Genomic DNA, 72,089 nt, shown 5'->3' with positions numbered 1-72,089 from the left:
CCCGTGATCTTCACATTGGTGTAAAACCACTTTTCCTTTCTTGTTCCTCACATTTCCTTAGAGGCATATGTTGCCTTCATCCTATACTGGGAACTCCCATTGTTAACAACGGGACCTTTGCACAAAGAATAGGGATAGAATGATGACCTTTAATATTTGGATGTGTGCACAGAATGTGACGTTAGAAGTTATTCCTCTGGGTACCAATTAGAGTGCTTCTGCTATTGCATTGCACTCCAAGGAACTTCAGCTGATACACCATATTATTGGATATGATTGTAAGTAACCCAGAATATCCCTTAGCATTTAATGGAGTCCTATGAATATACAGGTTTCTCACTTTCTTTTGAGCATTTATTCACTCTAATTGACAGTGTTCCTAGAGAAATGCACAAGGTGTTCTGGTTTAATTATTGTTCTTCATTTGTAAACCTCATATGCAGGAACATTACACTACAGAATAACATGTTTGTATATTCTGGCACCACACATAAAAAAAGCAATACAGTACAATATAATCTGGAGATTTATACATGACTAGATACATAATAATAACAAAGGGCCTTAGAGATATACTGATTCATCATGATGTTGATCAGGTGATCCTCCTGTACAGGAATGACTTGTATTAACTTCTTATCTGCTGCAACTTTGCATGTGCTTTTTTTACTTTTTGCAGGCCATGTCAACTTAGGCCACCGTATCCAGACGCCAGTCAAAGGTAAAAGAAGGCCAACTGTAAGTGATAACTTGTGATGGATCAGTGTGTGTGCAAGGACATTATCTCTTGGTAATGCAGAAGATAGTGTGTCACTGCTGGAGGAGCAATTTGAATGGTGGGCCACCTAGTGATGATGTTAATTACATATGGTCTCCATGTCTGCAAGCAGCTCATTATCCCACCACTGCACACCATATGTATATTTTGCTTATTAAAAAAAATGGTAGCCCTTTACGTAGATTTCCTTCTTATCATTGTGTCAGTCCTTGGAATTCAGATGCAGTGTAATCTTTAAAAAAAACCCATCTTTTTTTGGAGGAAAAGCAATCTTTAGGTGGCATAAATATAATAAAATATAAATAGTCTTAAAAGAAGTAGTAACAAACATACATATTCAATCTATAACCTCTGTTTGATCTATTAGTTTCATTGTAATAGAGATTTTAAATTTAAAATGCCTGTCCAAGTTTCCCTTGGTCCAATACTTTAAAAAAATTTTCTTCCAGTGTTTTTCATTATTTATATCTGAGCTATTTTTAAGAATTGAGGAATTCAAACCAATCTTTGGCAAAATGTATGTAATTATTATATTGGCTTGTGCTGGCTCAACTAATAGGAAAGAGTTAAATTCCCAGCTTATGGAACATGATTTAAATCCGTTGACTTTGATTATGTTGTCCCTGATTATGTCAGTGGTGAATTTGGCCCAATAAACTTGCATTTGCATTGTCAATATGTACCAGCAATGTAGCAATGTAGGAATTGAAGTAGCAATGTAGGAATACATTAAACAATTTATTGGCTGCTGAAGTGGTGGAACAGTAACTTCAGTACAATAATTGACTTGTTTTAGAGGAAAGAGAGTTTTTATATTGTTAAAGAGACACTCCAGGCTCCAAACCTAGATTTTAGTTTAAAATAAATTGTGAGCAAAATATCATAACTTACTTTTTAAATATTTCCCTGTGGCATTTGCCATAGTGCAGCATTGTTCTAGTGCAAGAGAACCTGAAAGTGAAACAGACTAGAAACCATCCAGTCTACCGCTATTGGAGTGATATGCAAAAATGGTGAAAAATGACATTTTAAAAATATTTCAATTTTTTGTCAATGATTCATTGAATGTTATTGTTTTTAGTTGAGCATGAAGCAGTAACCTAGTACTGAATACAACCAAGTGCATGCACTAATATGGATTGCTTGGAAAGGCCAGGGTCATACATATAAGAACAATGAATGTAGGTCACTCTTACAAGACGGGGGACTGTGTCCTGGAGTACAGTGACACTAGAAAGGACTTAAAGGATAATGGTAGAGAGTCAACTGAACATGAGCTTCCAGTGTGATGATCTAGCTAAGAGGGTGAACATGATGCTGGGATGCATAAGCAAGGGAATATCAAGTACCTTATTATACAGAATCAGTATGACTACTGCTGGAATTATATCTGGTGTCCACATTTCAAAGAGAATGTTGAAAAATTAGAAGGGTTCAGAAAAGAACTACATGCATGATTAGAAGTCTGGAAAAAATCGAATAGTGAAAGACTTAAGAAGCTCAATCAATGTAGCTTATTCAAGAGAAGATTAAGAGATGACTTGATCACAGTCTACAAGTACCTATATGAGGATGAGAATTTAATGGCAGAGAGCTCTTTGATCTAGCAAAAAAAAAAAATGGTATTACAAGATCTAATGGTTGGAAGCTAGACAAATTCAGTCTAGCAATAAATCACAGATTTTACACCTTGAAGGTAATTAACCATTGGACCAGATTGCCTAGGGACATGATGGATTCTCCATTACTGGAAGTCTTGAAGGTTATCTTTCTAAAAGATATAATATAACTCAAACATACAATACAGGCTTGTAAGGGTCTATGGTTTGTATTATCATAAAAATATAGGTCTGCAAAGGACCTTGAGATATCATCAAGTCCAGCTCCCTGAGTTGAGGCAAGACCAAGTAAACCTAGACCATCCCAACAGGTATTTGTCCAACCTATTGTTAAAAACATTCAATGATGGGGATTCCACAACCTCCCTGGGAAGCCTATTCCAGAGCTTATTTACTCTTATAATTAGAATGTTTCTTCTAATATCTAGCCTAAATCTTCCTTACTGCAAATTAAGCCCACTACTTCTTGTCCTACCTTCAGTGGACCCAGAGATCAGGTGATCACAGTACACTTCATAACAGCCCTTAACATATTGGAAGACTTATCAGGTCCCCCCTCTTCTTTTCTCCTGCATGTTGAGTCTGTTCTTGTAGCCTTTCCTCAAATCTGGTTTTCTAAACCCTTTAATCTTTTTTGTTGCTCTCTTCTGCACTCTCCAAAGTGTGGCATCCAGATTTGGACACAGTACTCCATCTTAGGCCTTACCAGTGCCCTGTATCTCATGTCTCACATATGACATTCCTGTTAGTACACTCCAGAATGAGTTTTTTGTAACTGCATCTTATTGTTAACTCATTCAATTTGTGATCCACTATATCCACCAGATCCTTTCGGGCAGTACTATCAGCGGCCCAGTTATTTCCCATTTTGTAGTTGTGCATCTGATTTTTCCTTCCTAAGTGTAGTACTTTGCACTTACCTTTATTGAATTTCATCATATTGATTTCAGACCAATTGTCAGATCAATATGTCAAGGATGTTTTCAACTGTAATCCTGTCCTCCAAACTGTTAGTAACCACTCCCAGTTTGGTGTGTTCTGTAAAATTTAATAAGTATACTCTCCACTCTATTATCCACGTATTTATTCAGGAGGACAGACTAGATGATCATAATGTTCCCTTCTGCATTTTTCTGTACAGCACGTAGAAAAATGGGGTGTTGATCTCTGATTAGGGCCTCAAGGTGCTGCTGTTTTCCAGATCACTGGATAGTAGCATGCTAGTGATATTCATTGGGAGTCCCAGGCCCACACGCATACATACTCTGGGTATCATAAAATATAAACATAATTAGAAAATGGTTGGGGAAAGGTCTTATGGCAGCAGAGACAAGGAGTGTGTGAAATGGAGTATCATATTTCTCTTCAGGTTTATGATGAGCCTTTTCTTTTTGCTGCTCTTAGTATTTAACAAGTTTATGAATAAAGCAGAATGTACCATGAATATTTGATCATTTTTCACAGAGTTCTCTCTCCTCATGGAAGGTCTTTTATTTTCATTGCAATAAATATAAGCATATTCAGCATCACAGTGTGACACCCTGGCACTCCAATATTCACCACTATCATGTAATTAGGATATTTTTTGTACAAAGTATGCCTTACGAGGTATCATTCTAAAAGTCTTGATCTACTAGACAGTAATATCTTGTTGGATTGTATGTGCTATCGTCATATGTGAAGTTAGGCTATGTATGTGTTACTGAAACATGTTGTGAGATTGAAAACACCCACAAGCAGCTTTTCAGGTACAACAGTAAAAAGGCCAAACAATGTTAATGGCTCATTGAGGAAATGCACACAAGCACAAGGGTTACCACAGGAACTGTGTACAATAGAAACCTCTCAGAAATAGCACTACCCAATGGGAACTGTTTGACCCAGGTCAGAGCGAAAGAGCTTTCCAGCAAGTGGGAAGAAGATATAAAAGGGAGAAAATGATGGTACCTCACTCTCCCTACAACAACACACCTGGAAACATCGGAAGGGTAAGGACTGAACTGTGGGAAGTGATGGTCACAGGCTCAAGGGATTTTTAACCTGTCTATGAAAACCTGGGAAGCCAAGGCAGCTTGTGCCTTAAAAATCTGCCAGTCTGTTTATCACTCAGGGTGAGAATTTGCTAATTCATAGCATACCTATTTAATGTGTTAAACTCAGTTTGTGGTTTTGTTTATTTACTAAGGTAATCTGCTTTGATCTGTTTATAACACTTAAGATCTATATTTTGTAGTTAATAAACTTGTTTTGTTTTGTCTAAAACCAGTGTGTGTGTGAATTATAACTCGGGGCAGAAAGCTGTTGCATATCTTCCTCCACATTGAGGGGGGGGGCGGAATTTCATGAGTGTACACTGTACAGTTCTCTGTGCAGTGCAAGATGGTATAATTTTGCGTTTACACTCCAGACTGGGGTGCATGCCTTCTTAACTGGGAGGTGCCTTAGCTGAGCCTTCCCATGTAGAGCTGATCTCAGCATGTGTGTATAGCTGCAGTTGGGTGTGTCCCTACCTGTATGTGTGCTGGTTAAGTGCAGTCTGAAGCCTGATGAAGGGCTTGACAGACTGCATAGCAGTACAGTGTAAAGGGAACCTAGGCTGGTGCATCAGGTGGGCTCAGTGGTACCCCAGTTCCAAGTGGTAACTGGGGGAAACCATTACAACAGTGTTTCTTAGCCTATATATTGGGGTCTAGCAAGTGTTTCACTCTCACAAACTTCTTTTTCATTCTAAAAAGTATAAAGCCTGAAACTATCAAACACACGATCACTGTCAATTTTTCCTAAAGTGTGACTCTTTCATCTGTCAACCAAAAGGGGGGTGGGTGGGAAGAATGCATATTTAGTCCAAGCAGATGAAAAGTGTCACACCATAAGTTAAAATAAGGAACACAGAGAGAGAGAGAGAGAAGAGGCTTAGGAGAGAGAAATTTACCACCAGTTTTTCAATTAAAGGAGACATTTTATTTAAGTGTAGTCCCACAAATCTTAGGTAACCAGGCTTATTGCTATGTAATAGGCAATAGTTTTTCTTTTAAAAGACAGGGAAAAGGATCCATTTCACAAAATTAATTAATTTAATCCTAAACTGTGAAGGCTGTCTAATGACCCTCAGCAGTATGTTAATATAAGCAACTGTTCAGTACGTTACCTGCATTCACTCAGAGGATGTCTCTTATAGTTCCCAAATACAGGGCCTAATCTCCGGACCTAGCCTAAGCTGTAGGAGCTCATGCTTTTAGCTTTTGAGGTTCCCTCATTCATTCCTGATGTCAACCAAGATGTCAGTTGTCTCACTAGCACTGGCTGAGTGAGGGGACTGACTTTAACAGAATACTCTTTAAAAAAAAAAGACCGAGATACTTGCTGCAGAGAGGGGACAAATTGTGACTGTCTTAAAAAAAATTCAGAACTGACTTCAGGAAAAGCTTGATGTTTGATTAGATGGGACTGATTCTAGATGTGGTCAGTTTTGCCATCCAGACAAGATACGAAATGGAAGGTAAAAGGATGTTAGGGTCGGACTGCTCTTCATAGTATGTTACAAAACACAAAATGGCAGTCAAAGGGTCACTGCCTACATCTGACTGCAGAAAGTCTCTCTTGTTTCTCAGTTCATTCCAATATGCTCACAAGTTTCTTTGGGGTAAATGTCCAATAAATAATCATTGTTTATAATCAAATTGCAGATGAAAAGTGCTATAGCAGTGCTAATTATTAACAGAGCACACTGGGATGTTACACTAGGGTGACCAGATGTCCCAATTTTATAGGGACAGTCCTGATATTTGGGGCTTTTTCTTATATAGGCTCCTATTAGCCCTCCCCCCAATCCCATCCCGATTTGTCACACTTGCTGTCTAGTCACCCTATGTTACACCCCATATTCTTCATGGAAAAATGGTTATGATATAGATATGACATAACTGAAATGTACTTTGTGCAAGATGGCTCATATAAGGTATCATTGGAAAGGTTATGATTTACTGAATATGTTTATCCAATTTGAATGCATTTATCGTTTTTGTATCTGAAGCCTGGAATATTGACCATGTCTCTCTATTTCAAATGTGCTACGTTGGATGAGGCCAAACACTGCTAGTGGCTTATTGAAGAAATGCACACTAATCACCCCAGGAACTGTGTGCAATAGAAACCTCTCAGAGATAGCTCTACACAATGGGAACTGTTTGACTCAAATGACAGCAAAAAAGCTTTCCAGCAAGTGGGGGGAAGATATACAAGAGAGACAATGAGAACATGAGGGGTCCTCACTCTCCCTACAACAACACACCTAAAAACATCTGAGGAAGAAAGACTGAACTGTGGGAAGTGTTGGTCCCAGCTAAGATCTGTGTATAAAACCTGGAAAGCCAAAGCAACTTGTGCCTTAAGAATCTGCCAGCTTTTTATCACTCCGGGTGAGAGTTTGTTAAAATTAACAAACTAGATGGGTAGGATACAACTCAGTTTGCAGCTTTTGTTTATTTACTAGGGTAATCTGCTTTGTTCTGTTTGCTATCCCTTTAACTATTCAAAATCTACCTTTTGTAGTTAATAAACTTATTTTGTTGATTATTAAACCCAGTTTGTTTAATTTCTAATGGGGAGGGTGAAGAAGCTGTGCACATCTCTCATCACATTGAGGAAGAGGGCATATTTTTATGAGCTTGCATTGTTCAGATTTTTCTATATAGTGCAAGACAGTATTATTTTGGGTTTATCTCCCAAGAGGCGTGCACGTAAGTGCTAGGGGAGTCCTCTCACACAGAGCTGACTTCAGTCTGTGGCTGTGGCTGGGTAGGGCCCTACCTGTATGTGTGTGCTGCAAGAGGCTGGAGTGGCTAATTCAGCAAAACTGAGCAGGAACCCAGGCCGGTGGAGCAGGAGAGGCTCAGTGAAATCCCAGTGCATGAGGTGGCATCCCAGAAGGGGGGTCCGATCCATCACATACACAATATCCCTGATGGACAGAAATCTGAAACCACTGCTTCAACAGGCACCATAATAATCCATTAACCTTTGCATGACTGGTGAAGGGGAGGAACATTATGAAATTAAATGCAAAGGTCCAACCATTAACAACCAGTAAAATGGAAACCTCAGAGCATTAGCAAGTTCAGACAATTTATTTTTAATCGCTGCTCTTTATTCAAATCCCATGATATTTTTCCCTTAGCGCTGACCCTCTCAGACTGGGTCCTGATTAAGAATAAACTGCTTGGTCAGAAATTCACAGAGCCATGAGCACGGGCGGGTACCCGGCATGGTTCACCCCAATCGCTGACACCTGGCCATTTGTGGTGTGAGGGAGACCCTGGCGCGTGTCAATCTGGAATGCACCACAATGAAGCCCCCTTTTCAGCTCCTCCAGAATCTCTTGTTGAGGTTCTAGCTGCACTCTTCCCCACACCTCTTCATATACACACACCCTGTCTGTGGCTCCACGAAGTCGTGAGACCTCCTTGTCAACCTCCTCCTGGCGCTGGGTAAAGTTGCTATCTACAATACTGGGAGGAGGATCCTGGAGGGGAGGTGCTCTGTGACTGTGGGGCCTGTTTCCATTCCTTCCTTGTCTCACGCATCCAGGCGGAGTTCCTCTGGGCTGTGTCCGCTGGCTCCCTACACAGCTTTGAGGAAAAGTGGGTGCTGTCTGGGGTGCTCTGTTCGGTGTCCCCCTTGGGAGCCCACTCCTGACCTGTTATTCCTTAGTTGTCCCCAGTATTCAGTTGAGTCCCATCCAGTGGATCCTCCCCTATGGTTTGGGGATGGGCCTTAGAGGTGGGCAGGCTTGTGCCCACCTGCCTCCTGGAATTCAATAAGGCAAGCAGGAGATGGCTGGGCTTGAGTTAAACTGTGTGGACAGCAGCAAAATCTGAATGTGTCTAGTTTCACCTCTCCTTTTCCCCTGCCCCCCGATCCTGACAGTTTCTAAAATAGCTCCTAACGTGTTCCTTCAGTTGAGTGCTTCACAATATCATAGAGAACTCTGGTTTCTGAGAAACCATTCTCTGTGCTCCATGTTTATGAAACCTACAATGCTCACAGTAGTCTCTATGCTGTGTCTCTGCCTTCATCTCTATGCAAGAGGAGCTGAAAGGAGACTGACAAGTTTGAGGGGTTCCCAGTATTTTGTTGGGAACATTATCTTCTGCGGTTATGTTTTCCTCTCACTGGTGTTACCGCAGTCCCCATCCAAACGTTGATAAGTTTCCTCCCATGCCACAGTCTTGTGGCTCTTCCAGATGACATCTACAGAAGTGTTTGTATTTTTCTTTTTGTAGCTTTCTCAAGCTCCTTTTGGTTGTTTTATTTTCCAACCACTAGTAATTTTGATAGACAGCAACAGGTAAGCTATAAATATCAGTAATAAGGAAAGATAATTGTAAAAATTAAATGGTAGCATTTTAAACCACCAACCCCAATTTTAATATTAAAAGAAAAGTGTTGCGTTTTCAGCAGTATGGGTAAATTTCCTTTATCTTCACCAAACAATATGTGGCCTTTACTTTCCCAGATTGGGTGTATTCCTAGATTAACAAAGCAAGAAAGGCAAAATTCATGGATGAAATCTGAAAAATATATTCCGAGTCTCATTAATAGCACATGGATTTTGCTTAGAATATGAAGTGATCCCTTCAAACGCTGCTGATACTTCATGAAAAATCATCATCTGGAAAAGTAAGTCTGCCCTTTTATCTTATTTCACATTTTCTGTACTTTTCTATGCTTCTTTTACTTCTTTTCAAGGACACTGACATAAACCAGGAGGGTTATTTCTAAAAAATCCTTGTGCTCTGCTGATTTTCACCTAAACTTCTCCCTTCCCTGAAGTCAAACTCTTCTGTTTGTAGTATCATATTCATGTCCATAGGAATATAAGTACTGTGATAATTCCTTTATAATTCTGAGCTGTACAGTGATTTTGACTGACAACCAATTGTGATGTTAGAGAGGACTGTGAACTGATTGGGAATAAACAGCAGCAGATGAACACTTAAATACACGTCTTCATACAAATATTCTTAAATAAAGAGCAAAGAGGAAGAACAATTATATCTAAACAAGATACTACATTAAAACAACATTAAAGTTGTAAAAACAGGCACAAAGGTTAGGAAGTACTAGAATTAAGAGGGAGATAAAATTCAAGTGGTAAATTGCAATAGATTTAGTTCACTCACCTTTGCCCACTACGCCAGAACCTTGGGGCTTATTCTAACTATTCAAAACCCTGAGCTGCTTCAAACAGCTACCATTAAAAAAAAAAAAAAATCAACAATCAGAGAAATGCTTTTGCCTCCCACCAAAAATTTCCAAAATACTCATATGAGGTTTGAAATTGGGACAGTGGAAATACTCTATACATTGGGGATGTCCACTCCCCATACAAGCCTGAAGAGATAAAATAGGCCAATTAATTTTATAGGCTGCATCTGGAAGTCATGAGGCCTAATAGCTGATGAAGCCCAGCTGCGGGAGGAGATGGGATAAACTTATAAAAAGAGGAAGTTCGGGGTAAGAGACAGCTGGTCTGGGCTTGGGGTTGCTAACTTTCTAATGGCACAAAACTGAATACCCTCCACCCCTTCTCTGAGGCCCCATCCCCCTACTCAATCCATTTCCCCCTCCCTCCATTGCTCGCTTCCCCCCCCCCCCCAACCCTCACTCACTTTCACCTGGTTGAGGCAGGGGACTGGAGTGTGGGAGGGGGTAGGGGGGCTGTGGGTTCTGGGGTGTGGCCAGAAATGAGGGGCTTGGGGTTCAGGAGGGTGCTCTGGGCTGGGATGAGGGTTTGGAGAGTGATCAGGGCTGGGGCAGGGGGTTGAGGCATGGGAGGAGGACAGGGGTGCAGGCTTCAGGTGGTGCTTACCTCAAGCAGCTCCCAGAAGCAGCATCATGTCCCTGCTCTGGCTCCTAAGTGGAGGCATAGCCAGGTGTCTCTGTGGCATGCTGCCCTGTCCACAGGTACTACCTACCCCCAGCTCCCATTGGCCACGATTCCCGGCCAATGGGAGCTGCAGAGCTGGCACTTGGACTGGGGGCAGTGTGTGGAGTCCTCTGACTGCCCTTACGTGTAGGAACTTGAGGGGGGGTATGCTGCTGCTTCTGGGACCTGCATGGAGCCATGGCAAGTAGGGAGTCTGCTTTAGCCCCGCTGCACCAAAGACCAGCAGGGCCAGTACAACCATTTAGGCAAACTAGGCAGCCTAAAAGCCCGCTCAGGCGAGGAGATGGAGTGGAGGTGAGCAGAGCCACCCGCAGTAATGGGGGGCGCACAAGGGAACTGCTCCCCGCCCTAGATCACCTCCACTCTGCCTCCTCTGCTGAGCACTCAGCCCCCGATCTAAGTCTTCTCCAATTGGCGCCGCAAGCCTGGGAGGGGAGGAGAATTAGAGCGGCGCCGGCATGCTCAGCGGAGGAGGCGGCGCGGAGGTGACCTGAGGGAGTCTCTCCAGGTGGGGTTAGCTGCCGCGGGAAGTCTCCCCAGGCGGGGTTAGCTGCTGCGGAGGGGGGGCAGCTGCTGCGGGGGGCTGGCGGGCTCCCCTGGTGGGGGGCTGGCGGGCTCCCCTGGTGGGGGGCTGGGTTAGCTACCACGGGGGGGGGGGGCAGGGTTAGCTGGGTGGGAGGGTGGCGCAAAGTGGAAGTTTCGCCTAGGGCGCGAAACCTTCCTTGCAACCAGCTCTGCTGACCAGACTTTTTAACGGCCTGGTCATCAGTGCTGACCGGAGCCACCAGGGTCCCTTTTTGACCAGGCGTTCCTGTCAAAAACTGGACACCTGGCAACCCTAGAGAGGACTCTGGGTTGGGGCAGAGGATTGGGGTGCGAGAGGGGCTTTGGGGTGCAGGGTCCTGGTGGTGCTTACTGCAGCTCCCAGGAAGTGGCTGTCAGGTCCCTGCAGCCCCCGGCATGTGGGCAGCCAGGGAGGCTCATACCCACAGGTGCCGCCCCCACAGGTCCCACTGGTCGTGGTTCCCAGCTAATGGGAGCTGTTGAGCTGGCACTCAGGGTGGGGGCAGGGTGTGGAGCCTCTCTGGCCCCCCATGTGCCATGGGGTTTCAAGGACCTTGCAGCTGCTTCTGGGAGCCACGCAGAGCTAGGGCTGACAAGGAGCCTGCCTTTGCCCTGGGCCCCTGCTGCATCACTGACCGGCTTTTAATGGCCCAGTCGGCGGTACCGATCGCAGCCACCAGGGTCCTTTTTTGACTGGGCGTTCCTGCTAACCCTAGTTGGGCTATGGTACTGTAGCTGTTTGGCTGGGGTAAGCTGAGAGCTTGTGCTGGCTGAACAGAGCTGGAAATACTGTCTGAAAGAGAAAGACTGGAAGTTATGTTGGCAAACGAGGGAGAAGAAGCAAGGGATGAGGAATGGTTTCAGTGCAGGAAGAAGCGGGGGAGGAAATAGAAATATCTGTATCTGAAAAACTGGGAGTGGGCAGGGAATGGAAAAAAGAGTAAGGAACAGGATCAACATTTTAATCAACAAATCATTAGCGGAAGATACAAGAACAGGAGATGTTAATCCCTTGAAAACAGCAGAATGGGTCAGATGAAGTATTGCAGGTCTATTAAGAGCTAAAAGAATGTAGCTTGGAGACTTATTAATGGAATGTACATATAAGAAATAGGCTGAGAAAATTCTTAAAACTACAATTTTAGGGAAAAGTCAGAGTAATTTGCCAGCCACTTAAATTTATGACAGAAGCAAGAGTGGTATGACTGAGGATTAAATTAAAAGGGTATAAGTGAGGATCAAGTGCTGCTTGTTAAGTGACCGATTAGCAAGAGAGAGGAGAACACATAACATCTATATCTCTCTGAATAACGTTCAAAGGTGCAGTGCTGCCTGATAGGGTTAATATAGGATATCTACTCTTCTGGGCTGAGACACATAGCATGGCCCCTTTGAGATGTTATAAATGTCAAAGATTTGGGTATGTGGTGGCTCTCTGTAAGGGGAAAACAAGGTGTGGGAAATGTGGAGAACACTTGTATGAGAACTGTGTAGAAGAAACAACTGAAATGCAGCAGTGGTGGGGATAAGCACAGTGCAGCATACAAAGTGTGCATGGCAGCGGAATGAGCTAGAGAGATACATAAAACTATCCATAAAATAGCATATGCAAAAGCTACCAAAAATATTCAAAGCATAATGTGGAGAAAGAGGAAAATGCTAATGAGGGAAAAGAGCTACTGGTAAAATAATATGCAGTTCAGGGCAGGAAAGATAACATAAGGGGAATAGATGAAGATATAGGGCTTGTAGGTAAAGAGAAATTTATAGCATTTATGATAGAAGTGATTAATTGCACTCTACAGACAGGGAAGAAGACTGAAAGAATAAAAATTATAACAAAAGTCACAGGAAATTATTTGAATATAGCCAATCTCTTGATAGGCTGCATGCATGCAAATTTAAATGAAAGTAAAAATGTAGTTTAAGCAATGTGATTCTAATGGTGGTTTTTTGGGTTTTTTTTTTTTGCTGGAATGCACATAGTTTAATAACACATGGACAGCAATTAAAGAAAACAGTTTTCTAAAATGGGAAAGCAAACCTGACATGATATGAGCACAAGAAACCTAGGTAGTGAGAAAAGTTATATTTGTTTGGACATGCAGCATATGATGTCCTCAGATGTGACCGAAAAATAACAGGAGGAGGGGGTCTGTATATTTATAAAGGAAGGTGTTTGCTACATTGACATGGATATACAGAATATAAATTTTGAGTTCAATACTGTTGTGGATCCACTGCAGAATAATAGCACCCAGCAGCGGCTCCCGGCACCAACACTCCAAGCGCGTGCCTGGGGCGGCAAGCCGCGGGGGGTGGCCTGCTGGTCCCTGCAAGGGCAGCAGTCAGGCAGCCTTTGGTGGCTTGCCTGCGGGAGGTCCGCTGGCTTTGGCGGCAATTCGGCGCGGGTACACCGAAGTCGCAGGACCGGCAGACCTCCCGCAGGCATGCCGCTGAATCCACGGGACCGGGGACCTCCCACAGACGTGCCGCTGAAGGCAGCCTGCCTGCCGTGCTTGGGGCGGCAAAAAAGCTAGAGCTGCCCCTGATAGCACCTTAATACATATCTAGGATGTTTACAATCCATGTAAAAGAACTAGACAATCTAGAACTGGAAGAGTTAGTTAAAGGTGTCAAAGGCCCGTATATTATTTGTGGAGATCTTAATAGCCATAATGAATTATGGGGAAGCAGAAAAACTGATTATAATGGCAAATGCCTGGAACAGTTCATTGACATACACAATCTGGTATAGCTCAATAGCACCTTCTAGGTTTAATTCAGTGGCTGGAACATTTTCATATTTAGAGCTGGGAATTGCAACAAGCAGTATAACAATTAAATGTAGCTGGGAAATCTATAAAGAAGATGGAATGGGAAGGCCACTGCAGGAGTTCCTAGCTGGAGTCTTAGAAATTAAAACTGGGGACTCTTAAAGAGTAAGTGTGCTGAGAATCTAAGTACCAACTGTATAAGTAAAAATCTAGAGGAATTTCAATGATAATATAAAGGGAGTAGTAGCAGCAACCAACCTATAGGTAAGACATCAAATTGCCACAAAGTCCAAAATCCAGTTCCCTGGTTGAATGAAGATTGTAAAGCAGCAATCAAAGAAAGAAATAAGGCATACAAGCAAGCAACGAGTACAATGAAGAGCAAGGACTTACTGGACAATACAAGATGTAAAGCAGCAGCACGAAGAATTATTAAAAAGGCAAAGAAAGAGTTGGAGAAAGCAGTATGAGAAAATGAACAAAGATTCCAAGTTTTCAGAGTTATAGAAATAAGTTAACAGAATGAATGGAATATGAAGTAAAAACAAAATTACACCTCTCTATCATAAATGATAAAGTTGAAAGCTCTACCTCGGGTGGGGAGGGCCAAGGCTCTGAGGTGGTACCAAGCATTCTTTCTCTCAGGTGCTTGGCTGGTGGGTTTCTGTTCACATGCTCAGGGTCTAACTGATCACCATATGTGGGGACAGGAAGGAATTTTCCCCCAGGTCAGATTGGCAGTGACCTTGGGGCTTTTGGGACTTCCTCTGCAGTGTGCAGATGTGGGTCATTTGCCATGATTATCTGCATATATCTCACTTAATCATTTCCCTGTCTTTGTGGGGGCCAGAGGCAATGGTGCTTTCCAGGCCCTTCTGTTCTCTGCCAGGGGCACATAATAGTCTAGTCTTCTGGGAGCTGTAATACTTGAGTCCAATTTTTGGTTGTTGTGTTTAGTGTGGGTGGTGGTGGCCTGTCACGTATAGGAGATCAGACTAGATGATCTAGTGGTCCCTTCTGGTCCTAAACTGACTCTAAGTATAAACACAGAATTTGACCCCTGGTCAGATGTTGAGCCCTGCATGTTTGGATACAAAGTTCATGCTTACATCTGCAATTCCAAGTGCAGATGCCATGTGCGTTGTTTATTAAGAATCCTCCGAATGGACAGAAGTATAGTACTACTGTCATTTATAGTAGCTGGGTACTATACATGACCAAAAGTCTTTTAGAACTCTTCCAAGTTGGGGGAGGGGAATGCATGGAGTCAGCTTGTGTAACTAGCAAATAACCAGGTATTACTTACATTATTTGGAATTTGTTATACTTTACGTGGATAAAAATAATTTTCCTAACTTGTATCTTGCCTGACTGACCAGGATCATATTCTGTCTTAACACAATAGTCTGTGTAACACTCTTAATTTCAGCATGATTGCATGTGGTGCAAGTCCAGGCAGACTTTGGCCCATATGTTTTGTTTTTATAACAAAACATAAGAAATGTCCATTGTTGTACAAAGAACATTGATTCTCTTCGAAGGCAGCTGGATAGTTAAGGACATGATCCTTCAAGGTAACTCTAAGAAGGGTCACTTCTGAAAATCAGGTCACTTATTTACATTCCCAAATATTCATTTTGGAGCCAACTTTAAGCACTCATTTTTACTATTCTCGACTGAACTGTGTCGAGGACATGTGACATGATACTAGGGTGCCAGAAGTGTGACATTTGTATCCGAAAAGGCCTGTCCACAAACCAATATCAAGGAACTTGGTTACACCATGTTTGTCCTCGAACCATTTTATTACCTCGTTAAAGTTTTGTAGTATAGACTGGATCTTAACCTTGTTTCATAACTAAGCTAAAAGCTTGGACATTGAGACAAGCCTTTAGATGTTTTTGCTGAATGGATGCCATTTGGAATACAGTACATTGTGCTTGAATGAAAAGCACAACTATTTTTTATTAATGCATTACAACCAAAAGTCACATAGTAATTTGTGACTTATTTTAAATCATTGCCAAAAATGAAGGAAATGCATTTTTCTAATGTTTCTAATGCTTCACTACAATGTCTGCTAATAGGTATTCACATTGAATAATGATGGATGTACTTAAGTTAATTATTGAACTGTAGGAAGCCACATTTTTAAAATATTTGACTATCCATGAAGAGTGAAATTACTGTACTTGTGAACATTATTCCATTCCCAGTCCAAAAGAAATTGGGGTTTTAAATAATTAAGCACTTTGAGTGGAAAACTAATGAGTGCAGGAAGCCATGACTTCTGTTTTTAATTTATTGCTCTTCTGGCGTACCACTAAGGGCTTTAAGAAGTTGTTGCTCTTTATATTTCACTTGGAGTTTCTTAAACTCATTAAATGGACTATAGCAGAATAGTGACATTGTTAGTGTTGGTCAGTAACCAAGCAGGCTGAGGATTATTCAGTTTTCCTTCCTGGTACAGATAATGTGTGAGATGCTTCTACTTCTTGCTGTTAGCCAAGGAACAATACAATATACTAGCAAAGTGTGCATCACATTCCTCTCTAGAGGCTCACCCATCACTGCAACCAGATCAAGGGCTTACTTCTTGAAATCTGTGTTGTAATGATGACCCACGTGAGAGGTTCATAGTTTTGTGTTACTGCAAGAGGTGGCTTCCCTGGATTAAATCCTATGGCAGCATGAGGCAGCTTTCAACAGAAAGAGAAAAAAATGGGTTCCATTTTATGTATTCTACTGATGCAGATGCATACTCAGCTGGGAGAAATCGATATACCTTCATTGACTTCAGTAGTGCTACCCTGATTTATACCAGATGGGGGGCTGGCTGTCAATCTGTATTACACTATTCATGACAGAAACAAACATGTTCACACTAAAATATTAGAATTTTAGATGCACTTTAATTACAAGAGAAAGATAAGGTTTTATTTTACAATGCACGTAAATTCATGTAAGTACTTTTTGTCTCATGGATAACTTGACCATTTAATTATATACAGCAAATACCAAACAGTGGCTACAAAATACCATATTACCACAAATTATCTACATGGATAGTTGTCTTTGATACCAGAGAGCAGGTTACATGGCAATTGCTTCTGTACAGTGTTTCTTTTGTACATTTTAAAGTGCTTTAGCAGCCAATAGAAAATGGAAATACAGACTACAATTTTATTACATTGGTTAGAAAAGCATAAATGTTATGGGCTTGGTTTTAAAAAATTAATTTACTTTCAAAATGTAACTTTATTGTTTTTCTTTTTTAAAAAGGCCTAAAGTGTGTTCTGTATTTGCTTAAGCTCTTCACAGATTTAATAATAGTGATTTACATTTTATATAGCTCCTTTCATCCTGAAGAATCCCAGAGTGCTATACAAAAAATGAATATTTGGATGAGTCTGAGATGTTGCTGATTGCACAGTTGAAACTGGAGAAACTAGTTCAAAGAGAATGTATAAATACACTGTGCTAGCGCTGAAAGGATTAACAATCTACATATAGTCACAATGGAATTTACAGAAAAAGCTGCAGTCCCTTTATTGATCTATTTTACAAGCAACAACAACCCAGAGGACCATCAAACCTTCCCAACTGTTATTCCCACTTGCTTCTTCCTGAACAAATGAGAATGCATTATTTTTATTATTAAAATACTTTTGTATATTAAAAGTGGAAGAGGAGGTTAAGGTTTGGGTTTTTGACGTGAGCACTGAAAAAAGTGAGTCATTTTCCATTAAAATGCTAGAAAGGGTCATACTTTTTTTGAGAAAGTTATCTGTGTCACACAGGTAGCTTTGATCTCCTTTGTTACTGTAGCTGACTTTTTTATATGAAAAATCATCACTAACATATGTATTGTAACCGATACAAGAAACCACCAGTATAAAGCACATTTCTAGCTGAAACTATTCCAAAATATCCCTAGGTGTTTTGTATGCAATTCTGCTTCCGTTTATTAGAAAATCACCTCCATTAAGCAGCCTATATTTGCCCATCCCTTGAGTTTTTGCTTCCAACCTAATGCTACTGTAACCATTCAGAGGAAAACTTGGGCCATCTGACCCCAGTAATGTCCAGTAGCCCCCTTTTAGATAAATGTATATATTCTGGATGACTATGTATATTTTTGTACACTGGAGCATGGTAAGCCTCCATTTCATCTGACTCTGCCTGCTATTAGGTTTCATGCTCCTGTAACTGCAATGCAGAGTTGCCATAATGGCAAATCACTTTGATGTATCTTAAAGCAAGCACTTTCCTCCAGGGGGGAAAAAGTGTCTCCTACACATTCCCCACAAACACACCTTGGCACTGGTGTTGTGATTGATTTGAGGGCTATGCAGCAGGAGACCCTCTCATGGCAGTGGTGTGGCTTCAGCTTCCAGAAGTTCCAACTGAAAGGAAAGAAATTGTAAATACCATGAGTACTTCATTGACTTTCCCTCCCATGTGTTTCTTGCAAATGTTTTTTTGGGTGAATTTACCCAGCATTTGCTCCTACTATCTCACTGTGCAAAGCTGAAGGCAAGAATTTTCTTTCAGTTTACATCATGAAGGCAGAGGAAACTACCACAAAAATAGTGGTTTTAGCTTCGGGACTATACCGGAAAAGATCTTTAAAGAGAAATATGCACATTCCTAGTTGATCTGACTCTGATTTCAAAAGAAGCGTAGTTCTTCCACTTAAAACCTCTTGCTGGTTCTCAGTAACATAAGGTGGCAACAATTGTGTTTATTTTTTTACCCACATATTTGAATGGGCTAGATCCTCAGCTGGTGTGAATCAAATAGTGCCATTGAATTCCACTGAGTTATGTTGATTCACACCAGCTGAGAAACCGGCCCAATATGTTTACAACAGAGGAATTAAAATAGAGAAACGTCTACTCCATGACATACACTATGTTTAAACTAGAATACATTACATGCCAAGCACATAATGGTGGCGGTTTTCTTTCTATACGGCGAATCCTATGTGAATTTCATTAGTACAGAACAACTTTGGTCCTTTCAATGCACTTTTTGCAGCCATTGCTGAAAAGTTAGTGTTCTCTGTGATACATGAACATCTTCTAAGATTTTTGCTTCCTATTGTGCCAAATACAATCAATTGTCACTAAAAAAGTTAAAACTCTTAACTTAGCAGAAAGTTCCTCTGTAATAGTCTAAAAGTTTAGTTTGAGATTGAAAAGACAGGAACTAAATCCCCTGCCCACAAAGCCCCCAATAGCATATACATATGGTAGATAGATACATTTTTTTGTCATCAGTGCTGCACCTGCGCAGAAGTGCACTACTAACAATTTCAACAGCAAAACCTGCCAGTTTTTCTCTCCTTGAAAGCCATTGATCATTTCTATGCTCTGACAATGGGCTGTATTTTTCAGTGTTGCAGCAAGTTGAAATCAAGGCAAAATACCTTGCAAGTGAAGTGTTTGTTGCTCAAAAAGTAGAGCTCCTGATCAGATTTAGACCACTGGCTAAAGCGGATTGAAACAGGAAAGGAGAAGCTCTCCCTGCACCAGTCACAGAAGAGGAGGTGCTTCAGGGCAGCCCTGCTCACCCAAACGAAACACAGGAGAGGAGCCTCCTACTTGTCTTTCAGCAAGGAGGTGTTTTCTTTAACTCCTGGTTTAAAATAAGATATGATCTGAGGTCAAATCCAAGCTCAAGTTCAGGTTTAGCAGTGTCAAAATTTCACAAGCTTTATTTCAGCTCTGTCTGCAACTCTGCGGTGGAAATTCCACTAGCAGCTATTAGTTAGAAATGGATTATAATCCTCAAATCTGAATATCCCTATGCTTTGGGGAAATGTGCATCCAAAAATGAATGTTGTGGCTTAGGCCCATCTATAGATCAGATAAAGCTTTCCATTTTTCATATACTAATGAACATGTATGTTCCTGATCATTTAGTTCATTTCATACTTTTAAAAAACAACTTCAGCAATTGCATGCGTTTTTATAAGATAATCAGTTAGTTCCAGACCACCTAGTGTCATTTATTCTTGATTTTCTTCATGAGTAGCAAGCCAAACAGATTTGAGAATCGCATATATTACAGAAAAAGCAATGGGCTCGTTTCTAGAGCCACTCCATGTTCAACAGCTATCGAGCTACAGAATAGGGGCCAGTTCTAAAGATCTGCTGAATTTAGCAATAAACATACACAAAACGACACTTTTCTGCCCACAAGGTTATTTAGGAGTATTCCATTAGGAAAAAACCCACAATGCTTTACAGTAATCGAAGTATGCTATTATTTATAGTGTGGCTATACCCACTCTTTAATAATTAATATAAGGCTCAGTTCTCCCTTAAGATATACACAGCAGAATTTGATCCACAGCATACTTCTGAGATGGTGCAAAATAATTTAATGGGAAAAAAGTGGCTACTCTCCCTTGCTAACACTGGGCATAATGCAAGGGTAGCATGCTCAGCTCCTGGGAGATGAAGCAACTTGTGTCACTCTTCGGTGACTCTCCCTGGATGACTGAAGGGATGGAGCTGATGGGTTCTGAAGTGAGTACTTGTTTAAACCTCCTTGGTTAAGGGAAGTTTAGGGTGACCAGATGTCCCGCTTTTATAGGGTCAGTCCCGATTTTGGGATCTTTTTCTTATATAGGCTCCTATTATCCCCCACCACCTGTCCCGATTTTTCACATTTGCTGTCTGGTCACTCTAAGCTTGGCACACTTTGATTTTATTTGACTGTGGGGCTGTATATAAAAGCATAAATGCACTTACAGTGATGTGTAAGTGAGGAAGGAATAAAAAATGAAGAAGGAATGAAGGGATCCTGAGGAAATCCCTGTCCCTATATAAAACTGCTCAATGTTAAAGTACTTTGGACTCTTCTATGAATGACCCAACATAGGTTTGGAGTATAAAGGAAAGATCAGACCCTCAGCTGGTGTAAATGGCATACTGGCTTTTTGTTGAATTTGATGGGACTATTCTGGTTAATATTAGCTAAGAATCTGGTCCAAAGATTTTAAAACCAGTTCTTACCCCAGTCAGGTGAACGCTATCTGAACGATTCTGTTTCCTAGGTTAAAATCTGCTTGAATATTTTTCTGCACCGGGGATGCTAATGATCCTCTTGTTACTGAAAAATACCTTTTTATTGTTCTTTTTTGCCAGCTGCTGATTATCTTAACAAAGATCAGCTGTTAATGAATTGTGTTGATGATTGCTGAATTTTGAAAAGTCCAATTAATTTTGATAGATTCATTTCTAGCTAATTGATTAAGTCATCATCACAGTATCAGAGCACCTACTTCAATGAACGCAAGTGAGATACTGCCATCTTTTCAGAACAATTCAATGAATTGTCACTTTCTGACACACAATTCTTTGTCAAATTCCCAAGCAGCTCTAGTATCAAGCACTTTGGGCTTAATCTTGCTGGGGTTCTGAGTGCCTTCAGTTCTCATTTAGTGGGAGTTAAGAGCATTCAGTCAGCACTTTGTTAGGGCCCTTTGTCTGTTCCACTGAAAATGATATGAATTGTGCTGAGCAGTCTAAGGAATTAGTCTAACGCCTTGTCTACACTAGAAAGGTTTGTTGGTATAGCTACAGTGATAGTTGTTCTGTCAAACCTCCTAGTGTACTGTAGATGCAGCTGATACTGGAAACAGAGTGCTTTTGCTGATTAAGGGCCAGTCTACACAAACACTTAGGTTTGCAGCAAGTTGGGCTGTGAATCTATTCAGCACTAGCAGGTTTTGTGCCCTTTTTCTTTTTTATGTGACTTGTAAAGAAGACTCAGAAGATCTTGATAAAGGTTTATTTTTCTGCTTCATTTCTTCGATCACAGGAACGTTTAATGTTTTTCTTTCCCTGTTTAGCTTGATGTTTCCCTAGGAAGACTCAGATGTGGAATAGAAGCTCTCAGACCTAATTAAAGGGACATGGGTGTTGAATCACTAACAGAAGAGCTTCTCATCCAGCAGTTTGACAATTGAATTAAATAGGTGTCAATAAAAAAAAGACAAAACAAACCCCAGTGTTTTAAACTGCTTGAAATAAAAATCTCTTCCCCTCTCAGTAAATCAGGTTTGATTTCCTTGGTATCTGTGATGCCATAAACCTACTAGTTCTTTAAGGCCAGACTTCACACACAAGTTGTACTGCTTTAATTAAACCAGTATAGCTGAAGTGGCACAGACACCTCCCCCCAACAAGTCTGGACACGGTTATACTGTCATAAGCTTGGCTTGCATTCTAATAACTTATTCTTTATGGGAAGGGGTTACTAAGCTTCTTTATACTGGCAGAACTGTGCCCACCCTGGGGGTTGCACTAGTATAACTATATTGGTTAAAAATATTACACCTCCAACCAACATAGTTGTACTGGTACAAAAACTGTGTGACGACTGGGCCCAGGCTTGCATAGACTTCCAGGAAAAACAGGGCCTTTCAGAACTTCTTCATAGACCATAAAGAAGCAAAAAGATTGCGCAAATATATTTTCTGCCTTTGACAGTCACCTTTAAAATGGGAAGATAGGGATATCTATTTGGCTTACCACCATGCAGTAGTGGTGTGAATAGAAAAGTCTATGATCCTTCATCAGTCAGTCACAAAATGTTCAGAAGTTGCAAACATTCTGTAAAGTAAGACCGTTCGGTTTCTTTCTCTGGTGTAGTGTGTGTGTGTGTGTGTGTGTGTGCGCGCGCATAGCCACACACAGCCACACACACACACTAGGCCTGATCATGCAAGGTACTTTTGAGAGCCCCCTACTTCCAAACTTCATTGGGTATTGCAAGCGCTTAGCTTCTCACTGGATTGGGTTGTATGTACGTGTACACCAGCTGTAAAGATAAACCAAGCTACCTCCTGATAGCTATAAATCAGTAAAGACTGTAACTTCAGAACACATGTCATCTCCAGGAGGGAGGCCTGAATCCAGAGATGACATCTCCACTGCTAGTCATACCTGATGGTTAGTCCTATCCACAGTATTGGCAGTGGAGGCATGATCACGAGTGTTTTGTCGGATGCGGGTGGAGTTTTGTTGCTCAATAGTGGAGGAAGTGGGAATGCAGAATTCTCTGAAACATCTTTTGAAGTTTTCATCTAGAAATGCATAAAGGACTGGATTAAGGCAGCTATTTGTGTATCCTAAAGCGATACAGAAGTGCCAGGAGACTGTTTGGAACGTAGTTTCTGGAATATTGATCAAGGCTTTAATGATGACATAAATGTGGATGGGAGTCCAGCAGACAATGAACACCGCCACCACTACAAGGACCATTCTCGTGATTCTCCTCAGGTTCCTATCCTTCTCTTTGGAGCCAGACAGCATGCGGACACTCTTCAGGCGTAAAATCATCAAGCCATAGCACACGGTAATGATCAGGACTGGCATGATGAAGGCAAAGATGAATACACAGATTTTCAGTAGATTCTCCCAGTACCAAGCTGGGTGCGAGAACGTAAGTGTGCAGTCAATGGAACCTAAAGTAAAACAAAATTACAGAGAAGAGTGAACAGTTCAGTGTTTAACTTGCTTTGCTTTAGTCTCTTCCTCCCCCCATCCCCCTGCCCCACAACATTGTACAGCACTTTGATGCAATTTTATAACATGAGTAACTGAAACAAAACAGCTTTGATTGGCTGATGCATGTTTGTTTACAGCCATGCAGATACTTTACCGCAGGCCTGTACATCTTCTGAAGAATGCAGTGTTATTGCTAGAGATTTGTGACGTTTTTGTTAGAAAGCCAAAACCAAAGGATTCTTGCTTTGTTTTTGTTTGTCAAAAAGTTCACTTAGGGTTTGCAAACAAACAAACAAACAAACAAACAAACTTTGGCCAATTTTCAATTTCAGCATGAAATCTGTTGAAATAGGGCAGTTTAAACAGTGTTTTGTTTTGAAGGTTTGGGGGTTAAAAGGACAATGAGGAAGAAGGATGGTTTTCCAGCTGTAGAAGGCAGCATGAAAAAGACACAAAAGCAAGAATGGGAGGAGAAGACCAAAGAGAGCAACAAGATGAGTGGGTGAAGCAGAGGGAGTGACAGGAGATGAGTTGCAGGCAGGGGACCTCAAAAGTCAGGAGAAGTTTGAATTTTATGCAAAATGAGACAAGACGGCTTTGGAGGAATTTGGGGCTCAGTCGTGAAAGGTGCTGACCTGATCCAGCAAAACACACAGACACATGCTTACGCACACTGAAATCAATTGGACCACTGTAACAGGGCAGGTTTGCAAACCATCTTGGACGCCTCTTTATTGTCAACACCTCTGTTTTCATTTGTTTCCTCCACCAAGCCATCATCAACATTCCTGTGCAGCACTTCCACCTACAGTGTCCTTCAATCCTCAGCCCTGTCTCCAGTGAGGAGAAGAAGACAAAGCAATCTCACCAGCCAGCAACCTGGCTCCCCTAGGGCCCTGCTAGCCCTCTCTCCTCCCTTTGCACTTCCTTCTTTTGGTTTTTAGCTATATTTTTAGCAGATGGGATAGTTAGCCTCATAGCTCATCAGCCCATGGTCTTCTGCCCCCCAGTCGGGCACTAAATACTTTCCGCACAGAAGCCCTAAGGGTATGTCTATGCAGGGATAAAAAAAACTGTGACTGGCGCAGGTCAACTGACTCAGGCTCACAGGGCTCAGTCTCACAGCTGAAAAATTGCGGTGGAGACACTGGGCTCGGGCTGGAGCCTGAGCTCTGGGACCCTGCAGCCTGAGCCCGAGCATCTAGACAGCAATTTTTCAGCCCAGAGCCCGAGCCCAAGTCAGTTGGCTCAGGCCAGGCACTGTTTTTTTTACCCCTGTGTAAAAGTATGCTAAGTGATCAGAGTGCTGGGTCAGCTGCTAGCTCCCAGCAGTCTGTCACAATCACCTACATGCTCACAGGAAGCATGTGTTTAAGTCCATCCCTAGTTACTACAGCGTTTAAATTTGTGCGTAAGAGCTGTGTTGAATCAGGGTCAGAAAGGTCAGCACCTTGAAGGTTTGAGGCCTTAAAGAAGTGCATGGATGCCTGAGGGAGGGAAAGGAAGATTAATTTAGCTGCTGATTGTTAGAGTACAGAGGCAAGAGCCCAGGAGACTGGAGAGAAGGGGGTTATACCAGTCTTATTAAACATGGATAATAATATACACATGCAAAAACATAACTCACTGGCTGAAATGATCAGGTAAGATGTCATCAATCAGATCAAATGTGATAAATATCTCCACTGAATGTTGGGAGTGAAGGTGATTTTGTGTGTTTATATGAAATCCAAAATGGTAGAATTCAGGAGTTCCCATAAATATTTTTGATAGTGTTTTCTTTGCATTTTAATGTATTTAACAGACATGAAATGTATCGGCTAGGCAGCTCTTCTTCTGTTATCCATATAAAGACAGCAGTTGCAATGCAAGATTTTCCACACTGCTTTCAAACCATAAAATGGGTCTCTCCACACCTGTGGATTTTTCAGATTTCTCTCTCATTTGTGTTATTGCTGCACATGGAGTTCTTAATCTGTGTTTCTACATGTGTGTTTAAATTATCTTAACCACGCCAACTCATGTGTTTAACTCTAAATTGTGACAATAATGGTGGCTACGTTTGTTCCAATGTGATGTTCCTTTCCTTTGTTTGCTTTGGATCTACTTCTGCATTTGCTAGAATTATTATGCAGATGAGTTTTCTGCATGGCACTGGTGTTGTTCTGGATAATATTTCCTGTTAATGTGCTCGTTAAAAAGAAATTCTGAAGTGCTAATATGCTATTATATTCTGGCATACGAGGGAAATATAATGTTTTATATTATGGTGAATGTAAATCACTAGGTGGGTGTGCTTGGTTACAAAAATAGGTTCTATAATAAAAACTGAATATTCTTATAAAGGAAGAGTAGGCAAAGACTGGGTTGCATTGTAGGTGCTTTATATGTCATGGGAGAACTTTATTTACAGCATTTCTGTGCATCTAATATGTGTGTGTGTGTGCATACATACAGCGAGAACAAAGCTCTTTAGTGATCTAAGTGAAAGTTCTCAAATATTTAAAGATAGGAAGTGACATACAACCCCTTCCATATATAATATACACAAACAAGTTGTGCACACAGCTATTACCATAATGCAAGTTAACATAACACCTTACGGTTTCCGTATGAGGAGAGATTAATAAGACTGGGACTTTTCAGCTTGGAAAAGAGACGGCTAAGGGGAGATATGATTGAGGTCTATAAAATCATGACTGGTGTAGAGAAAGTAGATAAGGAAGTGTTGTTTATACTTCTCATAACACAAGAACTAGGGGTCACCAAATGAAATTAATAGGCAGCAGGTTTAAAACAAATAAAAGGAAGCATTTCTTCACACAACACACAGTCAACCTGTGGAACTCCTTGCCAGAGGATGTTGTGAAGGCCAAGACCATAACAGGGTTCAAAAAAGAACTAGATAAATTCATGGAGGATAGGTCCATCAATGGCTATTAGTCAGGATGGGCAGGAATGGTGTCCCTAGCCCCTGTTTGCCAGAAGCTGGGAATGAGCGATAGGGGATGGATCACTTAATGATTACCTGTTCTCTTCATTCCCTCTGGGGCACCTGTCACTGGCCACTGTCGGAAGACAGGATACTGGGCTAGATGGACATTTGTCTGACCCAGTAGGGCCATTCTTATGTTCTTAAACCAGATCTTCAGATTGTATGCAGTATCACTAAGGTAACTCATGCTCTTGTCTCTATAATCCTATTCTTTCTATCATCCTTCCTCTGTTTTTCCCCCCCTTGTCATATTTTTACTTAGACTTGATCTGCTATATGGGACTCCTGAACCCCATGAGGAGTTCCAAAATAGTCAGTACGGGCAAATCTGTTTGCAGGATTAGACTATAAATGATTTTGTTTGTACTAGTGGTGCCCTGCACATTTTTTGATAGTTAAGACTTGATCCAGTGCATTAAGGCTCTATCCTGCATATTTGAAATCAGTGGGAACTTTGTTATTAGCTTCAGTTGGTTCAGGATCAGATCCTAGGTCAATGAGAGTCTTTCCACTGATTTCCTTGGGCTTTGGATGAGGCTCTTAATAGGTCAATAATAATTTTTCTTACATGAAAACTGGAAGCATATTTTAAGAAACAAAAGCCCTTGAAAGTATGTTCCTTACTTGTCAACTATAGTTTGTGGACATCTTATGGCATGACAGACTTCATCTACATACGCGGTCATCTGCAGTACTTGGTGTATAGTTTGTATAGATAGATTTTTGGTTTTTGGAGGGGCAGAGTAGATGTGGAGGACTTTATACCACAGAATCAAGTATTGTCCTTACAGAACCCCACTGGCTCCAAAGGACTTGCTTGACTATAATGGAGTGCCTCAACGTTGATAGGTTACAGTGAATGCTAAAGCTGGCCAACATTTTTCTGAATTGTGACAAAATATCAAAAATTTGAAATTCAAAAAATAAACAGGAAAAATTTAGAGAATTTTCAAGAAATTCCCCTGCCTCCCCACCACACCATTTTTTGACCAAACTATAGTGTTGGTTGAAAATACAATTTGAAATTGAAAAGATTTTGAATTTTGAAACTATTACCCCCCCTCCCCCCAAATTCACAGTTCCCATCTTATTTCCTGCATCAGCTTTAGTGAATACACTGCTGCTTACATATACCCTCTCTTTTGTCAGCCAAACCACAGATCTCATTTTGTTTTCCCCCGATATGGCAATCATCATAGGTCTAGAATACCAACTATACTTCATATAGAAAGCCTTTCTATAACATTACTGAATTTGTGACAGGTATTATTTTAAACATGTTGAAGGGGCCTGATGCTGCTTTCATTTCCACTGATTTCATACCAATGATTTCTCCTGATTTATACAGCTGCAAGGTCAGAATTGAGGCCCAACCCTCTAAAATAAAGAGAGACAGTGCTTAGGTCTTAAGAAAGAGAGTGAGCATTTAAACATTCAGTTTAACTCAACCCCGGTTATGAAAGTCAGACTCACCGTGCCTGTATTTTGTGGTTGCCATGAACATAACTGGCAGACCTATGGTTGAAGAAAGAATCCAGTTGCAGACATTGACAATTTTGGCATTTCTGGGAGTGCGAAAATCAAGAGCCTTGACTGGGTGGCAAACAGCTATGTAGCGATCCACACTCATGGTGCAGAGCGTAAAGATACTTGTGAACATATTGTAGTAGTCTATGGACATAACGATCTTACAAAGGATTGTACCAAATGGCCATGTTCCCATCAAGTAATTCACACTCTGGAATGGCAGAGTACTTGTTGCTAGGGCATCTGCCAGGGCAAGGTTGAAAATATAGATATTGGTGGCAGTCTTCATTTTGGTGTACCTAGAAAAATCAGCAAAGTGGGTGAATGAACACAGCTATCAGTATTAAATAAAATCAATACCAGTGACTTACCTGTAGGAAGCATCTGTGAAACAACAGTATTGGCTTTGAGATTTTCAGAGACACTTTTTATAATTCATTTTATTTAATCAAGCAATTGTCTAATGCACAGGCTTCAAATGAAATATTTTTACACACCTCCATGAATGTTTGTAAAACAAAATGAAGCATTGCTCTAATAAGTGACAATGCAATCTAGGAGAAAATTTGCAGAAGAACCATTATGGCTGAAGCAGAATTGAGACAAAAACTGATTCAACAAATATTTGTAGTATTCACTGGGCACCACACTAGATGAAAAGAACTGCTGTATCTACTAAGTATTGGAATTGTGGTATATAAAAATGGAGACCTAAATCATATATATTGTGGCATTGCAATGGACCAGATTCTTGGTGAAGAAGTAAACAAAGAAAAATGTCCAATATGTCTAAAAATCCAATTTTATTTTAAGAGTTTTTGGCTTGCTAGTAATTTTAGGAAAGTTATATTTAAAACTTACAATATTAAATAACACATTTGCTATAATTATGTTACAACAGTGGAAAATGTAAGACGATCTCATATCCTGAGCTGGTATGTTGGTCTGAGTGACTTACGTCATTAGGAAAAATTGAATGAGAAGAGAGCTGCTGTTAATATAAGTACTAACTCTTTAGAAGTGTACACTTAATAACCAGCTTTAAAAATCAATCAGTTAGTTTTAAATCTACCAAGTACCTTTCAATCACAGCTGAACAGGTAGGGTTTTTTGGTATCTTTTTTTTTTTTAATTTGAGTTAGGCCTGGTCTGCACCTCAAACTTAGGTTGACCTAGCTATGTTGCTTAGGGCTGTGATAAATGTTGTGCCCTATATGGCATAAGTAGGCTAACCTAATCCCATAGACACAGATAGGCCGATGGACAGAAAGAATCTTCCACCTAGCTCCAGTCTCTCTAGTGGGTGGATTTACAGGGATGGTAAAACCCCTTCCTTTGCTGTAGCAAGTGTCTATGCTATAACTCTCCAGCAGCATCGCTGCAGTGCTACAACTGTGCTCCTGTAGTGCTTGTAGTATAGATAGACCCTTAATATTGCTCTGAGTGGTGCATTAACTTCCCCTTTGTTTCATTAACCTTTGTGAACATCCTATAGTTTAGTATTCACTAAGCCATTTGATACTGCATGAGGTCATTGAGTCTAAAAGGTTTGCAGTGGTAAAATGAAACTTTCTCTCTCAAAGTAAGTTTCAGGCCATTCTGCTCTGGAATTCTGATTGCTTCCTAGGTTGCCAAGCCCATTGTTTGTCCTGTTCTCAGTGGGTCATATGATTTTTTTTTTAAATTAAACTCCTTTGTGGTCCCACAAAATAACATGTAAAGTGCCTTACCAAACAGAAAATGTCTTTACATTTTAAGGACTGATTTGTAAAAAACAAATTACTAAAGTTCTTTTAGGATGCCCTCTGGGGAAAGACGTAAAAAGGTGTAAAGGAAGATATTCTGTGTTTCTTTCTCTTGCCTTGCTCTGTTTAGAAATTTTACTGAACAGCAGCTGGTTGTAAGGAATTGGCAGCCACCATTAACTAGTGGCGGCAGACTTGCACAACCTGAATATGGTCTCAAGAACTTCGTTGAAAACTTCTGATCTAGCAGAATATCGGCAGCAGCTACTAATCTCCTAATTTTCTCATTTTAGAGCACTGTGTATCTACAGTCATAAGCAACCTACATTTAATGTTTTTGTTTTTTTAATAGTTTTCTAAGAGTTCAAAACTAAAACAGGAAGCTCATATTGCTCTTTTGGGAAATTATGATACATAATTATGTATCTAAATTATAAACCTAAGCACAGAATGCATTCTGAAACAAAAAAGTACCCAGGCTGCTCATTCTACTTCCACTCCCCACTCTGCCAGGACAGAATGGTGAGTACTTATGTTACTCAACAGACATAAATGTGATCAGAGAGAGACGTAGGTTCTGTGCGAGATTCTCAGAGTACCCACACTTCTTTCCTGTGGAGAGGTACTTAAAAGAAGCTGCTGGGATCCTAAGTGATACTGACGCTGTTGTGGGAGATTCCATGTGGGAAAGATTCAGAAAAAGCCAGAGCTATCAAAACAACCGCTAGGAAGGACGGAGAAAAAAAAATGGCTGGTAGGTGATGGTTTGCTGGAAGGAAAGGGTTAATATTTGCCTGAGAGCCAGTTAGCCAGCCTGCTTGCACCAGAGGGTGGGCCAGGCCTAACTGGAAATAAATCTCAGCTGGGGGGGAATAGAGCTTGTTGCCATAAAGAGGTGGGTGAACCCAGCTGAAGGAAGAAGACCCACAGGAATGGAGGTGGGAAGTGTGCACGTGTACTCACTTGTGTATGTACGTGCTTGTGCTCTCTCTCTCAAGCAGGCTGAAAGAAGGCTGAGATGGAGGAAGGAGAGCAGATGAGCTACTCCAGGGGTGACAAGGGTCTTGAGAAACTGTAGTCTCCATGACCCCCTGAGTGAGGGGAAGAGTGTGCCAGCCCCTGAACAGGGGGGTTGTTGAGGGAACAGGAGCCTGAGGCTTGGGGTAGGGACAAACTGTAGCAGATGAAAGCTATTTGTGACGAAGAGGTGGCTGGCTGAGCCCAACTGAGCTGAAGGTTTGGTTTTCTATTTATTTTCTGTTGGACTTTGGTAAAGGAAGCTGCATCCCTGACAGGGGTGGGGCTCTACAAAGAGGTTTGGCTGAGGGCCAAGGTACCCCAAAGGATGGGGGGTGGGAACTGAGGTAGCACTGCTGCAATGCCATATCTGGCCACGAGGGGGCATGCTGGGACAACAACATGCCATCCCACATAAAAGGGCTTTTCTACACTTTAAATGCTACTGCTGTAGTGCTTCAGTGAAGAAACTACTTGTGCCAACGGGATGGATTCTCCTATCAGTGTAGGTAATCCATCTCCCTGAGCGGTGGAAGATGGGTCAATGAGATTTTTCACACCCCTGAGCAATGTAGTTATACCGATCTAATTTCCTAGGGCAGACCAGGCTCAGATACTTTCATTTTTGTTGTCTTTGCATTATTCATTGTCAGTAGGGCCTTAAAAGTTCATAGACTGTGAATTATTTCATTTCATGGACTATATAAACCATTGATGGAGGATCTTGCATGATGCACTATGTAATCTTCAAATATCTAACTGATCTGTTCTTAAATATAAAGGAAGCAGAGCCTTCATGGTTACTGAAAATATTTGGCTCTCAAGGGCCTGATCAGGTCTTAAATATCTGTCTCTATTGTACATTTTAAAGACTATATCGGGGGTCAGCAACCTTCAGCACATAGCCCATCAGGGCAATACCCTTGCGAACCATGGCCACTGGGAGCTGCGGGGGGCCGTGCCTGTGGATGGTCAATGTAAACAAAATGTCTTGCGGCCCACCAGCAGATTACCCTGATGGGCCGCGTGCTGAAGGTTGCCGACCCTTGGATTATATAAATGGCTTTTTTCTAAAAGATGCACTACATTAAAAGTGATTATTTGTCCAAATAAGGGGATTATTCATACGTCCAGCATCATGTCGGTGTGCAAACAGATTACTGAAGTAACTGGTTTAAAAGACTTTTAACATCATACAAATATAACAATCATTCCCTAAAATATAGATCTCCAAAGACATCATAGCTATTATGTATGTTTTCTGTTTAGGTATCAACCTGCTTGTGTGAGTATTGTGCATAGACTCTTCTGTTATCCAGCCCTATGGGCAGCTATGATGAGTTACAGTACCTTGAAGTAAGTGTGTGTGTGTGTAATTGTAGGACATCTACATAAGTTAAAATATATGTAGTAACATTTGTAAAGTAATATGATAGGGGGTGTAAATTATTAAGAATTTAAAAAGTTGGAATTTTATTTAAGGCAACTTTGAAGCCTGAAAACTACCTTTTTATTAGCTTTTGCATTTTTTTTTTTAAAAGCTTTGCATCAAACCTGTGAAAATTTGAATGTCAACATTTGGCATATTGAATTTCAACAACTGAAATTCTGAAAATGCTGAGGAGTTTATATTGCAATAGGCCTGTTTGTAAGCAAGGGCAGGATTTGACTTTGCAAAACATTACTTATATTTTCACAGAATTGCAATACTTCAAAAAATTTGAGGTTGTGAATATTTTATCCCAGTGCTGGTTTTAATACTTACCAATCAAATAGACCACGTGCAAATTACAATATCAGCATCCATTAATAAGACTTTTATTTAAAAAAAAATCTCATCTTTATTTAATGTTGAGAGCATTGTGGCCAGACTGAGCACAAGAAAAGGTGGTGTACCTTTCTAAAGGGGCTGCAAGGTAAATTCTGCCCTCATTTAGGCTTCAGTCCAGCAGGGTGTTTAAAATACTTGTTTAGCTTTGAGCACGTCAGCTGCTCCAATGACTTCCATGGGACTTCCTGTACTTAAGTTAAGCATGTGCTTTGCTGGATAACTGCCATGCTGCAGGAGAAGAATATTAACGGACACAGACATCCCAGCTCACCATGCATAAAAGTCCAGACAACTGTAAATTATTTGACTAAAGCAGATGGCATGGCCCATGTGGTCTCAGTGCAACAACAATGGGAATACATTGGTATTTTGGAACAAAATAAACACAAATTTTAAAACTTGTTGTAATATTGATGAGACGTGAGTCATCGTTTGTCAATCTTCCTTGGCAATTTAATGCATGACTATTATTTTAAACCACTTTTATCTTCACAGTAGGCCTTCAACTCTATTTGTCATGCTTTAAGTTGCATTCCCTTCTCCTGCATAGCTGACACTCTTTCTCTTACTGCTTATGTAAAAACTTTGTTCTACCAGCAATGTTGTCTCCTTTTTCAATGAAAAATGGGAACCAAACTACTATTCTCCTGGGTACCCTTAGGAAATGGATCCAAATTTCTATAGGACAGAAATGCATTCATTTTTTTAAATTGAAACTATGGGTTGCAGGTGTTTAAGTTTCTTATTTGTAACAGGTTTGCTTATCCAATGCCTTGCATCTTGTTTAGTTGTTTATATCTGTCCAAAAATGGGCCAGAGCCTAAGCTGCCCTAGATATCATCTCAACACAAATGGAGGCAAGACACAGCAGTGTGAGAATTGCAGCTTTCATTAAAATACACATTAGGTTTCTCATCCTCAGGGTTGCAGAGAAATGCTTGAAAATATAAACCCTAGAAAGATTCAAAACTTAAAGCCAGAAGGCAACTAAAAAGTAGCTTAAATATCATGATCATATGACTTTTCCAGGCTTGACACATGCGTTTTGAATACTGCTCCTGCCCCACCCAACTTTGTTCCCAATATTCCCTGGGTGTGCTTGTCACATCAGAGGGGGGTGGAACTCCAAGCTAGAGGAATCCTCAACTGTCCTATTAGAGCAACTTTCTGGCCTTAGGGCCACTAGATTGGTACAGAGCAGGGGCCAAGATCTGGTCTGGTGAGAGCACAGGAAGTGGAAAATAAATGAGAAATTGGCTGTGATGTCATTTTGGGAGTTTCTTTGCAGGAAGAAGGCTCTTATGAAACAGTTAGGCTGCTGTTGTGCTCACTGAAACAAGAGCACAGACAAACCAGCTATTAGGAAATGTGCAGGAAAGACCTGTATACAAATAACAGACATAATTCCTACAAATCTCTCTCTGCTGTGCTTGGGGACATTAAATTATCTCCCCAAACTAACACCCTCTGTGCAAAAATGACTTGTTAAAACAAATGAAGACTTATTACATTCAGATGGATGCATGCATTAAACTAGTTTATGTAGTTGAGGTCTCCTCCTTCAGACGATTAAAATGCATGAAATATGCCAAGCTGAACTAATTTCAATTAGCATTTATTTTCATGGCTGCTCTGATTAATCTTGTATACATGCCTAGACAATGTATTCCCCTAAATAAAGCAATAATTAGCAAGAACATGTTTTCTTTTGGGGCTTTTACCATTGTTAATTCATGGCACTTTAACACAAGTGGTACAACTTACTGAAGTTGCTGTTCCTTTCCTTACTGAAAGGAACTGCAAGGAATCATTCTGTTCAGAGGTATGAGATGAGTGTTAGTGAGATATGCTTTTTATATTGACACGTACAGCAAACCTTGCAGCACAATGGTGTAGCAGCAGCAGTGCTCTGTGTTATACTGTTAAAGAGCTGGATTAGGAAATAGACACTTCTCCAGGCCAGCCTTGTCCAGCAGCTTAGTTTTGTACCTGATGGCATGAGGATATGTGCTACAGGTCGCCAAACTATACAATAAGCACAATACTTGTGGCCTACAGTGGGCTCAGGGCCCAGTTCTGCACTGTTCTTAGTGAGTCTTTGAGTACCAAATACTTTCAATTCTTACTGGGCTTTTAATTCTCAGAGCAAAGTCCACTTTGCATTTAGTACTGACCTCAGGGCTGGCTCTAGGTTTTTTCCCGCCCCAAGCTCCGAGAGCACAACTGCCCAAGCAAAAAAAAGAATGGCCGGAATGCTGCCCTGGAATTGTGCCACCTCAAGCACGTGCTTGCTTTGCTGGTGCCTAGAGCTGGTAATTACTGACCTGAGCATCCCCGTAAGTATTTCATCTTTGTGCCATGATAGAAGAAAAAATTTGCATGTCTGGAGTCAAAACTGTGTGTTCCTTACTTTCCTGTGTGTGTGTGTAGAACCATATGATCTCTGAGGTATACAATCAAGTGGTTACCACACCACAGCATTATAGGTATAGCTCTTTCCCCTTTCTTTGCATCTATACCACTTGCCAGAATAGAAGACCTGTGTTCACTAGTACAGTATATACTCAACTCAGGTATATCATTTTGTCTCAATCCTAGCTGCAGTTATATGCTATGGCACAGTATTATCTGCAATAAAGCCATGATATTCAACATATAGTTGGCGAGTAAGATTTATTTGCGTGGGCATTAGGCATGGCTGCAGCTCCTCCAGAGGAATCCAAAGTAGTGTGGGAACTGAGGTAGCACCGCTGCAATGCCACATCTGGCCACGAGGGGGCATGCTGGGACAACAGTGCGGTGGTGGGTCAGGACAAATTTCAAAAGAGAGACTTAAATGTTCGTTCTGCAAAAGTTTAATAGATATACAACCACTTCTGGGATGGAAGGAGGCAATTTTCTGGATCACATCGGTTAGGAGAAGGACACATTTTGAATAGGATGTTGGGCCAAACCCCTGTGCTAACAACATGGACCATGCAATCCTTTTGATCCAGACCAAGTTGACAAGACCTCTGTTTGTTGTCCATGGACTTTTGCTAGCCATAGTCTAGGAGGCACCTGTAAATGCAGGGACAATACTTTGTTTCTACTTAATACTTACAAAAGTGATAAATGCTGTATGAAGAAGAACAGGAGTACTTGTGGCACCTTAGAGACTAACATGCTCTAATAAATTTGTTAGTCTCTAAGGTGCCACAAGTACTCCTGTTCTTCTTTTTGCGGATACAGACTAACACGGCTGCTACTCTGAAACCTGTCAAATGCTGTATGGAAGCCAGGAAAACTGGACTAATTCTTAGATAACTGCACAATATGTATAAAACAGTCCAAATGGCTTCTTTGGAAATGTGGAACTTATTTGCTTTCCACTACCTGCTCTGTAATTCAGCAATGAGCCATGGAACATCACAGAAAGGAAAGAGTTGCCAAGGCATAGCGTGCAGCAGAGTGAGGGGAGGGCATACCTGAACTGAGATCACACTGAACAGTTATAGTTCTTGCTGTGGTCAGCATGGAATGCAGTAATGCCAGCAAATAATCCAAGTTCTGGCATTACTGCAGGAGACAACCCCCTTCTCTCCCCCCATAACTGCTAGATGATGTGCAGCTTCTCAAAGGAATTTCTGCAGAGGCATTTGAAAAGATATACAGTAGATCTGAATGTAGAATGTACTGGACCAGAGCATAGCTACTATATTGGTGTAAGTCAACTGGTTAGGTTAGACCAGCCTTTGTCTACCCAACTCCTCCCTCCCATTTCTTTGTTTTTTTATTCTGTGGATTCCCCTCCCCACAATATCCTTTCTTCACCTCATTTCCCCCCCTAGACTCTATTCCCCTTCCCCAAGGTGTCTCTTCCCCTAAATTTTCTTTCTTCCTCCAAGGCTCTGCCCTCCAAGCTACTCTCCTCCCATACTAGTGGGTGCAGTGAGAGGAGGAGAAGCATCTCCAGAAGATGAGAGCAACGCTAATCCCCACCCTGTGTTCAGAACACCTGCAGGGTAGGAGAAGGAAGTAGCTTCAAAAGACTAAAAATTCCTTTGGAGAACCCTCTGTGTTCATTGCCCTTTCTTGTGCATTCAGGGCCAATTAGCAGCTTCAGCAGTGACCCAGCTTCTGGAAAGAAGGGCATGAAAGCTGAGGTAATTGTTGGTCCCAGTTAATTTTAGCCACCTGCCACTGCTCTTGTAGGGAATAATGTGACACCCACTTGCACATCTCACTGAGGGTGTCTGACATTAAGTTTTTTAATTAATTGTTTTAATGTGTTGGGCCTTGGGCTCAAGCTACCCATTAATTCACTTGTTGCTTTTTTTAAATGGCACTTCTCCCCCCTGGCTCCCATCACTTTCTCCCAACGGAGGGACAGCTCACATTTTGTCCATGATTTATTACGAATTTACTGGTATTAGTCCTCCCCCAAAGAATGGCAGTTTATCTCCATTCAGAGAGGACATTTTATCTGCCAGTTGAGGCAACATTTTTTGCTTTGACTGCAAAGAATCTAGCAGTCAGAGAGTAAGGAATTTATTTTAGCTAGAATGTGTAATTGCTGCAGAGTTTATATAATGTAATTATTTTACCACTGTTTTTATCTCCTGATTTTATTTCCTCTTTTTTATTGCACATATATGTATGGAAAGAGCCATGGCAGGAGCCTGCACTAAATAAAAACAATTTGATAATGTGTTCTCTCTTTCTTACAATACATCTGTAAAAGAGAAAGAACTGCCAGGGGAAAAAATTCTTTTGTTTTCTATGTTTCAGTGCAAAAATATTCTTATTGTCTTAATCCTCCTCTTTTCCCAGACTTGCAGTGAAGAGCAATTTCATTTAAAAAAGAAATTACTATAAAGTGAATGCTCTGATACACAAACGAATACACAGTAAGAACATTTGGAGCCATATCAGCTCTAGTGTCAATGGGTGAAACTTCCCTGCAGTTTAAGTGTTTAGACTGTCGAACTTCCCTGCAGTCAAAAGGAGGTAAGACTGTCAAACCACCTTTAACTCAGTCCCATTATAACTAGGTAGTATGACACAAGGTGGGTCTCCAGTAGTAGCTGTTGCTCCCATACGAGCTGTGTAATACACTATGAGAAGAGATGAATGTTGCTAATACATACAGTATATCCTCATTATCTAGCAGTGGGCCTTTCTAGGGTATACTTGCTTTGCCAGAAAACCACTCAACTTCAACTACTCACCTTCCCTCCCTCCCTCCCCCATGCTTCCAGTGAAACATATTTTTGAGAAAAATCAGTGGGTGCATCCATGGTAACAAATACAACATTCACGGGAATACTCCACAGGACCTGTGTGCACACAAGCAGTGCTTCATGGCTGCTGGGAATTTTTTAATTCCAAATTTATTTAATAATATTTTAAACACCAATCAAACATGGTTCCAGACAAAACACTTCCCTTTTGTCTAAAAACCCTTTGGTTTGCCCTAAAACAATTCAATTTTTTGACTTGTCAATTTGCCAACAATTTAAAAAAAAAATCAATCTATTTTTAGAATGGCCATCAAACCAAAACAATTCATTTTTTGCCCAGCTCTACTTATTCCATAATTAACTCCAGGGTTTCTTGCCTTTTCCACTAAACCCTCTAGTATCAGCCACTGACATTTTGGGGATCACCCAGACCCCCAAGGGGCTCTGTCACTGGCTTCCCTGTAGCCTTGGGATGCCTGAATGCTGTGCTGCTACGGCTCAGATCCCTGATACTAGTATACTGCAAACAAGCACCAGGTCTCATCCTGGCTTCCACCACCCTGGTTACTCCTTGCAGGGTGACACCAGCAGTATTCCAGCCCACAATCTCCTGAAATCCAGTGTTCCTAACAACTGTATTGTCTCTTCTGATCTGTAACCCTGAAGGCATGAAACCGCCCCTGGTTATCAGCTCACTTCAGTACATGCACACTTCAGTGTGTACAACAGAGACCTGCTTGGGGTAAAAATAAGTAAGATTATGTCATAGAATAGCTACAGATTCAAAGAGGAACTAGTAAGGGAGAGCAAACGCATACAAGTTACACAGAAAAACAAACATAAAAGTGCAACTTCAGCCTTTGCGCTTCCATACTAGATAAATTCCCTTCTCTAACACAAGTCACCTATTGCCTTTAAACAGTTTCTCAGCAAGGCCCCTACCCCGGGCAAGGATCCAGCATTTCAGAGACAGCTTCCCACTTAGAGGCTGCCCCCCTAGTTTCTGGATGAAAAACTCTCCCCCCCCCTTTTCTCTCCTGGCATTGTGACTCATGGTTATTCAGAGAGGGGGGTAATTCCCTCTGGACTTGATAGCTGAATTTGATGTCTCAAAAAGAACAGGAGTACTTGTGGCACCTTAGAGACTAAAATGTATTAGAGCATAAGCTTTTGTGGGCTACAGCCCACTTCTTCGGATGTCTCAGTGTCTTCCCATTAACTTTAATGGGCCAGCATTGCCTTTTCCTGGGCTGGGCGAGGGATGGGTACTTGTTGAAGCTGGTTTCCTGTAAACACCTGGCTTGGGAGGTGCCCCTCCCTGCTGTGAGGTGTAGCTGAAGTTGTACTAGTTAGGAGCAATTTTCTACAGATTCATAATCACAGTATATAACATGGACCTCAGAATGACCATCAAGTTCAGAACATCACAAGCTTTCATAAAAGGCCTTACTCGAGATACTTTTGTAGTACAATAATAAAGTATGCAATCAGTTGGTTCAACTGCTCAATTTGGGGGCAGTTCTCCCCCTGTGCTGTGTGAACCCTGATTGTCACAGCCACGATCAGACAGTACACTGGACTAGATGAATTATTGGTTTGAACGTTGATGGAAATTTTTCCATATGAATCATAGTCAATAAAAATAGAATCATTCTGCATTTAACAGCAAATTACTTCGAGTCCTGGTCTAAATCCTGTCCTTAGGCTCACCAGGGTAAGTTCTGAGTAATCCTTCTGGAGCAAATTAATTTACTACAAATTTCCATTAGTGGAGGTAAGGGCAGAATTTGGTTCAATAATAACTAATTTATTTGTTGAGAACAACAAGTAGCAAAGTGGAGTGACTTTAGCTTTGTAATATATGGGTCAAAACTGGTCATCAGATGTGCATGCAGCTTCTTGGATATAATTTGATCCTTAGCTTTTAAGGAAAATCAGCAAACTCATCACTGAGTTGTATGTGAAGTGATTACAAATGCCTTAAATCACTTAGTATGACATTTGCAAGACAAATAACTTTAGATGATAATGTTGATCTCATGACCACAATTGTTATAATTAACAGAGTTGCAGGACTGTTACACAGTTGCATCTAATGACCAAGCTAAATAAAGCTAATTAGGCAAAGTAAAACATGGGGTACAGCTGTATTGCCCTGAGGTTGGTCTGAGAGGCATTGTGCTTCAGGGACATTCTTCAGAAGCACAGTTCTTCCCAGAGTTCCTGTGTTGCATGGTGGTGGTAATTTGTATAACATTCCTTTTATGAAACACAACATTCTCCACACCCAGTATTTGCTTCCAGGTATGATATCATAACATGTGTTGCACCAAATCATCCAAGGGTGTAGCAGAGGTATCGGATAACCTCACAGGATTAATCTCTAAATGATAACATCAACTTTTGGTCAGTGGCAGTCTGGACTAGACTTAAATGAGACGAAATCTTATGTGGCCCATTACCAATCCCCCAAGGCACCCAATTTATCCTAAATGTGATATTTCAGTGTAAAAAATGTTAATATAGATTTTGATAATGAGGCTGAATAAAGGCAGAGAAAAGAGCATTTGAGTCATGTTCATCCTTTGATCAAATTCTAATAAATAAATACTAAGGTATAAATGCTTTTCATCAATTTGGTTCCCTTGATCTCTAGGGGAAAAAATGGCTTTATAGTCAAACATTTACCAAGCTGTAGAGATTACACAGGCTAAATTTCAACCACAGATGGTATGCAAACATAGACACCTGTCTTTCTGTAAATGTAAAAGACATGGATCAATACACTGATAGCTACGATGGTGTTCAGGTTATTTAATGTGAAATACCAGGTGGTATTTTCTCATAACTGTTCAATAACTTCATAGTAATAATGCTAGCCATATGGACTTTAATGCAACATATAACTGGGATGCATTTTTCATATCACCACTGGGCTAACTACTAATCAGGAACTGTGATGGTTTGAGTACTCAAAACATGCACTATTTTCTTCTCAGTTAAGATATTTTTGATAGAAACAAAAATGACCTTCCAACCCCCCCACACCCAACCCATAATCAAATTACTGTTTACCATTTATCTAACTTCCAAAGTGTGCTCAGCTTCTCTAAGAACACAGAAGTGTCAGGATCCCTGACCCAAAGAGTTTACAATCTAAGGACTTACATTCTACTGTCCTTCCTTATTTTGAGTACCTTGGGGATAATGTAAACAAGTGTAGCTGTCTCTGGACCTAAATAAAGAAGGGTTACGAACAGAGTTAATGACAAACTTAAGAGGGGAAAGTTAGAGGCTAGGGAGAATACTACTACAAAAGTAAGAATCTGTGGTACACACCATGTTATGCTGGCCTCTTACTCCCCAATGTGTATACAAAGTTTAAAAAAAAAGTTTGGATCTAAAATATTTCTAACCAGTCCATGAATATTGATAAAATTTCCTTTACAATAATTGTTGTCTGGTTATTCAACCTATGCCTGGTCCAAACAGTTCCCATCTTAAGCTATGGCTACACTACGGATCTTACAGCAGCATAGTATATAGTCACTCTATCTCGGTGGAAGAGCTCTCCTCCAGCATAATTAAACCAACCCCAATGAGTGGCAGTAGCTATGTCGGCAGGAGACTTTGTCCACACCGGCACTTTTGTCAGTAAAACTTATGTTGATCAGAGGTATGTTTTTTCACTGACGGGCAAAACTTTGCCAACAAAAGTGCTGGTGTTGACAAAATCTTTGTCTATGAATGCCTTAATTCGTAATCCCTTGCTATCTGTCATTTTTGGCCCCTATTCTTCCCTCTGAATAATGACTAAAGCTTTACGTCTTGTCAGAGAAAGAGTTGTCGAGTCTTCTTCCATCACATGCACAGCATTCTCCGTCACCTTCATTGACCTATCTATATCAGAATTCAGTCCAAAACTACCTTTCTTGGGCCCAGTCATCCCACCCCCTTGTGCAAAGCATACAAAGGAATGAAAAGGTATAAAGTGGTATGAAACAAAGGGTAATTCATACCAAATCAGCAGCACTGGCATGCTATCCCTGCACGATGCAATGCCAACAGCACTCAATTCTTGTGCCGCTTCAAGACAGTGAGCAAGTAAAAATTAGTGCTGGAAGAAACATTTTTGACAAAGTGTCATTTTGTCAAAGCTGAAATACTTGAGAAAAACTCTAGTACTCTATAGCCTGCTGATCACTGGTTTGCACTGGCTTGAGAGAGACCCAGGTTCAAGTCCTTGATTCACTGCAGAGTTTGCCATGCCAGATCACTGAGTCAAGGGACTTGAAGCAGGATCTCCCACAGCCCAGCCAGTGCTCTACCCACCAAGCTATAGAGCATGAGAGTTGCTCTCTGTGGTCTGAAGCAGGGCTGGCTCCAGGCACCAGCCCAGCAAGCAGGTGCTTGGGGTGGCCAAGGGGAAGAGGCGGCACGTTGGGCTGTTCCACGGCGGGTCCCTCTTGGAGGGAAGCACCTGCCGCCGAATTCCTGCCGAAGAAGAAAGCGGCTTTTTTTTTTTCCTTGCTGCTTGGGGCAGCAAAAACCCTGGAGCCGGTCCTGGTCTGAAGTAACCAGTGAGCCCGGGACTCAAAACACCTTCCTGACCAGAAAACCTCATGTTTCAATCTGAAAACAGACATTTCAACACAATTCTATTTTTCATGAAAACATTCAAAAGGTTTTGGTTTTGTGCTAGTGCGGAACAAAAATTTTGAAAGCTGCCACAAACTAGAATTGTTGTCCTCCAGACGGCTCTGATAAAATACTATTATAGCCTTAAAGGAAAAGCTTAAGAAAGTCAGTACCCTGGTATGACTACTAAAAAAAACAAACAACTAGGGCTGTCAAACCATTAAAAAAATTAATCGTGATTAATTGCAGTTTTAATTGCACAGTTAAACAATAATAGAATACCAATTTAAATGTATTATAAATATTTTAGATGTTTTTCTACATTTTCAAACATATTGATTTCAATTACAATGCAGAATACAAAGTGTAGAGTGTTCACTTTATATTATTTTTATTACAAATATTTGTACTGTAAAAAAGAGAAACAAATAATAGTGCAATCTACAAGTCAAAGCATTAAGGGACATACGTATGTTTAGCACATTGGGCATGTAAATACCTTGCAACACCAGCTACAATAGTGCCATGCAAGTGCCTGTTCTTATTTACAATGTCACCTGAAAGTGAGAAATGGGCAACATTATCTCCTGTGAATGTAAACAAACTTGTTTGTCTTAGTGATTGGCTGAACAATTGAAATTGTAGGATCTAAAGTTTTAAATTGTTTTGGTTTTGAGTGCAGTTATGTAAAAAAAAAAGTTCTACATTTATACGTTGCACACTGACGATAAAGAGATTGCACTACAGTACTTGTCTCAGGTGAATTGAAATTTGTGAATTTCTTTTGTTTAGATTTTTTACAATGCAAATATTTGTAATAAAAATATAAAGTGAGCACTGTACACTTTGAATTCTGTGATGTAACTGAAATCAATAGATTTGAAAATATAGAACATCCAAAATATTTATAATAAATTTAAATTGGTATTCTATTATTATTTAACAGTGCGATTAAAACTGCGATTAATTGCAATTAATTTTTTAGATTGAATTAATTTGTTTCAGGATAATCACTTGAGTTAACTGTGGTTAATTGACAGCCCTACAAATAATACTACTATAAATAGAAAAAGGGATGTTAGTGTCCCAGACACTGCACATAGTTAAAACTGCAGCACTATTACAACCCCTCCTCCCCCAAAACATTCACGGTGGGATTTGGTTTTAGTGCTCTGCACTTGGAGTGATTGTTAGGTATAATTTCATGAGGTGGGTTGTCCAAATAGATTTGACAGAATTCCATTGCTGATAACACCATTATTAGATCAGGGCCTCTACACTGCAGAAACATGTACATAGCATACAAAAACCCACAGTAGAATGTGCTAATCCACACTCTATAATTTGTACAAAAATGCAGTCTCTTTCCATTACTCTGCAAATGCCTATTATCAAATAGTTACAGTGAGATCACATACTGCCCAGAATTCATTCATTTTACAAATTCTGCTATAGTAGTATAGCCTGGAACATTATCCAGTAATTAACAACAACATACAGTTTAAGTATTTGAATATATAAAGCATATTTTGTGATTCATCACCTTTGCTTTTTTACTGTTTGCTCCTATCGGGCCTGATCCAAACCCCACTGACATCAACTGAAAGACTTCCACTGAATTCTCTGGGCTTTGGATCAGGCCGTTTGCCAATTCCAATAGTTCAGCAGTGGGTCTCTCAGTCATTAATAAATGAATGGGATTCTAATGTACAGCATTCCAAACACCACATTAAATTCTAATCCCTCCCATCCCACAAAATTTGTAAACACTCCCCAAAACACTGTTTCACCACTCAAAAAAGCAATTAAGAAAACCAAGCAAGATAAACCCACTGTTGCCATTAGCAAAGAAAAACACACACACCACATGTCAAAAGCAGAAAGTCTGAAGAAATCAGCAATATTCTCCACAAAATAAGCAAAGAAAAAATTACCCTCACCCAACATTGACACATAACACAAGAAAAAGAAACATTGAGTCCCCTTCTAAAAGCTTTCCTATAAAAAAAATTACACATCAGCATCAAGATTTTCCATCCCTTCTGTACCCCACTCTGAGCCTGGATTGAGGCATAGGCACTTTGGCCCCAGCTCCTGGAGTCCTGTGATTACATGTCTTTCAGTTTAAAAAAAAAAATTTCTAGTCTTCTTGGTTGTGAAGAAAAATTTGAAAATGTACCCGCAGTGCAGCTGATGCAGAGACCCTAAAATTACACTCTGAGAGGGGTGAACCTCACAGTGCATCTCAAGGAGGTGTTAACTTCCAGGTCCCTGCTCTGAGGCACCCTACCAACACCAGTCCAGCAAATCACAGTATGGGTGGCAGGAGCAGAAGAGTGCAGTGTGTCCAACCAACTCACCCAAGCAGATGCACCTCAATTACTGAGCTAAGTACTGGGAGGAACCCCAATGCTGCCACCCTACCTCTTCAGATGAGAGAGATGATCTTGGCTGCTACAAAAGGGGTGCCATAGCATTAGGTTGATTTCTAATGGTGTGGTGTGCTTAGTGCCCTGGATATGCTTAATTTGACCCTCGACCGTCTCTCTGCCTCCCATCATAAGCTCCGAGGGCCCTTTCTCCTCCACCACTGCCCCTCACTGTCCTGCTAAACCCATTTTCCTACTTTACTGCCCCTCATCCAAATCCTGAACAGCCTTTCTTCTGCCTCCTGCTTCTGATCCTTGAGGACTCTTCTTCCTCCTCTTCTCCTGCCCCATGCTAACACAGGATGACCTAGCGAGGGGTCATGGTTACTTACATTACTAGATACCAACCCATGCTGAATCACAATTCCCAGCTTTCACATGGAAAATATTGGTAATAGTTTTGATAAAAAAGTGGGATAAATGTGAAAAATGCCATGGCAAGCAAAATTCTTAGAGAAAGTTAAGGGTTGTGTGTGAAATATTTGGTTTTAAAAAGGGCCATTTTTCAACCATAACTTTTTTTTTTTTTTTTAAATTGACCTGTTTTAGCTGTAACTAACACACGCAGATCAGCCAGGTGCAGTCTGGACTGGCTGTTGCCTGCTGCTCCCCTTCTCCATCTGATCACAAAGGGATGACTCTGAAATATGCCCTGGTAATAGGCTGGGCTCTAACCACCATGTATGGACTGAAAGAACAATACAATTTTCAATTGTTTGAATATATAAAGCATATTTTGTGATTAAAAGTAAAAGTAATGTTATTTTTTGTTCCTACAGAGCCTGATCCAAAACCCACTGAAGCCAACTGAAAGACTTCATTGATTTCACTGGGCTGAATCACAGCTTCTCTTCTCTTTAAATCATTAGTAAAAAAATGTCCTGAGAAATCTGAAGGGAGGAATTTTGTTTTCTATCATTTGGCAAAGACTCCTTTCATCTGGGTGTCCTAAGCTTCTAGGTGCCAGAAGCTGGGAGTGGATGACAGGCAGGGCCGGTGCAACCCATTAGGCAACCGAGGTGGTCGCCCAGGGCGCTACAATTTGGGGGGCGACCACGGCGGTATTTTGGCGGCGGGACCTTCCTCTGCCTCTGTGGGGGTGGCATTTTGGGGTGGGACCTTCCGCCGCCTAGCGTGGCAGAAAAGCTGGCGGCACTCCTGATGACAGGGGATGGATCACTTGATAATTGCCCACTCCTGTTCATTCCCTCTGAAGCACCTGGCATTGGCCGCTGTCTGAAGACAGGATACTGGGCGAGATGGACCGTTGGTCTGACCCAGTATGGCCATTCTTGTATTGTAATTTCACATTCATGGTACTAGGCAAATCATTTACCATCAAGACCAAGGGTACTTCAGTCTTAATTTATGAGAAATGCAGTTAAGGCTCCAATTCTGAGAAGTGTGCAGTGCCTTCAGTTCCCATTGACTTTACTGGGTGTTGTGGGCACTAAGCTCCCCTCAGCACCTTGCAGGATTGAGCTCTGAGGTAAATATTCCATCTTTCCGGACATCCGTGTAGTGTCAAGGATGGTTGACAACATTTGTATTATCTTTCTGGACGTGCTAAAGTCTTAGCCTCAGATCCTCAAAGGTATTTAGGCAGCTACCTCCCATTGAAATCAGTGGAAGTTAGGTGCCTAAAGAGCTTTGAAGATCTGACCCTTAGACCACAATCCTCCTCCCATGCACGTCCATGACAAATCTCCCACTGACATGAATGGGAGCAGGACAGCACCCATAGATTGCTTTGGTAACTGAATTCACTGTGTTACTAATAGCACACTGTATCTATGTGCCACTCAATAGCTAGAAGTCACATTTGTTGTTGCTTAACAATGTTTGCCGACTAAAATGTTAATTTAAGAAGAAAATTATAATTCGCCTTCATAAGCTCTGAGCATGTCTTTTGAAAAGCATTACTGCACCCTATTCATTTTGGAATTAATATTCATATGGAATCCATAAAGAAAATAGCTAATATAACGCCACAATAGTCAAGGAATCAATGGAGGGTGATAAAACCTGAGTTCTATTGTATCACTCAGAAACATAGCAGAGGAGCTGCTTGATCATCACTGACAGAAACAACTCAGAGTTGGCTACACAGGACTTGATTGGACACAGGGCCGGCTCCAGGCACCAGTGTAGCAAGCTGGTGCTTGGGGCGGCACACGGAAGGGGGCGGCACGTCCAGCTCTTTGGCTCCAGGTCCCTCACTCCCTCTCGGCGGGAAGGACCTGTCGCCGAATTGCCGCCGAAGAAGCGGTGGCGGCAGAGTCACAGCGGAAGTGCCGCAGATTGCGATCACGGCTTTTTTTGGGGGGGGGAGGGCTGCTTGGGGCGGCAAAAACCCAGGAGCCGGCCCTGATTGGACAGGATGCAGGTACAGAATGGTGTACATATAAATTCAAGTTAAAAAGTGCTGGAGAATCTGATCCGGCATCAATGAGAATGCTGCTGAATAGCTGGCAAGTCACTCCTCCGTAGTGGCAAAAATTTGGTCAAGGAAAAGAGCAAACAGATAAGCAAAGCACCTAATTTGCAAACTGAGATTCACATTTAGGCCTATGTCTTCCACTCTTTGACTTGTCCTTTTTTAACCCATTGCTCAGGAGAGTAAGGGACCAGATGCACAAGTTGCTTGAGTAGTAGCATGGAGGATTATAGTTAGTCCTGAACATTATGCAAGGACTTGAATGATCAAGGCCCAAAACTCATAATTTTAAAACCCCTTTTCTTAACCTTATCAAACTTCCTGAAAACATGATGTATCCAGGGATGAGATGTGGTGGGCAAAATTTCAGAAAGAACTTTTCTTTTTGGAGGAGCTAGGGGGTAGATATTTGACTACTTCTAATGGAGCTTTCACCTTAACTACGGGGCAACTCCATGTGCTTTCGACCACATTTCCAAAGGAGCTAGGTTTATTGGGAGTTATTGAAGCTCAACACCTCTGAAGATCAACTCATTACTGTTCTTGTTGGGCTTGATCCTCCAAGGTACCCAGGACCAGTTCCTCAAAGGTATTTAGGTGCCTAACTCCCATTGAAATAATAGAATATTCTGGTGCAGATCTCCCTCAATCTCTCCACTTGAAGTTGTTCCATTTTAATTAAATAATTAAATATTAATTGAGTCACAGATAGTTAAAATGACTCTACTGCTTAGTGGTTAAAGCACTGAACTGCAAGGTGGCAGATCCCCATTCAAATCCCTTTTACATATTGGGTAGAGGGGGGGACTTTAAAACCAGGAGTCTCTCCTATTCCACCTGCATACCTAACCACTGGGCTAGTAGTCTCATCCCCTTCATCCCTTGCTGTTTTGTGTGAACTCACCTGAGGAGCCCAATCTGGTAGGCAGCTTTTGAGCATGCCCACTGCATCAAATCCCAGCCTTGCTCCAAACTTAAACTGCCAAACACGTATCTTCCTCTGGTTTGTGAATCACTCTGGGGCTTAGGCAGGAGGTAGGTATTGTGACAAAGTTCCTCCTCTATCTTGGTGGGTTCTGCACTTATTGATGGATTTTCTTGCCTCAGAGATTCACCATGTGGGTTGGGGAACAGCCCAGAGACCTTCCCCTCTGGAAAAACCCACAGTCCAAGTCAATTGGGAGGTTTGGGGGGGAACCCAGGCCCACCCTCTACTCTGGGTTCCAGCCCAGGGCCCTGTGGACTACAGCTGTCTATAGTGCCTCCTGTAACAGCTGCATGACAGCTACAACTCCCTGGGCTACTTCCCCATGGCCTCCTCCAAACACCTTCCTTATTCTCACCAGAGGACCTTTCTCCTGGTGTCTGATAACACATGTGATCCTCAGTCCTCCAGTAGCACACCTCTTGCTCACAGCTCCTCACATTCACACCACAAACTGAAGTGAGCTCCTTTTAAAACCCAGGTGCCCTGATTAGCCTGCCTTAATTGATTCTAGCAGCTTTTTCTTAATTGGCTCCAGGTGTCCTAATTAGCCTGCCTGCCTTAACTGGTTCTAGCAGGTTCCTGATTACTCTAGTGCAGCCCCTGCTCTGGTCACCCAGGGAACAGAAAACTACTCATCCAGTGACCAATATATTTGCCCTCTACCAGACTCCTATACCCCACTGGTCTGGGTCTGTCACAGTACCCAGATACCTAGAATGAGGCAGCAGTGCACATGTCCACAGGCAGGAACACAGGCGCATAGGGAACTTTTACTGCAAAAACATAGGTGCTGTGTGACTTTAGCCACTCATAAGGTTATGTGGCAGCCAAGCAGGAGTTTGGTGAATCTCAATTGGTGCCAAAACCAGGGACTTAGGTGCCTAAGTACCTTTATGGATCCCACCCTTAACCTCTTTGTGCCTCATATCCCCATCTGTAAAATGAAAGTAATAATACTTCCTTTCTCCCACTCTTTGTCTTGTCTATTTAGATTGTAAGTTCTTTGGGGCTGAGACTGTCCCTTAAAATGACTATGTATTATGTCTAGGACACTGAGGCTTCTTGGTGATGCTGTAATACAAATAATAATAAAGGCAAAAATTGTTAAAATGGTACTATCAGTTATTGGATATTTAGCAGGTACAGCTGGCATAACTAAACCACCTCAAACCAGTACTTATTTACAAGCATTCTTACTCTGTTATATTATGCATCTGATTTTCCCCAGTGGAATACATTCAATACATGTATCAAACAAATATGGTCATCATGCCATTTAGAAGTATTTGTACAGCTGGAAAGTTGCCAGGAAATGGCATGTTTTGCTGATTGGATAAAATCACAGAGTGGTATAGAATCTTTCCAGCTATTTCAATTTAAAATCCAGTTCCTAAAGGGTAATTTGAAACAACAGCTCACTGGCCTGGGATAGGACAACTCCAACTGGAACCAATGATGCATATTACTGAATCTCCATTTACATTAACCCTGTCTACCAAGTTGGCTTATTAATTGGTGTGCCATAAATTCACTAGCATGATACTACTGCTCTTAAATATATACTGTGGGTGAGACAAATTTCTACTCTCATCAATATCTCAAATCCTGTACTTTTGCAGTTAAGATTTTCAGTATTGGGAAATATGTCCATTGTGAAGTTTCAGTGGTTGCTGCTGTAATGCAAGCAGTTGCTGTGGGACTGTCTCCATTCTGCCCTTTCAGTTACAATATGGCACTCATCACTAGCAACTACTTTCCATGCTATTCCTGCTAATTGTGCCCTGCTGCACCAATCTGTCAAATTAGTCCCAGATTGACTCAGACATTAAAAAGTTCCCTTCTGCTTGTATTCCCTGGAAAATACAATGTATTTTAAAACAACAAGATTAAACTAGTGAAAAACAACAATTTTAGAAAATAACTATGAATCTGGTTTTGCCTTTGGTAAGGCATCATATTATTTTTATTTATTTAAAACACTAACGGTTTATCACTTCAGGACCACTCAGGATAACAACATATCACCTTGCTTTAATATATAGAATTATTTCTATTTCCTCTTCTCATCACATCATGAAAACCTTTAAAAATTACATTAAAATTAATGCAAGAAAGGTGTTGTTTCTCACAAGAATATGTATTCTAAATGAAACCCCAATTTCCTACAGCAATTCCATCTATTGCAATCATTGCTTTCAATAGATGGTGCTGTTTTCTAAGAGAAAGTTATTGTAATCTGATTTCTCCTAAATGTTAGACAAATGTAAGGAGCAAATTTCATTCCTCTCTTACTTTCCTTGTATTAAGAAATCTGATTTGCAAGTGTAGAGGACTCAGTCATGAAGCAACTGCAACTTATTTTAAAAAACCCTTTAAATCTTAAATGGCTCCTTTGAATAACAGTTGTCCCACTAGTAAATATATTTATCTGGAATTTGGAATATCTGTGAGAAAGCTAAGAAAGATTGCAACAACACCGAAAAAGAAGTAATTAGTTTTAATGGGCCCGATCCTTTCCTTAGTAGAGGTCAGTGGGAATTTTGCCATTAATTTTAAGGGGGAGACTACAGAGCCCCAGGAAGAAAGGTAGGTGTGTGTGTGTGTGTGTGTGTGTGTGTGTGTGTGTGTGTGTGTGTAAAAGGTTAGGTGTTATAATATTCACGTGTGTGTAGTGTTAAAGAATCATAGTTTTAATCCGTCTGTCTCCTTAGCTAGTATGCTAGAGTTCCGTGTGAAAGCACATCACAAATGTTCTGAGCAAATGCATTTATCTCCACTTATTTGTGAGCATTTGTTCTGGACTCTCAGGTAGTGATTGTCAGATTATAAATAACACAGCCATGAAGATTATAAATTGCCACCTAAACAAGTAGCCCTCACTTTTGCCTCTGTGGCGCGTTGTGTTAGTTTCTTTCTCTCTAATTTATTATTATTCGTTTAGTCAGCTCACCTCTGACCCTTGCTGAAATTTCCTTCATCAGGCAGAAAGGTCCGTTGCCTTTCTCTGATCTGATCTTTGTGAAATATTTTTCTCTCACTACCAGATCTAGCGTGCAATTTTTCCCCAGCACCTCTTCAGTTTACCCCTAGCAGAGGCAACATGCCTCCCATAGGGTATTTTAGCAATACATTAATATCGTCTGCGATTAGTCACAAAGCAGAAAGAGGAAAACGGAGAGGTCTGTCTAAAAGATCCTCCAGTCCCGTGTCTCTGAAGCAGGAAGAGGCAACTTGCAAGAATCTCAGACCCTCTCCAGGTGGCCAGCACAACCGGGGCGGGAGAGACAGAGCTTGGTGTGGAAAGTATCTCCAAGCAGGACCCTACTTTCAGCCGAGCAATTCAAGGATGATTCCCCCGCCCCCCTTCCAGCCAGCCTCATCAAGGCAAAGACATCCTGTCCCCTCTCTCCCCACCCCGGTGTCAAGCAACCGCACTGTCCGGCGCCATGTAGCTGCTCCCGGGTTGCGAGCGGTGCCGAGGAAAGTGACGAATAAGAAAAATTTCAGGGTAGCGGCCGTGTTAGTCTCTAAGGTGCCACAAGTACTCCTGGTTTTTTTGAGAATAAGAAAAGGAGTTTGGTGCTTTATACCCTCCCTGGTCTCTCTCCCTCCGGCCCCCAGCCTCCGTGCGTGAACACAGCTCCCCCTGGCCCCGGGGCAGCCTCCTTCTGCCCCCTGCCCAGCCCCTTACCTGATGATGACATACATGACCAAGAAGTTTCCAAAGAGCCCCACCACGCACACGACGGAGTAGAGAGCCATGATGGTGATGGCTGTGATCATGGAGGGGCTGACCCCGCTCGCCGGGCACGGGCTGCCGCTGCCTCCCCCCTGGCTGCTGTTGGTGCCGCTGCAGGGGTCGGACTGGTTCCAGCCGGGCACCTCCGGGCGCCCGGACAGGTTGCCCCAGACGCCCGGCGGCAGGGGAGGGCAGCCGGCGGAGGGAGGCGCGAAGGGGCCGCAGGCGCTGGAGTTGGCGGGGAAGGAGCTGTCCATGGTGCTAGGCGGAGGAGCGCGCAGAGCAGCAGGTAAACCGCGGGGCGGGCAGCGGGCGGGCTCAGCGGCGTCCCTCGCAGGCCGCCTCCAGGGGGAGAGGGAGCGACCCCAGCCTGCAGCCAGCGAGGCGCACCGGGCGGCGGGGAGCGGCGAACTGACACATGCACAGCGCGCCTCGCAGAGCCTGACACGCGATTGTCTTCGGCTGGAAGCTGCCACCTCAGCCCCCCCGCGGAGCACCGGGAGCTGCAGGGAAGGGGCGGGGAGGGGGCGCCGGGGAGCAGGCGGCTGGCTGGCTGGCGAGGGAGAGCGGGTTCTTGCGCAAAAGAAACGCCAAAGCTTCGCTCGCTCGCCCGCCAGATGCGCGCGCCCGCACGTGCGCTCCCACAGCTGGATGGGCGGCACGCGTGTGTGCTGGCTGGACAAGAGCGGAGAGGCGGAGCCTGCGGCTGGGGGGGAAGGAAAAGGGGGAGGGACGCGAGTCGCCTTTTCTCTCTTGGCGTTTGTTCTTTTTAACGAACTTGTACAAGAAGGACATGTGACCCGGCTACTGTGTCCCAGCCTCCCAAGATTGGGTGACTATCAACTCTCCCCACCCATCTTGTACAGCCCACGGGCAGAGGAAACGGGGGATGAGGAGGGGGAGGCTGAACTCCCGTCTTACAAATCCCCTTTGCCTTCGTTACCTCCAGCTTTGTTCTGCTCACTCCTTCTTCCTCACCGAGGGGAGGAGGGACAGAAGGGCAGCTCCTAGGACAAACCACACAGCTATCTTTCCCAAATGCAGTATATTCTTTTGGATCCAGCCACTGGCAGCAATGGCACTTATGATAAAGTCATTTCCAATCTGTCCTTCCCCAGGAGCTGGTACCTGCTCCTGTCTTGAGCACAAGAAAGCACCAGCATCAATAGAGAAAATGTGACCTGAAGCTAGGGATTCAACAGGCTGAGCTTATAAGGTGTGTAAAATGCAATTGATTAACATAATGAGTCAGGGGATGTTAATGCGGGGTTACCCTCTTATTAGATAGTTTCAGTGGGAGTTTGCTGTATCTAGTAAAATGTGATTTACCATATGGTAACTGGTTGTGAAATGATAGGCAAACAGACTTGTGTTCTGCTTTTCACGAAGCCTAAGGATTGTGACCAGAGAAACTTCTGCTTGATCAATTTAATGATAATTTTATCAAGGTGTGGCGATTTTACAAGATTTGCTAACATTACAAGGAAGGAACCTAAAGACACCACATTCGAAGGATGTGGGCATGTATTTTATTTACACACTGCTTGTTTGGACAGGTTGGCATTTTTAAGTGGAACATTCATTCCAAAGCTGCACTGAGATATTCTTGTGTATTTCCAGAAGCAGCCTGCCTGCTCAGCATTTCTTGGACCAAATTCTTTTGCTGTCACATTCCTGAAGTCAAAGGGGCTCCACTGCAAGTGAGAGAAAAAAGTTAACTCCCAGTGAACAGGAAGCAGGAAACATAGCTAGCAGTGTGACTGCTCCATATTCTGCATTACATTGCTCAGGCCTAGCTCAGCCACTGCTCAGCATCAATGCACTTCCTGCCTGCAGAGCAGGGAAAAGTGGGTGTGTCTATGGTGACCAGATAGCAATTGTGAAAAATCAGGATGGGGGACTGTGTGGGAGTAATAGGGTCCTATATAAGAACAAAGCCCCTAATATTGGTACATCTGGTCATCCTAGATGTGTCAGAGTTGCATAGGCGTGTGTAAGGCTGTGGTGCCATTGGGGGAGGGGGAGGAATACTTCCCCCTGAGTTTCCGTACAGGAAGTGTGCGAGCTCCCAGATGGAGGTTTTAACTACAGCACAGCATTAGTGTGAAATGTGAATTCTGTGGAGGAGATGTGCCCCTGGGGCAGGGAGTCAGTATTTTGTTTACAAACAGAAGCAGGGTGATTAAGATAAGAAAGGGATGGTGATTAAATTAAGGATCTGGAAGTTTAGCCTGTAAAACAGGAATCCCTCTGTGGAGGTGGAGGTGGAGGGGAAGGGGGGGTTCTTTTAGAGGGAACACAAGGGTCTCAGAAAAAATACAGCCAGGCAACTCTGAGCCAAGGTTACATTGAGAAAAGGGAGAGATTTGGGAGTGTAGCCTGAAAAGGGGCCAAAACCAAGAGAATTCCACATTTTAAATGTGGCTCAGATATTTAAGTATGAAAGGTATAGTTATTAAGCACATGTTAATATATGTGAGTGGAGGCACTGATGGCAATAGAAGTTTTACTGGATTAAGGACTAGACGATTTGACCCTCCAACTTTCTTTCAGATGGAAGAGCTGCCCAGAGCTTCTGTGCCTGTTTATTTTCCTTTCCTGCCTGCAGTGGCCCTGATATACTTCAAAAGTCTCAATTTTTTTCTCAACTTTAAAATATGGAATTCTCTTGGGTTTTGATTTTAAATATTCTCCTGTGAGAACTGCAACTCAATCACTGTAGTGTTGTGTTTAAGAGCCCTCTGGAAAGTAACTAGCCTTTAAACAGAAGTGAAAGCAGTGTTGCCAACTTTCATGATTTTGTCATGAGTCTCATGATAATTATTTCAGAGGGGTAGCCGTGTTAGTCTATATCAGTAAAAACAATGAGGAGTCCTTGTGGCACCTTAGAGACTAACAGATTTATTAGGGCATAAGGTTTCATGGGGTATAACTCACTTCATTACATGCATGGAGTGGAAAATACAGGAAGCAGGTATAAATATACAGCACATGAAAAGATGGGAGTTGCCTTGCCAAGTGGGGGGTTAGTGCTAACGAGGACAATTCAATTAGGGTGGATGTTGCCCATTCCCAACAGTTGACAAGAAGTGGTAATATCAACAGAAGGAAAATTATTTTTTGTAGTGATCCAACCACTCCAAGTCTTTATTCAGGCCTAGCTACACTATGCTACAGGCTGAGTCACTTCAAAAAATAATTTTCCCTCTGTTGATATTACCACTTCTTGTCAACTGTTGGGAATGGGCCTCATCCACCCTAATTGAATTGGTCTTTTGCACTGACCCCCCACTTGGTAAGGCAACTCCCATCTTTTCATGTGCTGTATATTTATACCTGCTTCCTGTATTTTTCACTCTATGCATCTAATGAAGTGGGTTATATCTCACAAAAGCTTATGCCCAAATTAAGGGTATGTCTACACTACAGGATTAATCCGAATTTACAGAACTCGATTTTTGGCAACTGATTGTATAAAGTCGAGTGTATTCGGCCACACTAAGCACCTTAATTCGGTGGTGTGCGTCCATGTACCGAGGCTAGCGTCGACTTCCGGAGCGTTGCACTGTGGGTAGCTATCCCATAGCTATCCCATAGTTCTGGCAGTCTCCTCCGCCCATTAGAATTCTGGGTTGACATCCCAACGCATGATGGGGCCAAAAACATTGTCGCGGGTGGTTCTGGGTACATCCTCACCCTCCCTCTGGGAAAGCAATAGCAGACAACCTTTTTGCGCCTTTTTCGTGGGTGAACAGTGCAGACACCATACCATGGCAAGCATGGAGCCCGCTCAGCTCAAGACAGTAGTCATGAACATTGTAAACACCTCACGCGTTATCGTGCAGTTTATGCTGAACCAGAACCTGCAAAACCAGGCGAGGAGGAGTAGGCTATGGCAGCGAGTGTGATGAGGACATGGACATGGAATTCTATCAAACCGCAGGCCCCGGCGCTTTGGAGATCATGCTGTTAATGGGGCAGGTTATAGCTGTGGAACGCTGATTCTGGGCCCAGGAAACAAGCACAGACTGGTGGGACCACATCGTGTTGCAGGTGTGGGACGATTCCCAGTGGCTGCAAAACTTTCGCATGCGTAAGGGCACTTTCATGGAACTTTGTGACTTGCTTTCCCCTGCCCTGAAGCGCCAGAATACCAAGATGAGAGCAGCCCTCACAGTTGAGAAGCGAGTGGCGATAGCCCTGTGGAAGCTTGCAATGCCAGACAACTACCGGTCAGTCGGGAATCAATTTGGAGTGGGCAAATCTACTGTGGAGGCTGCTGTGATGCAAGTAGCCAAAACAATCACTGAGCTGCTGCTACCAAAGGTAGTGACTATGGGAAATGTGCAGATCATAGTGGATGGCTTTGCTGCAATGGGATTCCCTAACTGTCTTGGGGCGATAGATGGAACCCATATCCCTATCTTGGCACCAGAGCACCAGGGTAGCCAGTACATAAACCGCAAGGGGTACTTTTCAATGGTGCTGCAAGGACTGGTGGATCACAAGGGACGTTTCAACAACATCAACGTGGGCTGGCCGGGAAGGGTTCATGACGCTCGTGTCTTCAGGAACACTAATCTGTTTAAACGGCTGCAGCAAGGGATTTACTTCCCAGACCAGAAAATAACCGTTGGGGATGTTGAAATGCTTATAGTTATCCTTGAGGACCCAGCCTACCCCTTAATGCCGTGGCTCATGAAGCCATACACAGGCAGCCTGGACAGTAGTCAGGACCTGTTCAACTACAGGCTGAGCAAGTGCAGAATGGTGGTAGAATGTGCATCTGGAAGTTTAAAGTGTCGCTGGCACACGTCACTGACTCGCTCAGACCTCAGTCAAACCAATATTCCCATTGTTATTGCTGCTTGCAGTGTGCTCCACAATCTCTGTGAGAGTAAGGGGGAGACCTTTATGGCGGGGTGGGAGGCTGATGCAAATCGCCTGGCCACTGATTACGCACAGCCAGACACCAGGGCGATTAGAAGAGCACACCAGGAAGTGCTGCGCATCAGAGAAGCTTTGAAAACCAGTTTCATGACTGGCTAGGCTACGGTGTGAAAGTTCTGTTTGTTGAAAACCCGCCCCCTTGATTGACTCATTCCCTGTAAGCAAACCACCCTCCCCCCTTCGATCACAGCTTGCTTTCAAAGGAAATAAAGTCACTATTGTTTAAAAATCATGTATTCTTTATTAAATGATTATAAACATATGGAGAGAACTGACAAGGTAGCCCGGGTGGGGTTTGGGAGGAGAATAGGAGGGAAGGAAAAGGCTACTAAAAAAGTTCAAAGTAATGACAGCCTTTTGCTTGGGCTGTCCACTGGGGTAGAGTGGGAGGGTGCACGGAGCCTCCCCTCCCGTGTTCATACATGTCTGGGTGAGGAGGCTATGGAACATGGTGAGGGGGGAGGGAGGTTATACAGCGGCTGCAGCGGCACTCTGTGATCCTGCTGCCATTCCTGAAGCTCCACCAGACACCAGAGCATGTCCGTTTGATCACGCAGCAGCCCCCGCGTTGCAGCCTGCCACCTCTCATCTCGAGCGTCCCTCATGGCCTCACGTTCACTGGCATCTTTTCTGTACTTTGATACCGTGTCCTTCCACTCATTCAGATGAGCTCTTTCATTGCGGGTGGATTCCATGATTTCAGAGAACATTTCATCTCGCGTCCTTTTTTTTCGCCGCCTTATCTGAGATAGCCTTTGGGGTGGGGGAGGGAGGCTTGAAAAATTTGCAGCTGCGGGAGGGAGGGAAAAAAGGGAGAGAAGTATTTAAAAAGATAAATTTTACAGAACAATGCTTATACTCTTTCACGGTGAACAACACTATTCACATTACATAGCACATGTGATTTCAGTACAAGGTCACATTTTGCATCTTAATATTGAGTGCCTGCGGCTTTGGTGTTAGAGAGCACAGATGCAGGTCCGGGCAACAGAATTCGGCTTGCATGTGGCCATGGTAAGCCATTCTTTCAGCTTCTGTAGCCTTCAGAAAAGCAGCGCCCTGCTTTCCCACATACCAAGCAAAGCCCGTTGAGTGCTGTGGTTTTCCTGTTAATGTGCAGCAGCAGAAACCAAACTAACCCCCCTCATCCAATTCTCTGGGTTGATCGCTTTATCCCTCCCCCCCCACCGCGTGGCTGGTATCAGGGAAGATCCCTGCTAGCCAAATGCGAAACGCTCAGCGCCAATGATTCCCTCCCCTCTCCCCCCGCTTGGCTAACTGCAGGAAAGGATTTCTTTTCAGCCACAGGCAAACAGCCCAGTAGGAACGGCCACCTCTGTCCCCTTAATTAAATTCCCATATTTCAACCTGGTTACCATGAACAATATCACTCTCCTGAGGATAACACAGCGAGATAAAGAACGGATGTTGCTTGAATGCCAGCAAATACCAGGACCATACGCTGCCAGGCTTTGTCATGCAATGATACCAGATTACTTGCTACTAGCATGGAGTGGTCAAGTGTCCTACCGTGGAGGACGGAATAAGGCTGCACTGCCCAGAAACCTTGTGGAAAGGCTTTTGGAGTACTCCAGGAGAGCTTCATGGAGATGTCCCTGGAGGATTTCCGCTCCATCCCCAGATACGTTAACAGACTTTTCCAGTAGCTGTACTGGCCGCAAATGCATCCCAAGTCCTCAGGGCAAATTAATCATTAAAAAACGCTTGTTTTTAAACCATGTTTTATATTTACAAAGGTACACTCACCGGAGGTCCCTTCCATGGCCTCATTGTCTGGGGGTTGGGAGGGTACTTCAGTCAGACTGAGAAAAAGATCCTGGATGTTGGGGAGAACGGAGTGCTGTGTACTCTTCGCAAGCTCGTCGTCATCCTCCTCCTCCTCCTCTTCCCCGTCCGCAGAATCCTCAGGCATGGCTGAGATTACCCCCTTCTCAGAATCCACAGTCAGAGGTGGGGTAGTGGTGGCGCCCCCCTTCCGAGAATTGCATGCAGCTCAGCGTAGAAGCAGCATATCTGCGGCTCTGCCCCGGACCTTCCATTTGCTTCTTTGGTTTTCTGGTAGGCTTGTCTGAGCTCCTTAACTTTCACGCGGTACTGTAGTGAATCCCTATTGTAGCCTCTCTCCATCATGCCCTTGGAGATTTTTTCAAATGTTTTGGCATTTCGTCTTTTGGAATGTAGTTTTGCTAGCACAGAATCCTCTCCCCATATAGCGATCAGATCCAGTACTTCCCGTATGGTCCATGCTGGTGCTCTTTTTCGATTCTCAGACTGCATGGTTACCTGTGCTGATGAGCTCTGCATGGTCACCTGCGCTCTCCACGCTGGGCAAACAGGAAATGAAATTCAAAAGTTCACGGGGCTTTTCCTGTCTACCTGGCCAGTGCATCCGAGTTCAGATTGCTGTCCAGAGCGGTCACAATGGTGCACTGTGGGATAGCTCCCGGAGGCCAATACCGTCGAATTGCGGCCACACTAACCCTAATTTGAAATCGCAATACCGATTTCAGTGCTACTCCCCTCGTTGGGGAGGAGTACAGATATCGATATTAAGAGCCCTTTATATCGAAGTAAAGGGCTTCGTTGTGTGGATGGGTGCAGGGTTAATTCGGTTTAATGCTGCTAAATTCGAGATAAACTCATAGTGTAGACCAGGCCTTGGTCTCTAAGGTGCCACAAGGACTCCTCATGATAATTATTGTTTTCCTTAAAACCCCAGCTCCCGGAGTCAAGTGGATATGTGATGATTTTAGACTTCATTCTTAAAGAAAAATGAAGTTTCTAGTCCTCGTGGCTGTGGAGAAAGCTTCAAAATGTGACCCCAGTGCACCCTAAAGGCTCAAAAAGCAGAAGGCAAATAAAAAGAACACTAAGTCTGTCATTTTTACATAATCTCGTGATTTAAAGCCAATCTCATGATTTTTGGTGTGCCTGATTCATGATTTTTGAATATTTGGGGTTGGCAATACTGTGAAAGTGACTCGAAAGTATCAGTTTCGCTCCTGTTGAAGGTCAATTTCTAGTCTATTATTTTTAGTGGGGTAACACCCCTACAGCCCCAGGCAGGTGCAGTATAAACTCACGGGACCTTGCCCTGGTAGGATGTTTCCAAAGTTAAATGATCTATTCCAAGTTGATAGAAAGTAATCCAGTTTTTTCTACAATTGTTTCAATTGTTGTATTCAAGAGTTAGCAACAAAGTAAGAATATAAATTACAATTTTAAACCTATGCTGTGTCCCTTAAGTGACTTGACACAAGATATAAGAACATGTTAATATTAGAGTTGAGTGGGTCTAATATTTATTTATCTTTTTTATATATAGGAATTTGATACAGTGCTCCTATGAGCCAGTTTCTAAGTTATTATTTAAAAAAAACCTACAGTTTTCAGGTGCCTAAGTAGCCCCTGGAATCATGGTTAAACTTGCCTCCCTCCTAATCTGAAATGGTGCCCCTTGTGTAAAGCTCTAAAGTCTAGTCACTGTACATCCAGGAAAGGCAAGATGGCTGAGTAGCATCCATTTTGGGGGTTGGGAGTTATTTTAACTCCATACCAAGAACAATTTGTCTCACACAGGTGCTATATTTGCATTCCTAGTGGAGGTTAAAGCGGCTACCGTAGAAGAGGGAGCAGCAAATTCTGATGAAGTACCTCAGTTCATTAGCAGTGGGAGGAGGAGGGGAAAAGATGCTATAGGACTTCACAGTTGGAAAATAATTATTTGAGGTATATAAGTCTGGATAATGGGGAATATTCTTCCTTTTTCTAAAGTGACATATCATCAGGGGGCATTGGAGTTGTAAGGGAAATGGAGGAGAAAGGTCAAAGAACCTGCTGTGTGTGCAAACTGGTGATTATCAGCATGCACTTTTCTACACCCAGGTGATTATTTTCAAAAGCCCTATGGCCTGTGTGGATTGGGCATAGCCAGTCAGAATAGTATTTTTAAATAGTGCTTTAGAATAGGAACATTCCTCTTCAGTGTGAAAATCTACAGGAGGGGGGAAAGTATAGCAACAACTCAGAGATTTTATCCTTTCAGAGTTGATGCCTTATTGTCCCTAATGAGAAGAGGATGGCATGCAGAATTAGTAGGCAAGAAGGCCTTGAACAGGGATTGGCAACCTTTGGCACGTGGCTCGTCAGGGTAAGACCCCTGGCAGGCCGGCCGGTTTGTTTACCTTCCGCGTTTGCAGGTTCAGCTGATCGCAGCTCCCACTGGCCGCAGTTCGCTGTCCCAGGCCAATGGGGGGCGGCGGGAAGCAGCGCGGGCCGAGGGATTTGCTGGCCACTGCTTCCCGCCGCCCCCATTGGTCTGGAGCGGCGAACCGTGCCCAGTGGGAGCCGTGATCGGCCGAACCTCTGGACGTGGTAGGTAAACAAACCGGCCCGGCCCACCAGAGGGCTTACCCGGGCGTGCTGCATGCCAAAGGTTGCCGATCTCTGGCCTTGAAACCAATGCAATGGATCTTGGAGCATGCGTGCAGTGGAGCAGCTCCTTCTTTTGCTCCCTCAGCCCATTTGACAGCTTAACTCAGGACTGGAGCCAGGTGGTCATTAATCCTTCTGATGTGCCTGTGCCTAGCCCCTTTCTAGGAATAAAGTGTAGGGCAGAAGCTAATGCAGCTAGGAGAGCCTGTTCACATCCCTTCTCGCCCCTTAATTATCACAACCACCTGTTGCCTGTTTTGGTCTTTGATTTTAATGAAGATCAATGTCTCATCAGACTGGTCATTAGGAGGACCTTTGACATCTTAAAAATGAATTATTGATGCCTAGATAAAGGTGGTAGTACATAATAATCTCTGTTACATGACACAGAAAAAATAACACGTTAAATGAAATTGACCTTCTGACAGGTGAAAACCTTGAGTGCACTGAGGACTGGCAAGAAGCCCCAGGGGTTAGTCCCATTAAGAATAAGGCTCATTAAGCAAAATTTCAGAGGTAAGTGAAAGAAAAAGAAAATTGGTTAAACATAGCATTTTACAAAGACAGTACAAACTTTATTACTCAAGTGGCATGTGAAACACTGAATAAATCTGAATAATCAAGGTTTCAGGTAATTAAGTGGATTTTTAACATGATTAATGCTTGTAACCTTCTTTTTGATAACAGGGGATTTAGGATAATTGAGGCCTGGATAATCAAAGTTCTGCTGAGTATACACTTGCAAAGTTGCTGAGTCAGGTGAGAAGGGATAACTGGCACACACAGGAGGTAGAAACATCGATTTTAGCTTGCACATCCCTGAGAACCTATGGACAATGTCATTCCGAACCACTCAAATTTTGGGGGTACTTCTGATATTTCCACTTAAAACAGGGATAGTAGGTGAACTCCTGGCCCCACTACTCAAATGGACCAGGGTTTCACCAGTGTGTTGGAATCTCCAATGTTTTGCACATTGTAATTTACACTGGTTCAAAGTTGGTGTAAAATGCTACCAGAACAAAATACACAGGTGTAAACAACTATATAAAGTCAAAGGGGGTGGACAATGAGGTCCCCGTATCTCTTTATTATGTACAAATAATATAGTGTATCCACCCCAAATGTACAGAATGAATATTCCTAAGAATTTACAAATAAATAGGTTAATTGATTTAATAGATTATAAGCTGAGAAGGGACCATTATGATGTGATCTCCAGCATAACACTAGCCATAGGATGAGGAACTGAGGCACAGGGGGTGGGATACACAAAGGTACTTAGGCATTGCAGTGTTGAATGTCACAGCACCTAGAAAATCCAGGAACAATACTGTGATACACAAGGCTGAGTTAAGCACCCAAGATCCCTCTATATTGAATGGGGAGAGAGAGGTGCCTAAGAATGCTACCCACAAAAATCAGCATGCTAGGTGGGGAAGTCATCTAACCTAGCCATTGGGAGACACCAATCAGAGTGTGGGGCCATAAGCTCTGCCCCCTCTCAGATACCAGTGCCTAAATCCAGGCTGCAGGCAGATGCCTATGTCTGTTTAGCGATCCATAAATGGGAACTCACCACCTGCAGTCAGATGGCTTAGGCACCTACGACATTTCTTGCAGGAATGAGTTAGGATGACCTTTAAAAGAGTCCTTGAGTTATTTCAAGGAATAAGTCACCTTGGATACTGCCAGTGTCCTCAGTGTCTCTTCTGCTCATTTGGCTCAAGTCAGAGCATAATTTCTGGAAAAAGCAGCATTTGATCCATAGGGCGTTTATGTGAAAGCCAAGTTCCATACGTTCATGGCATATATTTTAACATTTTGTATGAATTGATGAAATGATCAAACACTAAAGGAAATGTTGATGCCTGGAAATAAATGTGCAGCACTACAAACATAGATGCGTGCATTTATCTGGAAGACTGCACTTTGACTTGCCTTTGAAAGTTAAGGGTAGTGTGGGCCTGGAGAGTCACAGTTTATAATCTCCGTGTACCTAGATCAATTTTCTTCAAATTGCAGGGATGATTACACACAAGCAAAGTTTTCAGTTTAGAAAAAAGAGCCATTCTGAATTGTCAGAGTGCAGAGGGAATGCTGAAAAATACGTATTTGTTTATGATACAGAAATGGCCAAACAGATTTTTTTCAGACTTTCTCTCCAAAATCTTCACCTAGACTCAGAACAAGCATGATGCATTTCTAATCAAAAGGTATTTTTAAAGGAATATTTTATGTGCCTGGATATAGGAACTTTAAATACATCATCTGTGACAGGGTAGACAAATCCTGCACCAGATAGGAAGGGGTTAAAAAGCAGCCCTTGGCTCAGTTTGCCCCATCCCACTACACTTAGGCTCTGGGTGTCAGATTTAAGAGGAGGAATGCCAAGCAATTGAGGACTGTCAGTGAAGGAGAGCAGGCAGGCTGCTCCTGTGTAGAACAAGGAGCCTGACTTGCACTAGGGACTGTAAGAGGGCTGTGGCCTGCTTGATCACTGGGAAGGAAGGCAGGCCTGTCCTGGTTTGTAGATTAGAGAAGAGTCATATTGCTGGTCACTAAGTGGGAAGACATGGGGATGCTCAGAGTGCTCAAGGGTTGGAGCAGTGTTTTCCCCAGGAATTGAAATTGGGGGGTGGGTGTTTGAATTTACGGGGGGCGTTAGGGCCGATGAGGGGTGAGACCATGAGTGTGAAGGTGGGCTGTATGGCACCATAGTAAAAACTGAAAAATGTTCCATGACTATTTTATTAGATTTAACTCATGTTTTAAAATCATCACACAAATTAAAGTTGGCTACTCAAGCCTCCTATGAAGCACTATATCTACATCCTTCTTGGTTTGTTATAATTTTGCACAACTCTGATAATGAACTTCTTGAATGCAATGTGTTCATCTTTGGTGGCTTCTTGTGTGTCCAGTACTTCCATTCCTTCAATTGATATGCTCATTAGTTCATTCACATGATCAGGCAGAAGGCGACTTCTTTCAGAACACAAAATTCTATTCAATGATGAAAAAGAACGCTCAACTGTAGCTGTTGTGACTGGGAGTAGCAAGAGATGAATTCCTACTTCTTTCATCCCAGGAAACATAGCACAAAGATCGGGTCAAGCCACTAGTGATGATAAAAAAGAAGTTGAAGTCAAATCTTCATTCATTCGTCGTATGATATTCCACTCTTGTGTTCAAATTCTCTATTCTGTCCTGAGCACATGGCAGCCCCATTGCTGGTAGTGCCTCACTCCACTCAACTATAGGTATTTTATAGGACAGGGATCTGTAAAAGCTACATAGAGGTTGAGTAGAATTTAGAAGTTGCTGTTGTAGGTTTTTAAGAATCAGTCTGTGTACTTTTTCAGTTGTCTTAATAAACACTTCTTGTCCTCTTCACTTAAGGATTCAATATAAATGCCTTCATTAGTCAACTTCTGGACTGAAGTCTTTGCTTCTTCCAGTACTTTTTCAATGGATAGTTCTCTGATCCAAATGTAGCTTCTATTGCTGGACAAAGATCTACTACTGTTGTAGCAGATGCCTGGATGGCATTGTTTAATGAACCAACTGGTTTCAACAGTAGACTTACAAGAGAGAGAATGGCAATAGTCTTCTCTGAAAGTAGTAGCAAAAGTAATCCACCAGCCTCTCTATTTAGATCCATCCCATCTTGGTAGATACTTTCCAAAGCCAGTAATAATGGCTGGAGTAATTTTAAGACAACAGCCAAGGATCACTCATGAGAAAGCAAGAGCGTTTTTCCAGGTTGGACTAATTTGAACTTCAGTTCCAGTGTATCTTCTATATTTTCCAAAAACAACAAGGAGTCTGGTGGCACCTTAAAGACTAACAGATTTATTTGGGCATAAGTTTTCGTGGGTAAAAACCTCACTTCTTCAGATGCAAGATATTCCAAGATATTCAGTCTTTTTGGACTCTTGCTGAAAAAAGAATATAATGAAGACATTAAATTTGTAGCTTTTTAAATATCTTTTGAAGAGTCTGCAGCTTGTACTAGCGCTAGTTGGAGTAGATGGAGTCTGCAGTGTGTATAGGAGAGATTAGGGTTACGCTTTTCTCTGAGCAAAGCTTGTACTCCACCATGTCTTCCAGAGGAGTTTGCAGCTCCATCAAATGCACAAGCAGCCATCTGTTTGGGGTCCAATTAACAAGCATTTAACTCTTCTAAGATGTGGGTTGTCACAGATGCAGCCGATGGGGCTTCTATAACTAACATCTAGAAATGCATCTACTGGCCTACCACTGACATCAAGATAATGTACACAGTGGCTTAATACTTGATGCCCATTTGCATCGTGCATTCATCATCCATGTATGCAAATTTTTTGAATGTGGTGAGAGAGTTCTTCACTTCTTCAACTGTTGAGTCTTTCACTGTTGCCCACATGCTTCTAGCCAGTCAGTTGAGTTTCTTGCAGAAAGACAGTGACCATTTGCTAGTGTTGTTCGGAACCAGTGTTCAACTTCAGGATGAACAAGTGACAATGCACTTAACATTGCCCTCCAGTTTGTAGTGTGTGGAATCTCTTGCTTAAATAGAAAGTATGATGCCACAGCCATGTGTGTTCGCATGAACTGGGTTGTGTCTCCAGCATTCTTAACAGACTTATTAACACACATTGGTGTTGTCCTTGGTCAGTGGAGACTCAGAGTTCAGAGGTGCTTTCACATGAATTCACCTCCCAGGTAGGGGGCAAGAAGGCACCTTGCTGGTTCCTCCAGTTGCTCACGTTTTGCTTTGGCCACTGTTGTTCATTGTGCCACCGTTCACTCCACCGATCTGTTGCCAAAGGCCCTGCGCCATCACCTTCTACTGCCACCTGCCACTGTGACCTCTGCAAGTTGGTTTCTTGAGGTTCTACCCAGCTCTCAGTGATTTCAGCTGAGCTGTCAGTGGGGGAACCTCGCTGCTAGTGCAGACTGGACTGTCTCTTCCACAGAAACACTGTCCCACAGCAGGTCTAAGCACTTAGACTTGATTATCAGTGATTTCAGCTGCAGTGGTCACTTAACAAAACAAGTATCAGAGGGGTAGCCGTGTTAGTCTGAATCTGTAAAAAGCAACAGAGGGTCCTGTGGCACCTTTGAGACTAACAGAAGTATTGGGAGCATAAGCTTTCGTGGGTAAGAACCTCACTTCTTCAGACTTTCTTGCCCCCTACCTGGGAGGTTCTTACCCACGAAAGCTTATGCTCCCAATACTTCTGTTAGTCTCAAAGGTGCCACAGGACCCTCTGTTGCTTAACAAAACAAGAGACTATCAGCTCTGTCTTTAAACAGTGGAGAGGGGCAGGTCAAATTGTACTTGTGACTCAAGCAGACCATCAAGCAAAACACCTGTCCCCACCCATTCTCTTGATGCCCTCAATCAGCACAGGCTAAGTACAGTTCTACTGCCCTTTACTCATACAATAAGAATACTAAAATTTCATTACCCTCCCCCCATTCAAGTGATTTGTAACCCAACCCTAGCCAAAATCTATAATTTGGGCAACACAGCTGTGTTTGCTGGATACCTAGGAAATCCCTGGGTTGGAGTGTCCCTATTGTTGACTTGTAAAGAGAGAGAGTGAGGGCTTTGGCCTGGAGGAGAGTGCTAGCATTGTCAGAGGCTGGTGGTGCTGGAGAACTGACCCACAGCAGGCACAGACAAGGCTTCCTTATGCTAAGGGCAGGTGGTTGGTAGTGAGATGCCTCCAAATCCTGGGTATGCCCAGAAAGCGTCACAAGTGCCTAGTCACCCAGTTTTGTGAGATCCCTTTGTAATTATCTTGAATGATTTTGTATCATCTGCAAAATTTGCCACCTCACTGTTTACCCTGTTCCAGCGGGGAGTCCTGGGAAGGATTGCGCTTCAGAAAGGCACGGTAGAGCATGACCAGTGCTCCCTGTCCCCTTTGGAGAAGCAAACACTGTCAGTAGCTTTTGTGCTCACTTGAGTGCTATAACTCTCACTATGCCCAACCCAGTGTATAGCTGCAAGATTTAATAAACACTAATTGCCTTATTATTATCTATAAGTAGTCTTCAATATCATTTACCTCTATTTAATGTAGTTTTAGAACTCTCTTAGAAGATAGTTTGTTTTTTTCTGTCAGAGAAAGAGGCATGATTTAAGTCCTGTTGCTGTTATTGCTTTGCATTATCTTATATGTGTTAGGACTGATCCCAGGTCACTGGGTCACCCCCTGAGCTTGTTAATATTCATAGAGAAGATTGGCAGGATTTCATCAAGGAATCTTTTATGAACACATTTTCATTATTTATCCAGCTATAGTCAGAATTCAATCCATACAATGTCTGAAATGGGGATTTAGAAGCAATGCAGTTAACATACTCTAAAAGGCAGAGCTAAATGACACTCCCAAGAAGTTCAGTTATGGATCAATAGACTGATGTCCCTGTAAAAAAATTCAATATGCCTCCCCTTATAATCTTAACTCACCCTTTTTCCATATGCATAAGAACATAAGCATGGCCATACGGGGTCCATCTAGCGCAGTATCCTGTTGTCCAACAGTGATCAGTGTCAGATGGTTCAGAGGGAATGAACAGAACAGGACAATTATTGACTGATCCATCCCCTGTTGTCCAGTCCCAGCTTCTGAGATTTAGGGACACCCAGAGCATGGGGTTGTGTCCCTGACCATCTTGGCTAACAGCCATTGATGGTTCTATGCTCCATGAATTTATCTTATTCTTTTTTGAACCCAGTTATTCTTTTGGCTTTCATAACATTCCTTGGCAATGAGTTCCACAGGTTGACTGTGTTGTGTGAAGGAATACTTCTCCTTGTTTCTTTTATACCTGATGTCTGTTAATTTCAGTCTGTGACCCATGGTTCTTGTCTTATGTGAAAGGGTAAATAACACTTCTTTATTCACTTTCTCACACCATTCATGATTTTATAGATCTCTATAATATCCCCCACTTAGTTATTTCTTTTCTAAGATGAACAGTCCCAGTCTTTTTAATCTCTTTTTATATGGAAGCTGTTTCATACCCCTAATCATTTTTGTTGCCCTTCTCTGTATTTTTTCCATTTCTAATATATATATTTTTTGAGATGGGGCGACCAGAACTGTATGTAGTATTCAAGGGATGGGAGTACTATGGTATTATATAGTGGCACTATGATAGTTTCTAACATTGCTAGTTTTTTGACTGCCTATGCACTTTGAGCGAATGTTTTCAGAAAACTATGCACGATGACTCCAAGACCTTTCTTGAGTGGTAAGAGCTAGTTTGGACCCTATCATTTTGTATGTATAGTTGGGATTACATTTTCTACTGTGCATAACTTTGCATTTATCAACATTGAATTTCATCTCCCATTTTCTTGCCTAGTCACCCAGTTTTGTGAGATCCCTTTGTAATTATCTTGAATGATTTTGTATCATCTGCAAAATTTGCCACCTCACTGTTTACCCTTTTCCAGATCATTTATGAATATGTTGAATAGCACAGGTCCCAGTACAGATCCTTGGGGGGACCCTGATATTTACCTTTTTCCACTCTGAAAACTGCCCATTTATTACTAACCTTTGCTTCCTGTCTTTTGACCAGTTACTGAACCATGAGAGGACCTTCTCTCTTATCCCATGACTGCTTACTTTGCTTAAGAGCCTTTGGTGAGGGACCTTGTTAAAGGCTTTCTGAAAGGACAAGTACCCTATATTAATTGGATCACCCTTGTCCACATGCTTGTTGACACCTTCAAAGAATTCTAATAGATTGGTGAGGAATAATTTTCCTTTATAAAAACGGTGTTGGCTCATTCCCAAAATATTATGTTCACATATGTGTCTCATAATTCTGTTCTTTACTACAGTTTCAACTAATTTGCTTGGTACTGAAATTAGACTTGCCAGTTTGATAATTGCCAAGATCACCTCTGGAACTTTTTTTTTAAATTTGGGGTTCAATCATCTGGTACAGACGTAGATGAAGTACAGTGCACCTCATTTATCAGGACCTGTGTTAGTTTATGGGAATAATTTCAGAAGTTCTAATAGACTGAAAAAGCAGTGATCCATAATACTAGCTGCCGCAGGTAGTAACAATAAGGACAAGTGGGTGCAATCAAGCATATGCATTGCATGGACTTGTTTCTCATCATTCCAGAGTGATCTCTGTTGTCAAGGTGAATTTTCTTTATCGTAGTAGATGAATATTTAGGTCAATTAGTACAAGAGAAGGTTCTTTATTGGACTTGACCACCTCTTGACCACAATTGCTGTTTTATACTTGAATTGCCTGCCATTACAATAAATACTCAGAATGCAAACTCAGTGTCTCATTGTAGAGTGTGTGTGAGAGAGATAGAGAAAGAGAGAGAGAGACAGAGAGTCCTTACTGCAGGCAATGTGCCTTGCTTTTGACAAAATGAATTTGGAAGACTTCCCATTTTCTGGGCCTGTCCATTTTGCTTGCATTTTACAGAGGGAGGCCAGAAGATGGAGGCAATGCTAAAGACCAAATAAAACACAAGGAGTGGTCTACTGTTTAAATATGCAAAAAGAAGAACAGGAGTACTTGTGGCACCTTAGAGACTAACAAATTTATTAGAGCATAAGCTTTCGTGGACTACAGCCCACTTCTTCGGATGCATATGCTGTAGTCCACGAAAGCTTATGCTCTAATAAATTTGTTAGTCTCTAAGGTGCCACAAGTACTCCTGTTCTTCTTTTTGCGGATACAGACTAACACGGCTGCTACTCTGAAACCTGTTTAAATATGCCTTCCAGAGAGAATTTTCTCATTTCATACTTCTGTAACCACCTCTGGAGGCCTGGTCTATACCTGAAAGTGAGATGGACATTGCTACATTGATCAAAGCTGTGAAAAATGTTGCATCCTGTGCAATGTAGTTAGGTCAACCTAGCCATTCCCCACCCCCTGTAATTGCAGCTAGGTTGATGGAAGAATAGCTACTGCATCTCCAGGGGGTGGATTTACTACAGCAATGGAAAAAACCCCTTCTGTTGCTGTAGATAGTGTCTACACCAAAGTGGCATAGCTGCAGTGCTGCAGCTGTGTCACTGTAGTTGGAGGGTAGACAGGAATTTTCTAGCTCCTGGAACACTGAACTGAGCCTCTGAGATGCTACCCTCTGGACTACAGCAACAGTGGCCCCATAGCCTCCAAACACCATCTCTCAGACTGCTTAGGATCTTGGATGGGGACAGAAATAGACTAGAAAGGCCTACAAAAGCCAATGGGGAGCTCTGGTTGGAGTGATTTATATAGACAGTTTGCTAGGCCAATGAGAAGCGAGGGTTGCTTAGTCTCAGGGGTTGGGGATGGGAGAATTCAGGCTGCCTCAGAGACAAAGGGACTCATTTTGATTTCACTTTCAGGCTGTTTGAGTTTGGAATACTAAAACATCATTGGCATTTCTAAACATTATAGAAAACAATTTCCTAACTCAAAAGGTGTTGCAGGCACCACAGGGGAATTCTTTATTTGACTTTATCTTAACAAATAAAGAGGAACTGGTCACCTCTCTGAACCTCAAGGGTTCTTGGCCATACACTATTTAATATGTTTGTCAATGATCTGGAAGAAAATATGAAATCATCACTGACAAAACTAGCAGATGGCATAAAAATTTGGGGGAAGTGGTAAATAATAAAGAGGATTGGTCACTGATTCAGAATGATATGGATCACTTGGTAAACTGGGCACAAGCAAACAATATGCATTTTAATACTGCTAGCATAAATGTATACATCTAGGAACAAAGAAGTAGTCCATACTTGTAGGATGGAGGACTCTATCCTGGGAAGAAGTGACTCTGAAAAATATTTGCGGGTTGTGGTGGATAATCAGCTGAACATGAACTCCCATTAGGAGGCTAATGCAATCCTGGGATGCATAAATGGGAATCTTATTTTACCTCTGTTTGGCACTGGTGTGACTGCTGCTGGAATACTGTGCCCAGTTCTGGTGCCTACAATTCAAGAAGGATGTTGATAAATTGGAGAGAGTTCAGAGAAAATCCACAGAAATGATTAAAGGATTAGAAAACATGAAAGAGTTCAATTTATTTAGCATAACAAAAAGCTGGTTAATGGTTGACTTCATTGTAGTCTACATGGGGAACAAATATCTAATAATGGGCTCTTTAATCTAGCAGAAAATTGTATAATAAAATTCATTGAAGCTAGACAAATACAGACTGGAAGTAAGACACAGATTTTTAACAGTGAGAGTAATTAACCATTGGAACACTTTAACAAGGGTCACGGTGGATTCTCCATTATTGGCAATTTTAAAATCAAGATTGTATGTTTTTCTACAATATCTGCTCTATTTTGGGGGAATTCTCTTGTCTTTGTTATGCAGGACGTCAGACTAGATTATTACAATGATCCCTTCTGGCCTTGGAATCTATGAATCTATGGAGCGGAGAGAGGAGCAACTCTCAGCTCCCATTCCTTACACAAAAGGAGACTTTGAATTATTGTGGGATTTAGTATGTGGTCAGGTTGTGCTAGCCCTGCAAAAACCAGCAATCAGGGAGGCAGAGAACCAATCCACTACTGACTACGTATAGCCAGCCAAGACCTCCATAGGACTCCAGATAAGGGATCCAGATGAGAAACCTGTCCCAGGGTGAAGACATAATAAGGGAAGCCCTTTCTTTTTGTCAAGCTGCCCAATATTCACAGTGCTGCAGCAATTATCTTCTGTGTCCCATCTGCCTGGAAAGGTGGTAGGCAGGGAATGGGGGTATGTGTGCAGTGGGAAATGCAGGGAGATGGGGAATTTGTTATATTGTTGATCTACTATTTTAGATAATCTTAATACTTTCCTTGCCTAGATCCTTTGTTTCCTGTCTCCGGTCAAGTCCCCTGTGTTATTATTGTTCTATCTGAGTGTG

General features: G+C 42.2%; 1 protein-coding gene across 2 annotated transcripts; it reads right to left on the bottom strand.

The window, feature by feature from the left end:
• Positions 1-16,578: 16,578 nt before the first annotated feature.
• Positions 16,579-52,497, bottom strand: OPRM1 (opioid receptor mu 1). 2 transcript variants are annotated; one of them, XM_005301428.4, is made up of 4 exons: positions 51,731-52,497; positions 27,679-28,031; positions 22,647-23,167; positions 16,579-18,092 (listed from the first exon to the last, which is right to left on the bottom strand). In XM_005301428.4, exons 1-4 carry the CDS (start codon positions 52,033-52,035, stop codon positions 18,054-18,056), a joined length of 1,218 nt encoding a protein of 405 aa, XP_005301485.1. In that variant the 5' UTR covers positions 52,036-52,497; the 3' UTR covers positions 16,579-18,053. The 2 variants fall into 2 exon arrangements, with proteins under 2 accessions (XP_005301485.1, XP_065444919.1); XM_065588847.1 differs by lacking the exon at positions 51,731-52,497 and adding an exon at positions 48,395-48,677.
• Positions 52,498-72,089: the final 19,592 nt, after the last annotated feature.

Source organism: Chrysemys picta, chromosome 3 (assembly GCF_011386835.1).
Source record: "Chrysemys picta bellii isolate R12L10 chromosome 3, ASM1138683v2, whole genome shotgun sequence".
Taxonomy (NCBI): Eukaryota; Metazoa; Chordata; order Testudines; family Emydidae; genus Chrysemys; species Chrysemys picta.
The sequence above is the reverse complement of the archived record's forward strand: the minus strand, read 5'-3'. Positions and strand labels throughout refer to the sequence as shown.

Coding starts and splice junctions, on each gene's coding strand:
- OPRM1 (XM_005301428.4), bottom strand. CDS start 52,035: ATGGACAGCTCCTTCCCCGCCAACTCCAGCGCCTGCGGCCCCTTCGCG. Junction 23,168..27,678: donor AACCACAAAATACAGGCACG/GTGAGTCTGACT, acceptor GTTTTACTTTAG/GTTCCATTGACTGCACACTT. Junction 18,093..22,646: donor TGGATAGGACTAACCATCAG/GTATGACTAGCA, acceptor CTTTCCTTTCAG/TTGGAACTTCTGGAAGCTGA.